This window comes from Vigna unguiculata, chromosome 3 (assembly GCF_037176805.1).
Source record: "Vigna unguiculata cultivar grain cowpea cultivar isolate G323 ecotype 2 chromosome 3, ASM3717680v1, whole genome shotgun sequence".
Classification (NCBI taxonomy): Eukaryota; Viridiplantae; Streptophyta; class Magnoliopsida; order Fabales; family Fabaceae; genus Vigna; species Vigna unguiculata.
The window spans coordinates 29185059-29257147 of NC_140794.1; the positions used below are offsets into that span (position 1 = coordinate 29185059).

Genomic DNA, 72089 nt, shown 5'->3' on the forward strand with positions numbered 1-72089 from the left:
TCTACTCCAGAAAAGCCTAGAAGCTTCTCAAACTTGCTCTCTAAGGATGAGAGTTAGCTTCCTATTGCAAGACAAGTGTGACTTGCTTCGGTGGCAAGTCACACCTCCCACATGCTCCTTTTTGGCTCAAACATTTAACTTTATAGATTCCTTTTTCCCTCCACTTTTTGGAGACTCCTTAGTCTTATTTTAGCCTATAAATAGAAGGCTTAGGAGATGTATTTTTCAGCTTGAAATTGAGTAATGAATTGCTGTCCAAATTTGTGCACAAATCTCTTTTGAGCTCACTTTAGAGCAAACTCTTCTCTAGTTTACTCTAGTCTTCTTTCTTAGGAGTTGACCTCACCTCTCTTAAGAATCCTTTCACCTACACCAAACCAAACACCTTAAGCTTCTTTCCTTAATTCTTCCGCATCCAACACCATCCATGGAGCCTCCATTCTTCATGCAAGCTTCAATGGAGACAAGAAGAAGCCATCATGTGGTATCATGAGCCTTGGTTGCTCTCGGTTTTAGTGAGTTAAATGCTTATTCTCCATTTTTCTTTCAGTTCCGTGTTGTTCATCTTTTCTTCTACTTGTCTTGCTATTTTTGCTCCTTTTATTTTAAGTATTCATGTCTTTTTACTTTGGTTCACCTCCATTTGTTTCATCTTAAATCATCCTTGTGTGCTTTAGGTGTTCTTTTTGGTTTCTACCGTTACTTTTCATTTTAATTGAGTAATTGTTGTTTTTGTTCAGTTTATTCTCTTGTTCTTGTTTTTTTTTAAGATCCACATGTTTTGTCTAGAGTCATGTTTAGTCCATGTATGTCATTACTTCTTTGTTTAGCTTTTAATTTGCTTTGAATTTGTTGGTGATGTGCTACTGAATACTATTTTAGATTTGAATGCAATTTTTAATCCTTAAAAAATGAACACTTTCTTTTTTCTTGGAGCCTTGGAAATGAATCTTCACATCTAGATAACCGTAGTTATCTTAATGTCCAGTGGGAATTTTTCTTGTGCTTTCTTAACATCACCATAAACCACACTAAATTTCCTTTCAATTAATTGTGCTTTGGTGCTTTTTCATTTCTTTTTTTGAGTTCAGATTGCTATTTAGATCTTAGCAATGTCTTAGTGTCAATTTCCATTGTGTTTCATGATCTTCTTTTAATTCCTTTAAGTTTCCTTCTCCTTTGTGTGTTTTGTTTCCATTAAAATGCAAATGATTAAGAATAGTGTGATGGTGATTCTGTTTTGTGGTGGAAACTAGTTATTGTAAGAGTAGCATCCTAGGAGGTGGAGTACCTAGTCCCGAAAGAGAATCCTCTTTGGTGATATCAAGAGGAAGTGCAAGAGTGGAACACTTGTGAGGACCAAGCCAAGAAGACAAAGCCAAGAAGACCTTTTACATTTTGTGCACTTTGATTGTATTCAAATTGAGTTGTAAAATTGTAATGCCCTTCTTGTGTTCATGGCCTAGTTAGGTGTCTTGGGAGAGTCTTAGGTACTCAATCCCATTTCCTAACTAGAACCTCTTTTATACATTAGTGAAGCACTTTTAGTAGTGAAGTTTGAAGGTTCCAAGTGCCTTCTACTTCTACCAAAACTTAGGCCGCATATAGCTTCTAATCTTTCTTGTTTTTAATTTTCTTGTTTGATAGTTTAGTGTGTGTCAACTTAGTCTTTGAATTAATTTCATTTAAGAGGTTTTATACAAAAGTTTCAAGTTCCCTTGGCTATGAAAGACTTGGTATGTAAGCAATCCAAGTGATTCACCTCTCTTTCTTGGAGGAGAACTAAAAGCTTTTGCTATCTACTTCTTCTTTGAAATTTTCTTTAAAAGACCAAAGTCTTCTAAAATCTTAAAAAAAATGTCTCAACCTCCTTCTCAATGTATGGTTGCTTCAAATGAAGAAGAAATAAGTTTGAAACAAATTGCCTTTGATTTGAGAGCACTACTACGGTGGAAGAAAGATGACAAAATTGCAAGGGAAAGGAAAAAACAAGAAAGAGATAGGTTTCATCAACTTTTAGATGAAGAGAGAAGGGGAACAAGAAATATGGAAAGGTTGCATGAGAGAATGAGTAATAAGAGTCAACACTTGTACTCCCACACTCCAACACTAGTCACACACTATGAAGAAGAAGATAGTAAACTAGTTGACAACTTCTATCAACCTCTTCCTCCTCTAAGAAGAGAAAGAAGAAAGCCTAGGGAACTAAGAGCCATTAGAATAGACCTCCCTCACTTTTATGGGAAAGATGATGTTGAAGCTTATTTTGATTGGGAAATGAAGGTTGAACAACTCTTTGCTTGCCATCAAATCAGTGAGGAGAGAAAAGTACCGTTAGGTACCCTTAGCTTCCAAGGCAATGCTATGTATTGGTGGACTGCCCTCGAAAGAGATAGGAGAATCAATCAAAGTCCCGAGGTCAAATATTGGAATGACCTCAAAGGAGCCCTTAGAAGAATACATATTCCCTCCTACTATCATAGAGAGCTAATGGATAAGCTTCAAAGACTCCATCAAAATAAAATGAAAGTGGAAGAATATAGACAAAAGATGGAGTTATATATGATGAGGGTTGGGATTAGGGAGTCCGAGGATACCACCATTGCAAGGTTTCTTAGTGGCTTAAGTCTTGAGATAAGAGATAAAGTAGAATTGTTGCTCTACCAAGACTTAAATGACTTGGTTCAACTTTTCATAAAGGTAGAGCAACAAATTCTAAGGAAATATTTTAGAAATGACTACTCTAACTCTTATACCAAGAAAGAATTTAAGAGGGAAGGTAAGCAAGTCAAAGAGGAATCCTCCAAAAGTTTCAAGGAAAAGAAGAAATCAAGGGAAGGCACATCTACACACACTCGCACTAGTGAAATCAAATATTTCAAGTGTCTTGGTAGAGGTCATGTTGCATCTCAATGCCCCACCAAAAAGACCATGATCTTAAGGGGTGTTGACCACTATAGTAGCCAAGATGAGCAAGAAAGTGAGAGTGAGACTTTTAGTGAGGAGTCTAAGGAAATTGCCTATCCTTGTGAAAGAGACCTTCTAATGAATATAATACTTCTTAACATCCAACCCATTCCAAAAGATCCAACACAAAGAGAGAACATCTTTCATACAAGATGTAAAATTTTAGAAAACACTTGTTCTCTCATTGTTGATAGTGGTTCATGCTGCAACTGTTGTAGTACAAGGTTGGTTGATAAGTTGGCTTTGACTATCATTCCCTATCCAAAACCTTACAAACTGCATTGGCTTAATGAAAGTGGGGATTTAACAGTCCAACATCAAGTAAACGTCAAGCTATCCATAAGAAAATATGAAGATAGTGTGCTATGTGATGTAGTACCTATGGAAACTTACCATGTTTTATTGAGAAGACCTTGGCAATTTGACAAGAAAACCATGCATAATGGTCTTACCAATAAAATCACCTTCACTCACATGGATATAAAATTTGTCTTGTATCCTTTATCACCATCCTAAGTGGTAAAGGATCAAATCCAAATGAGAAAGAAGTTGGAAAAGGAGAGAAAAGAGGATAAAAAAAAGTCCTCCATCTTTACAAAGAAGTAACTAAAGATGAATCTAAGGTGGGAGAGATTGATGTTCCTTCTCCCAAGGTCATTCAACATGAGAACATTTTGACTATAAAATCTTTGAACCAAGTTCTCAATAATGAACAACCTTCATGCCTCTTGCTGTGTAAAGGAAAACTCACATGCATTGCCACATCTCTTGAACTTAAGAGTCTATCTCCTAAAATTGAAAATCTTTTGAAAGAGTTTGAGGATATATTCCTTAAGGAAGGGCCAATTGGGCTTCCTCCTTTTAGAGGAATTGAGCATCAAATAGATTTAGTGCCTCGGGCAAGTCTTCTAAATAGACCAACCTATAGGACAAATCCTCAAGAAACAAAGGAGATAGAGTCTCAAGTGCAAGAGTTGTTGGAGAAGGGTTGGGTTCAAAAAAGCCTTAGTCCTTGTGTTATGCCTGTTTTGTTAGTGCCTAAAAAGGATGGAAAGTGGAGAATGTGTTGTGATTGTAGGGCTATAAATAACATCACCATCAAATATAGGTATCCAATCCCTAGGCTCGATGACATGCTTGATGAGTTGCATGGGTCCCTCATGTTTTCTAAAATTGATCTAAAGAGTGGTTATCACCAAATAAGAATCAAAGAAGGTGATGAGTGGAAAATCGCTTTTAAGACCAAATTTGGACTATATGAGTGGTTGGTGATGCCCTTTGGGCTTACTAATGCACCTAGCACATTCATGAGGCTAATAAATTATGTCCTTAGAGAGTGCATAAGAAAGTTTGTGGTTGTCTATTTTGATGATATCTTGATCTATAACAAGAGCTTGCATGAGCACATAGACCATCTGAGGTTTGTCCTTACCATCCTTAGGGTAAATAATTTGTTTGCTAATAAAGAGACACTACAAAAATAATTATTTTTAGTGGGGGTTATATTTAGCGTTTCTAGGGGTTTTAACCCCCACTAATGGTTTTACCAGGGGTTTACAATTCCCCTGAAAGAGCTAGCGTAGCTAACAGATTATTGGGGGTTTTTAGCAACCCCTGGTAAAGTACAACTTACTTGGGGTTTTTGAACCCCTGCTACACTTGAGGTTTTTGAAACCTCCACCATTGCCTAAGGTTTTCGAAACCCTCACTATTGCTTGGGGTTTTTGAAACCCTCACTATTGCTTGGGGTTTTTGAAACCCCCACCACTGCCTAGGGTTACAAACCCCTACTACTTCCTGGGGGTTTTGAAACCCCCACTAATGCCTAGTATTTGAAACCCCAATACTGCCATATGTGGTTATTATGACATTTAACTGTACTAAAATGTGTTTCATTAATTTTATTTACTTTTTTAAATGAGTCATGTAATTATTTCTTAATTTTTAAAAACTATTACTATGTGATAGTGACATCCATTGCAGTTTGAGTGAGTGTTGGGTTGTGATTTTGTAACATTAGAATTAGATTAAAATTGCATAAATAGTGTGTAAGATACGCTTTAATGAATTCAATCTTCAACAGGATCTGAAAAATCAAATTATATAAAGACCAAATAAGAAAAAGTATATGATTAAAAAATTTAAATGTATATTATTGACCGAAAAAAAAAACAAAGTTAATTAAATAGAAAAAAAGAAGAATCAGAATTAGTACAAAATAAGAAGTTATTTTCACAGCCACTTAGTTAATTAATAAACTTCCTACATGTATCTTGAGCCATAATATAAACAAAAAGTAAATCATATTTTTCAATGAGAATATATTGGACATCAAATAGAATCCACTAATCTTGACCTGGAAAGTATTCTGCAACAGGCACAATAGAAGTTAATGATGTCCCGAAGCTATTAAATAAAACACTAACTTCAAATAGTATATGCATTCTAAGAAAATGAAAATGGAGCAATTTCATGGGGAAAAATACTCCAATTTTCGCTTTCAGTCCAGCTGTAAATCTTGATACCAGACAAATGAACATGGAGCAAGATATCTGAAAAACGATCAAAAGAGTTGAGGCGCACCCAAAAACCTGCTTCACCACAGTCAACGCAACTATCAGAAGAGTTTTTTTATCATCCTAGAAAGATACACAATAAAATTGAAGGCAAAACTGTCCAATTGTGCCTAAAAGACAAGATAATTTCACATTTCATTAAAGACAAGATGGTCCGGTCAGTTGAAAATTCAAACTAAAAGGATGATTATTTGTTTGTAATGATTTGTATACCCAAGTTGTATTTAAACCATCGATTACCACCAAAATGAGATTTAATGAAATGGGGTGGTCAAAGGCAGAGTTCTACTTTTGTGAACTAAGATTATAATGGCAATGCCTTGAATTAGAGTAACTTCGAGATTTAGAGGAAACAATTCTGAATCTGCTTGAGTGGTTACACTCAGCATGTAAGCCATTTATATACATCTATAAAGTGAAAACACCTCCTAACATTCATTATTGAAGTGCAACATTACTCTTACCTATATCATAAATGGAGGGAATATAACAATGGGAACTGTGGCATACTTGTTGCTCATAAGATCTTATGAATAAGCTCATGTTCTCTTCTTGTTTTCTAGCATAATACAAGTAATGGATTTATGTAGAAGAAAGGTTCGGTGTTGTTTCTTGTTCTTTATATTGTGCACATATTGTACTCTGTCATTGGTAGCAATAAAATTCTAATTTAATCGAAAAACAATTATCAAATTTAACATACCTTGTTTTGTGATGCCCGTATTTCAATGTACTTTGTCCTGTGAGCAAACTTCAATGTGTTATGTGTCTCTTCAGTACTACTTGATGATGGAGTTACTGTGCAAACAAGCTATATTTAAAATGACAATAAGGTATTAGAATTGCTAATTTATGTTTAAGCATTTCTACCACAAAGAAATGTAAAACAATATATAACTTTAACAAATAACTTAGCTAAAATAATCTGCACGAGGGAAGCCTTACAAAAACACGTCCATGACCACTTAGCTAAAGTTTGTTACTGACTATCATACCCAAGCTAAAGTTTGTGAATAATGCAAATATATGGTACTAGATAATGGAGTCTTAAGAAATTTAAGGTGTAAGACACTTTGATTGATGAATCAATTTTAGTAGATATCAATATATTCAACAGATCATAGCCTTTGTTTTCTTTTCTTTTTAGATTTGCTTGATACATCTCTACTATATTAATTTCAAATTGAGATTATTAAAAATGACCAAATAACATAAAAGTGACAGTATTCTTTGATATAAATAATTTCAAATAGAAACTGGTTGAACAAGCTAACTCCATTAAAATACAATGAATATTGTTTGCATAACCTGTGCATTTATTCATGATATAAATTGATTAACCTGGCAGCAACCAGAGTGATGAAAAGTTCCCTTCCGCTCTTTCTAGGCTTCAAGAGGAGGAAAGTAGAGAGAATATATTAATACAATATAAGAAAAATCAAATGTAGACAAGAAACTCATAGACAAGAAAAGTTAAATAGGAATAATTATTTGAAAACATTTGTAATCAACAATGCTAATGAAATGAATAGTAACTGTTGAATTCCCAACCCAACAATACCTGTTGAATTCCCAATTGGATCAATATTAATTATTGGTCACCTTACAGAAAACTTCTTCACACATCCTTTACTGAATTTCTTAATGTCTTCTTTATTGGCACTCTAAATCACAAGAAGAATTAGTCCACAAATGAAAATATATTAAGAAAAATCACTGCCACAAAAGGAACCCAAGAGAAAAGACAACAACAAATTCCGCATATACCTCTAAGGTTTATGATAAATCCTCAGTATCATCTGCCCTCTTCGAATAACTAACAGTATTAGGGAAACGAAATCAAAAGTAGAGAAATGAAATCGAAGCAAGGAATCGAAATAGAAAGTAGTGAAATCGAAATCGAACATAGGAAAATTGAAATCGAACGAGGAAAATGAAAACGAAATCGAAATTAAAAGTACGAAGATGAAATCGAAAGAGAAAGAGTGATAAGAAGCAGAGAAAGAAATTGGAAGCAGAGAGAAAAATCTTCATTACCTAGACCTTCAAACATCGAGGGAGAACGGTGGAGAGGAGAATGGTGGAACATCGAGAGAGAACGACGGAGAACGATGGAACATCAAAGAAGAATGGTGAAACATCGAGAGAGAACGGCGAAGAACGGTGGAGAATGGTGAAACATCGAGAGAGAACGACCGAGAACATGTCCTTCTTTCTAGGGTTCGCACGGAAATGAGAAACTCTGTCTAATTTTTAAAAATTATAAAAAAAATTAAAAATAAAAAAACAAGGAAATATTCAAACTTTACCGGGGTTTCAAGAAACCCTCGATACGTTTTCTAAAATTTCCTCTAACTTAAGTTTTTACTACAGGCTATTGAAACCCCACCTAATAATCCCCTACTAAAATTATATTTTCGTGTAGTGAGAAATGTACTTTCTGTGTAGATAATGTAGTTTTCTTAGGTTTTGTTGTGAACAAAAATGGGGTTCATGTTGACCCTACAAAAATAAAGGTCATCTAAGAATGGCCTACTCCTACAAGTGTTGGAGAAGTTAGGAGCTTCCATGGTTTGGCAAGCTTTTATAGAAGATTCGTTCCTAACTTCTCTACTTTGACTTCACTCCTCAATGAGCTTGTCAAGAAAGATGTGTCTTTTAATTGGGGTGAACAAAATAGTTAGGGTGGGTTAAAATAACCCTGAGTTGTCTCACAACGAATACGGAATTGATCTCAAATATTTGATTCTTAAAAATGCAATTAAAACTAGCAACTATAAAAATAGGGGGATTTTGATGTGTGATGTGCAAAGAAAATGACACGGAAGATTGTAAACACAATAATAGTAAATAGGTCAATTCCACTGCTTTTTCTAAATCAGATTCTTCATTGATTATTTAGAGATTATTGTTAAATTAATTATTGTTGTTGATTTACAAATAAATCAATGTAAAGACTCAATTCATTTGTTGGCATCCTCACTTTTAATCAAAGTACAGTCTCAATTAAAAGTGAGAATTGTTAGATTGTCCATAGTAAATTTAATCAAAGTACAGTCTCAATTAATTTTACTATGCCTAATCATGTCTATTCCTTTGTTTCTTTACCAAATAGAAAACTTAATTAATCAAAGTAAAGTCTTGACTAATTTTAGTTAAAGTAATTACCTCTAATCAAATTAAAGTCTCAATTATTGGCAAAAACTTATTTAATCAAATGAAAGTTTCTAAACAAAATCAAAGTAAAGTCTCAATTTAATTTAAAAACCTTTTAACTCATATGATTAGCATGCATGTAGATTTAAAATCATTATTTTCTATTCAATTAAGAAGCAAAGGACATAGATAAACAAAAACCACAACAATAATCAAAATAACAAAACATATAAATTCATCTAACCTCAGAATCCAGTTAAGAAATTACAGTGGAATCAACCCTAAAAGCTTAGCCCTCCATGGCTTTGATGGAATACATGATGAAATGAAGGAGAGAAAATAAAAGAAAGAATGAGAGATGTGGTGGAGACGGTATCTGCCAAAACCAGAGAGTTCTCAGCTGTCTCAGTTGTAAATTGTAAAAAAATTGTGTTCCCCGCTTCTGCTCCCTTAAGTCTCTTTATATAGGCTTCAACTGGACTTTGGGCTTTATCTATCAGTTACTAAAATCTTTTATTTTTATTTAATTAATTAGCAACTTAATTTCTGTCCAATTTCCAATTCTGCCCCTCTTATTTAAGCATTTTTACAAAATTGACCAGAATTTGACCAGAGTTTGACCAGTTGACTGCCTATCAGATGCTGACACATGGCGCAGAGTGCACTTTCTCTCTCCAGACTAGGGTTTCCTGCGATTAGGGTTTCATGGAGGCTTGTGGGTGACGACGCGACTGACGGCAATGGCGGCTGCTCCGATGGGCGTGGTGGTGGTGCTGCGTCATGGTCCGTGAAGAAAAGATGGTGGCTGAACTGTGGTGGTGCGGTGCACTGGCTTGGTTCAGGTGGTGTGCGGACGCGTTTCTGGCGTGGTGTGGAGACGCAAGGTCTGCGGTGGTGGCGAGAAGATGGTGTTGCACGAATTTGGTCTATGTTCGGACGTTGTTGCTGGTCTGCGAACAAGGAAGAAGAAGACCGATCTGTGGTGGCGCGGAACAAGCTTCGCGGAGGAGATCTGCAATGGAGGTGGCATGACGGAACTGCGAAGTTGTGGCAGGTCTGCGGTGGTGGCATGAAGGTGGCGCGGTGGCTACGCAGAACTACTGGAACGGAGGCTCGAAAACGCGGAGAAGATGGTCGCGATTTGATGGAGGAAGACGGTGGCGCCGTTGTGCGAACGAAGATGGTGCATCGTGGTTGCGCTACTGCAGCGAGAACGGTGATGACGGACGTCTCCGCTGCTGCCATGAGATGGTGCGAGCGTGGCGGAGTTGCGGTGCTCATGGTGGTTGACGGAGATGGTGCCGCTGGTGCGTTGCAGGTGAAGGTGGCGCGAAGGAGGAAGATGATGGTGGAGGAAGCGCGAGGTTACTGCTGTTTCCGGCGAGGAGATGGCGGCGGCGGCTGCCATGGTGGGTGGAAGGGAAATTAGGGTTAGGGTTTCATGTGTGAGATGGAGGAGATGATGACGTGGCAAGATCTAAGTGGTCAATTTGGTGAGTGGAGGATTATGACACGTGGCAGCTTATGGTTGGTTAATTTTAAAAGGTGGGGATTGTCACATGACATGATCTGGTTGAGTGGAGTTTAAGTGGTAGGAGGGGTGCAACTTAGTGAAAACTGGGGGTGCAGAACAAGTTTTTGTGGTCCACTTGCAGGAGGAGTGTGCAAATAAAATCTGGGGGTGCATTTAGCTCCTGATTTATTCTTTTCCAGAATTTCTTGATTTTGGACTTATTTTGTAACTTTGAATATTTCAAAATCACACTATTAATTGACCAAAAATAAATTCGAGCTGCATTAACAAACGTTAGAATATCCAATAATATTTTATGCAACTAAAATCAATTTTTACGCCACTTTTACCAAACTTACTCAATAAATCCAATAATCACAAATCCTAATTAAATCAATCTTTAAGCACAGAAAATTCAATTAAATCCCCAAATTTAAATATTAAATGAGGGCAAAAATTTGAACTCATCACTCCTCAATGAGCTTGTCAAGAAAGATGTGTCTTTTAATTGGGGTGAAAAACAAAAGTCTGCTTTTCAGCAACTCAGAAAAACTCACTAATTAAACTAAAATGTGATGCATCCGGTGTAGGAATATGTGTCGTGTTGTTGCAAGGAGGACACCCCATTACTTATTTCAGTGAAAAACTTAATGGTACCTCCCTCAACTATCCTACCTATGACAAGGAATTGTATACCTTAGTTAGGGCCCTTCAAACTTGGGAGCACTACCTTGTGTCCAAAGAGTTTGTCATTCATAATGATCATGAGTCGCTAAAATACTTGAAGGGCCAACACAAGTTGAATAAAAGACATGCTAAGTGGATGAAATTCTTAGAACAATTTCCTTATGTGATAAAGTACAAGAAGGGCAAAAGAAATGTGGTGGTTGATGCCTTGTCTAGAAGGCACACACTGTTTTCAAAATTAGGAGCCCAAATTCTTGGATTTGATCACATTCAATAAATGTATGTTCAAGATTCTGAGTTTTCCTCTATTTATGTTGAGTATATGGAAAGACCTCAAGGAGGTTTCTATGTGAATGAAGGATATTTGTTTAAAGAAGGAAAAATTTGTATTCCCCTATGTTCACAAAGAAAACTCCTTATCCAAGAAACACATGAAAAGGGATTAATGGGTCACTTTGGGGTAGAAAAAACCCTAGGTCTTTTGAAAGAAAAATTCTTTTGGCTCCATATGAGGAAGGATGTCCAAAGGCATTGTAATAGATGTATTTCATGTTTGCAATCCAAGTCTAAGACAATGCCCCATGGATTATACACCCCTTGCCTGGTTCTTCAGCTCCTTGGAAAGATATAAGCATGAATTTTGTCTTAGGACTCCCAAGAACATAAAGGGGTTTTGATTCTATTTTTGTGGTGGTAGATCTATTTAGCAAAATGACATATTTTATACTCTACCACAAAGTGGATGATGCTTGCAACATTGCTAGGCTTTTCTTTAGAGATGTGGTCAAGCTTCATGGTATACCTCGCACCATAGTTTCTGATAGAGACACTAAGTTCCTTAGCCACTTTTGGAAAACACTTTGGTCAGGGCTAGGAACTAAGCTTTATTTCTCTACTTCATGTCACCCACAAACTGATGGACAAACTAAAGTTGTTAATAGGTCTATGTCTACAATGCTAAGGACAATTTTGAAAGGGAATCACAAATCTTGGGATGAATGCCTTCTCCATATTGAGTTTGCCTACAATAGAGTAGTTCATAGGACTACTAAAATCTCTCCATTTGTAGTTGTTTATGGCTTTAATCCTCTCACTCTCATGGACTTGCTACCACTTCCTACATCTTTTGATTTTATTCATAAAGAAGGGGTGGCAAAATATGATTTTGTTAAGAAAATGCATGAAAAGATTAAAAGCCAAATCCAACAACAAACAGAGAGGTATACTAAGTACAACAATAAGTGGAAGAGGGAAATGATTTTTTAAGAAGGGGATTGGGTGTGACTGCACCTTAAAAAGGATAAATTTCCTAAGTAAAGAAAGTCTAAACTTAGTCCTAGAGGCGATGGTCCCTTTAAAGTGTTGAAAAGAGTAAATGATAATGCGTATAGGCTAGAGTTGCCTGAAGGCTATGATATGCATGCCACCTTTAATGTTGTTGACTTAATACCTTTTGTAGGTGGTACAAATGATGAGGCAGAGACTACAAATTTGAGGACAAATCCTTCTCAAGAGGGAGGAGATGATGAGATGCCTTGAGCCAAGGGACCTACAACAAGAGCCATGGCTAGGAGAATACAAGACGAATGGGCCTTAAATGCGCATGCAAGGCCCAAGATGAACTTCACATAGGCTAAGGAATATGTGAAAACCTAGCTTAGTACTCTTTACTTGTAAATACTAGATTAGGATTTTATTTTGGGCTTTGTATTTTGGCCCTAATAGAATAGGGTTTTCTTTGGGTCAAGTATTGGGCCTTAGAGGAAATTGGGCTTTAGAAGTAATTTTGGACCAAAAAGAGGAATTGGGCCAAATGGGCCGAGAGTAGTGTGTCTACTCTAGAAAAGCCTAGAAGCTTCTCAAACTTGCTCTCCAAGGATGAGAGTTAGATTCCCATGGCAAGACAAGTGTGACTTTCTTAGGTGACAAGTCACACCTCCCACATGCTCCTTTTTGGCTTCAAAATTCAACTTTCTGGACTCCTTTTTCCCTCCATTTTTTGGAGACTCCATGGTCTCATTTTAGTCTATAAATAGAAGGCTTAGGAGATGTATTTTTCAGCTTGCAATTGAGTAATGAATTACTGCCCAAATTTGTGCACAAATCTCTTTTGAGCTCTTACCTTATAGTAAACTCTTCTCTAGTTTACTCTAGTCTTCTTCCTTAGGAGTTGGCCTCACCTCTCTTAAGAATCCTTTCACCTACACCAACTAAACACCTTAAGCTTCTTTCCTTCATGCTTCTGCATCCAACACCATCCATGGAGCCTCCATTCTTCATGCAAACTTCAATGGAGACAAGAAGAAGCCATCAATAAGTACTTCAATAGGTCCACAAATATCCAAATAAATGATCTCAGGTGAATCTACTGCTTTGTGAAATGCAGTAGATTTGAAAGACTTCCTTGCTTGTTTACTCATTACACACTCCTCACATATTGCTTTAGGTATTTGGATGTTGGGCAACTCAATCACCATTTTCTTGGAACTAAGCAGCCGCAAACTATTGAAATTCAAGTGCCCATATCTCTGGTGCCATAACCATTTATCATCATCCATTAAAACTACTAAACACCTAGAAGCTATTGATAGATGATAAGTGTTTAGTATTAGTTAAATTACATGTCATTTAGACACTTATCTTGCATTAATTCTATGTAAAAATCATTAGAAATGCCACAATTTTACATAATTACAGAATGAGGTGATGAGAAAATATAAAAAGTGGAATTTAATACCTTTTATGTTGTTTTGCAGGTAAAATGAAGGAAATTATGAAGTTGGTGCCAACCTGCCAAAAGTTACATCTCAAGTAAGAGAGATAAACTAAGAAAGTCAAATTATGAGCATGTGACTAAGTAGCCAAATTTAGCACTTAAACGTCATTTTAGAAAACCTTCACTTCAAGAAAACATCAAGCTCCAAATTTGAAGTTGAGCATCAAAGGGAAACCTTCATGGCTGGGAAACCTCCATTGCTAACCTGCAAAAGAGGGATGCCCAAGCTTGAGAAGAAACCCACTTAGGGAGGAAACCTCCATGGCTAAACTTCAAACTTAGAAGCTAGAGCAGTACTTGAATACCTATAAATACAGGGCATGACCCTTGGATTTTTCATGTTGATTTTGATGCTAGTTCTGTAACATATTCTAGAGAGATAAACACTTAGATCATTTTAGTTCTTAGTAAATATCTTGTAAAAGCTATGGAAGGAAGAAAGCTACTCCATGTTCATCTTGTATACATCATTATGCGTAGTTAATTTCTCTATAGTTGGGATTGAATGTAACTTATAAACTCTTTCTATATTGCACTTGATTATATATGCATTGTGTTCTTATTTTTACATGTTGGTTACTTGATTTGTATTTCATTCCGTGGTGATTTGGCCAATCATCATACCTCATTAGCACTAGATGTAAAGACATCTGGTCTGGTGTTTAGATCCAATTAAGTCTCCTAATCCTTGGCATATACTAGACATGGATGTGCGGGTTTACTTGGTTTAAAGAGTATTGTTCTCAAAGTAAGGGTTCCTCCACTGGATTGAGAAATTTTGCATCTGACACCCTTAGGTTCTCTCTCACAGACATGTGGTTAGATCTACAAGTGAAACGTACTTCTAGGAACACTAGAAATAAAGAACATAATATATAGATAATTAAGGGCAATATAGTGAAGTTAAGAGGCCAAGTTCAATCCCAATGTCTTAATCAATATCATCTCTCTCAAATCTATTTTAATCTATCTTTAACAAAACTAAAACAAAAAATAATGTTATTGTTCCATTGCCAAACTGTAGTTAAATTATAGACCATTGATCTAGTTACCAAATTCTTATGGATACGACCTTGTTGCACTACAATTGACCAATATACTACTTGGAAAAATTACACCCTTAATTGGATGCAAACAATATACTTGTCCTGAAAGTTCTATTCTTAACAAGTGGAACCTTCAACACGAGTCTAGATTTTTAGTCATACAGTTTTAGCCTTGCATCATCTACTTTGAACGAATATCCTCTTTCAACTAGTTGTCCAACACTCAATAAATTATTTTTCATGGAAGGAATGTACAACACATCATGAATTAAAATTGTATTACCTTTGCTTCCTTGAATCACTACATTACCAAGTCTTCAGCCATAACAAAACTGTTATTTGCAAATCTGACATTGATTTCGATATTGGAATCAAGATCAACTATCCACTCCTTATGTCTAGTTATATGATTGGAACACCCCGTATCAACATACCAATTATTATCTTCTGAATCTGGTTCTATTGTTGCCATGAGCATAACATGTTCAGAACTAGAACTCCCTTCTTCCTCTACTATATGCACTTCCTCACTGACTTTCGATCCTTTTATAGACCAACACTCATAAGGAAAGTGACCACACTTTCCACAATTACAACATTGAACCTTTGATTTATCAAATTTTTTCTTTCCTTTGCCCTTCCACACACTCTTTCCTCCTTTCTTTTTATGAATTTCAACACCCTTATCACTATCAGAATTACAATTGTGAGAATCATTCTGCTTACCTCTACCCTTACAATGATTCTTGATTTTATCTCTGCCCTTCCAGTGTTTCTTGCCACCCTCTTTCTTGAAATTCACTTTGGCCTGCAACACACAATCATTCTCTTTTTGTTGATCGCGTTCAAGCAGCCACTGTTCGTGGGCTTTAAGAGTTTCCTGTAACTCTTCAACCTTCATTGTGGAGAGGTCTTTTGACGCTTCAATAGCCGCCACTACGTAATCGAACTTCTCACTCAAAGTCTGCATTACCTTGTCCAACACTATCTGGTTCGACATAGGATCACCCCATGCTTTCATCTAATTCACAATAATTTGCACCCTAGCAAAATAGTAATAGTCAGCTATCTTTTCACCATTCTCCATCTCAAGCAGCCACTGTTCGTGGGCTTTAAGAGTTTTCTGTAACTCTTCAACCTTCATCGTGGAGAGGTCTTTTGACGTTTCAATAGCCGCCACTACGTAATTGAACTTCTCACTCAAAGTCTGCATTACCTTGTCCAACACTATCTGGTTCGACATAGGATCACCCCATGCTTTCATCTGATTCACAATAATTTGCACCCTAGAAAAATAGTAATAGTCGGCTATCTTTTCACCATTCTCCATCTCAAGCAGTTCAAACTGTCATTTCATCGTTTGCAATTTCACCTTTTTAAGTTTGTCATCACCAGAACAAGCTTGAGCCAACACATCCCACACAACCTTTGATGTTTGAGCATAAACAATCTTCTTAAAATGGACATTATCAACACATGATGGAGAAAAAATAATGCTTTATAATCTTTCTATTTATTCTCTTTGAAAGCCCGTTTTTAGTCGCAAGTTTAGGAAGTTGATTGTAGCCCTTCTTGACTATATCAAGAACATCTTGAAAGCCAAATAATGCATGCATTTGAACACTCCATCTGTTCCAATTCTTCCCATCAAGAATCAACATATTTCCAGGAAGAAATCTTGACATGATTTCTTCCTCTGACTACACTTTTTTCCCAAAATCTTTTGGCTCTGAATACCAGTCTGTTGGCACTATGGTCTCAAAGAAGAATAGAGAAAGAAATAAGGTGCGGAGATAAAAATAAATGCACCGAAAATAACCAAATGGAATACTGTGAAATCATAATATCTATTTCCTGTTTACATATATCTTTCATAATATGTAACAAAGAGTTAGTTTCACTTTTACAAAATTACAAGAAAAAATTCGAAACTAAATTATTTATATGTATTTAACAACCACAACATTGTCGCTACCCTCTACTCCGGTAGACAAATTCAGATGCACGCCGACAACTGGCCTCTATTGCAAAGAAAACACAGCTCACACCCTGGAAGCAAATAACACCCTGAAATGACTCACACTGTAAAGGCTGGGAAGAAGATGCGACCACTAAAGCTGGAGAACCAGAGATGAAGATGATACCGTAAAATAAAGTAGAGTTAAAGTAAAAGAAGGTAAAAAGGTCAGTTGTGGTATTTCACGTTTAATGGATGCAGGAAAAAAATGATAGAGTGCGGCCATACCTATAATGCACCTTAAATACATTTTTCGTCCTCATTTTCGTAGTGTTTGTTGCGGATGGTCTTCATTTCTATCAAATGTTTAAAATGGTCCTCATTTTCGTAATTCGTGTTTAATTTAGTCATTTTATGTGACGCCGTTTAAATCAGTAACGAAGTAATGTACAAGTGACACTATTTGTATTACATTGTAATGTTGTAATGGAGTGTATGACGTGTACTGTACAGGTGGATTATTAATGTTAACTTTTCAATTTAGGGCAAAAATTTTCCAATTAGGTCGTGCTGCAATTAGGGATTGACGAGTACAAGCGATTTCTTCATCTCTGATTTGCAAAGGAAGCAGCAATTGGACTTGGCGATTTGTTTGTTTGATTTCAATTTTCCAGTTGATCATCATCGACGAGGTAAGTGCTTTGCTCGTGGGTTTACGGTATTCAAGGTTGTGATAAATTTTGCACATTTGAATCAGTTGGGGTTAGGGTTTTCGTAATTCTTGTTTTTGGATTTGTTTGTGGTTGGAATGTTGTGATGTTCTCTCTACAGTTACAAATCCGGGTTAATCCCCATCTCTTGTTGAACCACCAACATTGTTGCCTCCAACGATTACAACCAAAGATAAAAGAAGAAGATTGAGATAGTGACATGGGATTGCAGGAAGAAGAAGATTGCAGCAACACAAATTGGAAATGGAGGAAGAAGATTGCAACAACTGACCAACTGCCTAACAATTCATTTTAAAAAACTTAGCTCACTTATTTATCTCCAAATATCTAATTATTACACATGTACCGTACGCGTAATACACCCTAGTACAATGTAATACAAATAATGCCACATGTACAATATTTCGTTACTGATTTAAACGGCGTCACAGAAAAGAACTAAACTAAACACGAATTACAAAAGTGAAGATCATTTCAAATATTTGGTAAAAATGAGAACCATCCGCAACAAACACTACGAAAAATAGGACGAAAAAAGGTATTTAAGCCTATTTTATATTAATTTATTTTTATTGATGTTTTATGGATGAAGAGTAGAAATGAGAGTCTTCGTCAATCATCCCTCTCAAACTGAAACCTGGTTCGTATGATAATGAGAAAGTGAATATGTGTGTTTAGGTTACCTAATTCCATTCCGTCCGATGGAGTTCGAGGTGAAGGTGGTGGGAGGCATAGACTCCTGTTTCGTATCCCTTCCCCTCTCACTCATCCAAACTCTTCAGTCAACGCGCTCGACACCGCTTCCTGAAATCCTCGCTCTCGAGCTTCGCTCTCCTCCTCACACCTGGTTCGTCTCTTGGTCCGGCGCCACTTCTGATTCTTCCGCCATAGAGGTACGGAACTTCAACTTCTCCCCTTGCACCTTCTCACTCACTCGCTTTCAGTTTCAATTCTATATAAAGCCTCCAAAATAACTTGTGCAGGTTTCTTCTCGATTTGCGGAGTGCATTTCCTTGCCGAATCACGCTACTGTTCAAGTGAGAGCTGCTCCCAATGTGCCGCACGCTTCTCTCGTCACCATAGAGCCGAACACGGAGGATGACTGGGAAATTTTGGAGCTCAACGCCGACCTAGCCGAGGGTATAATCCTCAACCAGGTACGCAATGGAATTGGACACTTACTTTACCCCGGCTTACTACTATTCGATCGAAAGTAATTTAAAGTAGATATTGAAATTCAGTTGCATGTACTTGTTTTAAGACTAAAAGGTTACAACACTAAAAGGTTATCCAAATAAATTTTTTGAAGCAGAACAAACTCACAAGTTAAAATTATTTTATGCATAACTTAAATAATTTTTTTGGAGAAGCTAATAGGAGAGAACTTTTACAAGTTAACTTATGCATAAACTAATTTTATCTTATGGAAAAGCTTCTTCATTTGTCTTTATTTTCTTGTGAGATTTTATGGATAAATTTATTCTATCAAATCCTAATTATGGATTGGAATGTAACTATTGAGAATTTTGTCAGGTATGTCTTCGTTTTAATTGTAATAATTGCGGCATATGTTTTCTCTTTGTCATTGTTTGTTGCTGCTCTAATGTGTCCATTGCCATTGCTATTTAGTGAAATTTTGTGTGAATGTCTTAGGCACTAGTTTGATTAATAAAGAAGAAAATAAATTTTACATAAAAAAAAGATAAATGGGAGTGACTGTACAGACATGGGAGTGGAAATAGACACTCCCTTTCTTCTTTGGAAGATTAGTGGAGACCAAATGCTACTTTAACATCTAGAAAGAGAGAGAGAGAGAAAGTAGACATGCTAGGTGATATCATGTGATAGAATGAGAGACAGAGAGAAGTAATTGGTGTTGAAGGCGAGTATGATATATAGAGGTCTTTGTGTACCACCACTTTTCTTTATTTTCTTTCAGAGAACTTTTCATTTTGGATCTAAATACTATATTTTCTATTATTTAAACTATATTCTTTTGCCCCTTGTCTTTTCTACTGGCTATATGAAAAGGAAATCAGTCAGTTTGAGAAGAAATGAGTCTATTTGATCTCTCTATGTTACATTTATATAATGATGTGGGTAGCTTGATGCAGGTCAGGATTGTCTATGAAGGGATGAGATTTCCTTTGTGGTTGCATGGTCATACTGTCATCACATTTCAAGTGGCTTCTGTTGATCCGAAGAATGTGGTGGGTAAGATGATACCTATTTCTGTCTCTATAGTTCTTTGGTTTTATCATGTGCTTGATCTAAGCTGCAAATATCATTAATGACAATGTAGTTTTTGCTTTCATTTCACGTGTATACCCTTTTCATGTGTAAGCTAGAAATACCCTTTTGAACTATTGTGACAAACATGATAGAGACGTAGTTATCATATAGATGCCAAAATAAAAGTGCAAATGATGTTCTTCATAATCAGGGGTTTTCTCTTTCATCTTAAATCTAGGATATTTATTTGAGTTTTCCAGATGTGTTAGACACTGTTTGATTTGCTTCTACTGCTGCTTGGTGAGATCTATCCCAAATATGTATAGGAATTGGGCAGCATTATTGCTTTAGTGTATGGTGGTAGTCATATAATTTATTTTTTATATATTCAAGTCTTCTGCTTGTGAATTTATAGGTTGAATGATTTTACAGTATCTATCAAACATTTGGATAATTTATTATCAATGTGTCATTTTGTGTGTGGTGGATGAATTACCTTGCTATGAAACTGTCATAAATGGTTTATAAACAGTACATTTGATGATTTAGGGAAATATGTACTTAATTTGGGACTTAAATTTTCTCCTATACACATTTCTTTTCATTATTACTGTACAATATGATTGCTAACTTCTAAAATCTTATTAAGTAGGAGGGTATCTCATATTGGGGGTAGGTGAGAAGGTTGGTGTTGAGAACGTGCCTTTAGATGCTTCATAATTTAGGAACTTTTCAGACTTGTTTCAGTTTTAAATAAGTCAAATTTATTCTGTTTCAATTTGTTGTTAGTGGATTAACTATTCCCTATTTTTTAGCTAAGCTATCAGTGCAGTGGCTAGAATCGTGAAACCTGATATCTTAGTTTGTTTTTTCCTGAATGTATTTAAATTACATTGCATTAAAATAATAAAAGTGCAGCAGTTAGCAATATCAGTATTTTATTAGATTTGCATCTCTCTGTTTTTATCTCTGTTAAGAACTGCCTTTGTTCCTAAAAAGTCAACAGGTGGTATTATACATAATTATTTATTATTCTCTTATTCAGTGGATTCTTACTGTTCTAATGTAAACAAGTTTCTTTTGATTATCAATCTAACACCTGAGACTTTGACAGTGCAACTAATGCGAAAAACTAAAGTTGCTGTTGCTCCAAAAAGCCGCAAAAGAAGTTTGGATTCACCAGGAGATTCACGTCAAGACTCCTCTAATAAAGAACACACTTCTAAGATGCTGCTTCGTTTACAAGATCCAAAAGGATTATGTAGTACCAGTACTCATGTCCAAGGAGTTGACCTTAATGTAGGGCTTACTACTGTTGCTTTTGTTCACCCTGAAACAGCCAAAAAATACTCATTCAGCATGCTTCAGTTGGTTTTGATAGTACCCAGAGTTTCCAAGGAAAACGTTAACATTTCAAGAACTAATATTATGAAAAACAGAGGTGGTTCAAGTACTAATGAAGCTGAAAATGTATATACTGACAATATAGAATATCGACAAGCAATTGTTCAGTTGATGATTTCAGAATCTGTGGGTGAAGGACATGTGATGGTAGCTAAGTCTCTTCGCCTTTATTTGAGAGCTAGCCTACGTTCATGTATGTCAATTTATCCTAATATCCATCTTACTGGATCCTTTCTATTTAACAATCAATTGCAGGTTATTTTCTCATGAATTTAATTGTGTGGAATATTGCACCCAGCAAATTATTATTAAACGTATTTTATGTTTGGTGTTTAGGTTATCTGTTTCTATAGTTAGGAAACAATCAGTCTCTAATTGCATTTTGACTGTGCATCAAGCTGTCAGGCATTGATTAGGGAATAAGCTGTTTTTTATTTTGAAAAACTGTAGGTTTGCCCAGGTAAACAAACTTGAAATATGGCATTTGAAGAAATTTATAGTGGAAGGGTCTATGGAAGTTTGCTCCTTTTTTTGTGGATTTGTTGGTTTTAGCAAGAGTATAATTATAGATTTTCCAATGATATTAAGCTTAGTATCTCTGAGAATTTTTCCTCTCTCAGTGTTCAATGTATATTGCAGTTGAAAATTTATCTTCCTTCATTTTTTATATCTGATTTTAACAAGAATATTGCCTTTGTGATTGAATAGGGGTTTATTTGAAGGCATGCAATACTATTCTGGAAAAAAATATTCCTTCAACCTCTCTTTTTCCGTGTCAATTCAAACTACTAAGTCAGGAGAATTCTGTTGAGAAAGATGGTCTAAAAGTTTCTCATGACCGGAATAATCACATTGATAAAAAAGTCCAAGCGAAAGCTGCATCAGGTTTATTTGTGGAGACAATAGATTGGTCAATCCAAAATAAAGTTCTAGAAGCTGTCTCCTATGAATCCAATTACAAAGCAGAGGAAGAAACTACAAATCAATCGCAGAATCACAGGGGATTACAGAATCTTGTAAGACTATGGTATATCACACAACTTAAGGCAATTACTTCTATTTCAGGTATGGAGGTTAGTTCCTTGATTATGGGTGATAAAACCTTGCTTCATTTTGAAGTAAGCTGTTACAAGCTTGGGAGTGATGGGAAGGCTCAGTTCGCCTATAGTCCTTCAGAGAATAGTAGCAATGCAGCTGAATTGTTGTTTTTATTGACATTTGGTGAAGAATATCTGCATAATGGGAAACTTCGTGCATATGAAGTTGGTCTTGGTGGAGAACATGATAACATTAATGTTGTGGACCTGAAGGTTTTTGAAAGGATGAAATTGTGTGATCCTGTGTCTATTATTTCTATAGAAGAGAGAACGTCTGAAGACAACATTAATTCAAATCTATCTCCCCTTGGCTGGATGGAGAAAACTGCGGATGATGTTATCAACAGTAGGTCAATTTTGGGGATGGGAGGTGGAGGGGGTGAAGTGCCTGTTACTTTTTCAATTGATTGTTCTCATGGCATTTTTTCCCCAATAAAAATCTTAATTGATCCTTCATGATTATTGTTAATAGATGTACCAAGCCAAGTAGGAAAATGTCCAAATGATATGTACAAAGATATAACCCTTGGCAATAAAGGATACAAAAAATGTTTGTACATAAAATTTAAGCATGACCATAACCTTTTCATATGTTGTTATGATTGATTGGGAAGGATACTGAAGGGAATTATTTATAGAGATCTCATGTGAATAACATCCCTGAGAATTTGATTTTTAGTTGAGCTCAGTGGTTTTTAATCCTGTTCTACCTGTTTTATCTGTTGAACTTATTTGTTGTGTAAGATTCCCTATTTTTCCTAGTTACTTTGGACTGTTAATATGGATGATTTGTTAGAATTTGGATTGAGGTATGCTTGATTCATCTGTTTTCCTCCTTGATGCCTGCTGCTCATTAATTTGAATTTATTCACGTAAATATCACTTGCATTCTGTGGCACTGAGATGCCCTTTGGTGATACTTAATTTGCTGCTTTTGCTGGCTGCAGGAATGTTGATATTGTTATGTTCGGCATCTGGTTTGTGGTTTGGCTCACACAACTTGCCACTCCCTGGACATGTTCTCATATATGGACCACCTGTGAGTACAACATAAACCTTCGTAAGTTCAATATAAAACATATATGGCTTTTAGAAAGTATATTTTTAGTCAAACTCAATCTTATAAAACTAATTTGTAAAGTTAGATTTGCATCTACTTATATATTATAATTTGACCATATCCCGCGACTCCACTTTTCATTTCATTGCTTGCTATCAATTTTGGCTAAAGTGTATTTTCAGTTTAGGATATATTGATAACTTGACTGATTAAAGATGTGGTAGCCTGTAAAAGTGCCAAGGAATAATTACCTTATGACAATAAAAGCTAAATTGGAAAACATACTAAGATATCTTTCTTCTTTTGTAATTTATCTTTGATAAATTTAAAGGAAAGTTGTATGGAATAGTTTACACCCGTTATTACTTTAGTATCTATTAGTAACTAGCTAACTTATGCTGACTGTTAGGTAGGTAGATGAGCTATAGTCTAGTCAGCATAGCTTGCATAGCAAGCTACTGAGTTGTATAAATACTGTTCTTTTACTTCAACGAGTAAAATTCATTTTCAGTTTGTGTTAACCTTTCTTTTTTAGCTTGGTTTTAGTTTCTTCATGAAGTGAGGCCTACTGAACCACCTCAAATTGGCTGAAGTTTGTTTTAGAGTTGCTTCACATCACATCACATCACATCACATCACAAAACTACTGTCTGCTGTGCTTATCTTTGAGTTGAGAATTTAGCTCTTCATATTAAGATTTCACATTATGCTTAGTGATTCTTTCATATCTACTTCATATTGTTGATCTGGCCACAAAAAAAGGTTACCAATCTGACGTGTGAATACAATGCATTTGACATTTAAATATTTTTCCCAGGGCTCTGGGAAAACTATATTAGCAAGAACTGTGGCAAAATCCCTTGAGAACCACGAAGACATCTTTGCACACATGTATTGATATTAATTCTAATTTAGTTGTTCCTTTATGATTTTCCCAATTATTGTAATTTTCAATTGGCTCCTGTTTAGATTTAATAATTTTAGCTTTCAATGTTATGCAGAATTTTTATTTCCTGCTCAAAATTTGCCCTTGAGAAGGTCCCAGTTATTCGCCAAGAACTTGCAAACCATGTAACTGAAGCTTTAAACCATGCTCCTTCTGTGGTTATCTTTGATGATCTTGATAGCATAATTTCTTCCCCTGACTCTGAAGGATCTCAGCAGTCAATATCTGTTGCTGGACTCACAGATTTTCTGGTTGACATCATGGATGAATATGGGGTAAGAAATACGCCTCAATTGTTACTCAATGCGGTTTCTCTGAAATGTTTATGTATGTTATTGTTCCTTGTCACCAATGTTGTTACACTTGAGGGTTGTAAGGGGATTGGAGAGGGGATAAAAAATTGTAACTCGACCCGTAAGAGTTATGTGTTGATGAAAACTTATGTTCATAAAAGGTGCATCATTAAAAAAAATATAAAGGATAAAATTAATTCATAAAATCGTTCATAACACAACTTAAAATAGGTTCATAATTCATAAAATGGTCATGCATAAAACAAATCAATTCATAAATGTTTAATACAAACAAAGGATCCAAGGAAATCTTTCATATCAGATGCAGGATAATGATCATCCACCTCCACATGATCTTCACTTTCATTAATTTCCTCTCCTCCATGACCTTCATCATTATAGATAATTGGAGGAACCTCCAAATCATCCATAGGTGCAGCAGCACCACCTCTACTAGCATCTCCATCTTCTCCAACTTCAACTAAGATGTCTTCATCGGAAGCAAGATCTTTAATGTTATAGCCCTTTGTTTTCCTAACATCCTTCTTCTTCAATTTTGAATTAGCCATCACAAAGACCACATCATTCATGGTCTTTTAATGTAATTAATTTCTTTTCTTGGTGTGGACTTAAATAATTATAAAATTAATTAACACATCATACTTGTAACATCCCAAAAACTGGATAATCTCAAATTAATAAAACATCACATACATGATTATTCAGAGAGTACGGAATTTAGGGTATAAAGATATACAATACGTCAGATATACCCAAATTACATGAAAATGGCTCCACACAGCCCAAACAGAAATACACTGGAAAAACAAATAATTATACTAGGTCTTGTTCAGACAAGAAAATCATAACTAATAAAATCCTTCAGCGATGGGCTTCATAGTGGGCCCAAGATCCGTCCAATCCATCAAGATGTAGCATTTCCATCACCATTACCACTGCCAGGAGCCCTCCCATCTGCTCACATCAATAGAATCGATGATCATCGCAATAGGAGAAGAACCACATACAAGACAACTAAACAAGCAAACAGGGGTAAGCTAGTGTACATAACTCTTATATTACAACAATCAACATGCAAATCTCAGAGTCAAACATGAACAACAGACATTCACACATGGATTACCAAAATCAATTAAGACTCCCAAGACTTGACTATCCGGATACGCATAATGAGGCACCACCACGTGGCAGTGGAATTATGTCCTAGCAATGAGGCGTCACCGCGAGGCCTTCGCGGAATTATACCGGCACCACCACGTGGCATTCGTGGAATTACGCCCTGGAAAAAAAAGGCACCACCATGACACGCGCGTGGAATTACGTCCTTATGTTGAGGCACCACCAGGGACTCCCCTTACGAGGGTCCATGGGATTACGTTCAACTGATGAGGCGCCACCAAGATCTCTCACTACGAGAGCCATGGAATTACGCCCTACCCACACTTTATACATGTTCCACCCAACAATCAAGAATTTCCCATAGCATTAATATCATGTATAAACAACAAACCATACAACTCATGCTTCCCGATTCATACCCAATAAAGTAACATACCATTTCCATCTCAAACTCATATATTATCATGGCATCATCACGTAACCCCTCAAGTACAACATTTAGATCAGACAAGCAAGCCACACATCAGTACACCATTCAACAATAGCACCAAAACCTGCCGCAGTTTCGCTCAAGCTAACTTGTCTTGCTCAGGCGAGAGCTTGACAGGGAAACAGTGGGTGCAGCGAGGTCTCGCTCAGGCGAGACCACTCCTTGCCTAAAAAGAACGCACGTCGCCTAGGCGACAATTCGAGTAGCAAAATCCTGGTTGAGCCTCTGATAATCTCGCTTAGGCGAGACTAGCTCGCTTGGGCGAGAAAACCAGCACTCGCCACTGTTTTCTCGTACAGCAGCCAAAACCACGAACCAAAACATGCTTTAACTTAATCCAAATCAGACACAACGACAACCAAGCCATACAAACACGAAATGACAGCAAAACAACGGAAAAACACAAGCAACCGAAGGTCCTAGCTTTCCTTACCTGGAAAGGGCTGATAAGGGACTTTGGCAAGCAAACGTAGAGCACAACAACTCCGAGAATAGGCTTGGAAAACTGGAAAACAGTGGAACAGATCTTAAGATTGAGCCCACTACGAACCCTAATTGGAAAAACACGAAATATACCAAGGGAAATGTGATATGAGTTGGAGACTAACTTACATGAGCGCGAAAAGAAGTTGAACTATGGTGAAGACAAGGATGTCTCAAACCCTAGTAGAGAAACAACAGTAGCAGCTCAAGGAAGTGCGGAAATCTGTTTTACGCAAAAAGCACCAGGATTAGGGTTTAGGCAAATTTAGGTCAGTTTTTCCCCTTCTGGGCCAGCCCTAAGGCCCAATGGTTAGGGGCAGCCTTAAGGAAAAGGGCAGCACGAAAAGTGGGCCTTACAATACTAGCCTCTAAAAAATAATTATAAAATCAATTTCATAAATTTAAATTCCTACTCTCTCAAAAGCACTCCAATTATGCTCAAAACCACTCCAATCATGCTCAAAAAGTGGATGAACTACAAGTCAAACTCAATACTCAAATAGCGAATCTTTGTAATTTTTTATGTTCATCACCATATGATTCCCACCATTGTGATTGGTTGCTGGACCAGACGATCTGATTGGTGGGGTTACCAATCTGAACAATGGCTCTGACGGCGACAACTGCGGTTGTGAAAAAAGTGTATATGGGTTACCAGGATTATCCCTCTTCTTAAGTCTTCAATAGGTTTTTTATCTTTACAGAACTTATGAATAGGTTAGTTCAATTAGCTTTCAATTTTTAATTGAAAAAATCATTTATGGGGAGATGAAAATTGTTTTTACTTTGCTGGTGTCTGCAATAGTCTAGTATGATAATGGATATGAAATTGGAATACAGACAGAGAAGGAGGATAGGATACCAGAGATAAGTAGATATGTTAATAGGAAGGAATTGGGAGAACATGAGAGAAAAAGCAATAAATCAACACATCACAGAATCAGACACATCAGACAACGGTAGAGCAGCAACCAATGAGCACAACAGATGACATCCCCGAAGAGATTTGGAGTTATTACTGAAAAGAGAGGTGGAAACTCAGTAGAAAGGGAAGGAAAACGTTTCTGATGTTGAACCATTCTGCCACAGTACAAATAAGAAGAAAAGGTAGAAACTCATTTCAGAGGTTGCTGAACTATGCAATACCAAAATGAATGAGGAATACAAAAGGCCATTAAGCTTGCCAGAGGCTTTGCATCATCAAGGTCCACCCACCTCCAGTCTTTGGTACTAGTCACTCCAAAATGTGGTGTGTCTTGGTGTAACCTTCGAGAAAGCTGATCACAATTTCAAAAACAGAGTGCAAAAGCAAATTACATGTTAAAAAAACAGAGTGCTTCTACTGTCGTCACTATCCACCATTGGCTCCATATGACATTTTCTCATCTTTGGCTGAAATCAGTGACCTATCTGTGTTATCTGAACTGCTGAACTACAGCCAAGACAGTCCCTGAGCTTTTACATGACCTTAGGTCACTACATGCTGACTTTGACTTTAAAAGTGTAAGAAAGAAAGAGGAAAGATTGTAGGGATTTGGTAGAGGATGTGAGGAAGAGATAGCTAACAATAATATATGATTAATAGGATCTAATATTGTGGTATAACAATAATATATACTTGAAAGGAATAATCTGAAAGAAAGAATTTTATTGTTTTGTTAATTCCACTGAAACAATACATCAACTTCTCTGTATATAGAGATCTCAAACCTTAAGTAATAATTACAAGAGATCTCTAGAATCTTCTAAGAGCTTCTAATAACTTCTAGTAATACATTTAATATACTACCAACAACTTTTAATATTGTATTTAGTATTTAACTAACAACACCCCCCCTCAAGTTGGTGAATGGATATCTATCATTCCCAGCTTGCATGTGAAATTATGAAATTGCTTAGTGGGAAGACCTTTCATGAACAGATCTATGCTAACTGAAGTCCAGATGGGATGTAGGAAGTAGTGATAAGGCTACTATCTAGTTTCATTTTAATAAAGTGTCGATCTATCTCTATGTATTTAGTCCTATCATGCTGAACTGGGTTGTGAGCAATGCTAATGGCTGATTTATTATCACAATAAAGGATCATAGGTTCTTCACATGCCACTTTAAGATCATTTAGGATAGTTCTCATCCATAGCAATTCACACACCCCTTGTGCCATAGCTCGGTATTCCGCTTCAGCACTAGACCTTGCAATAATATGTTGTTTCTTACTTCTCCAAGTCACCAAATTTCCACCCAAGAACATGTAGTATCCTGAAGTGGATTTTTTTTATCTATGATAGGCCTTGCATAATTCGCATCAGTATACACTTCCATCATTAACTTTTCATTTCTCTTAAACAATAATCCCCTTCCTGGACTTTTCTTCAAATATTGAAGAATCTTGTTTACAACCTACAAATGTCTCTCCCTTAGATTTTGCATGAACTGATAGCATAAGCTATGTTTGGTCTGGTGTGTGCTAAGTAGATGAGCTTCCCTACAAGTCTTTGATATTGGCCTTTATTTATTGTAGAATTGCCTTCATCATTCCCAATTCTATGGTTTTGTTCTATAGGAACTCCAGTAGTCTTGCAATTAATCATACCCATTTCTTTGAGAAGATCAATAACATACTTTCGTTGGGAGTAAAGATGCCTTTCTTTGAGTAAGCTACTTCTATCCCAAGAAAGTACTTCAATTTTCCTAGATCCTTCATTTCAAATTGGGCAGCAAGCTTTTCTTTCAAGATTTGTTTCTCATGTTCATCATCTCCTGCAACAATCATATCATCAACATAGACCAAGAGTAGTGTAAGTTTACCTTCTTGGGAATGTTTGATGAACAGGGTATGGTCACTTTGACTCTGTCGATACCCCATAGAGATCATAGCTTGAGTGAGTCTACCAAACCAAGCACGAGGGGATTGCTTAAGCCCATACAAAGCTTTCTTCAACCTGCACACTTTATTCCCTCCTTTAGTAGATCTAAAACCTGGAGGAATTTCCATGTATATTTCTTCCTCTATATTTCCATGCATGAAAGCATTTTTCACGTCAAATTGTTGCAATTCCAAACCAAAATAAGTTGCCAATGAGAGAATGATTCTAACCGTATTCATCTTTATCACCGGAGCAAATGTTTCCTAATAATCAACACCATCAGTCTGAGTATATCCTTTGGCAACTAACCTTGCTTTGTAACGGTCTAATGTGCCATCAAATTTATACTTTAGACTAAAAACCCATTTGCATCCCACTGAATTTTTATCTAGTGTTCTATCAATTTCCCATGTTTGGTTCTTTTCTAAGGCACTCATCTCTTCATTCATGGCTTAAATCATTGGACAAACCATTGATGCACATATTCACAATTGTGGATATGGATAGTAAAGGCCATGTAACTCACATTCGAGGTCAATTGTCTGACTTGATATTTGATCTTGCAAGCTAACCTTATTTCAAGTGAAGGTGAGAACAATATCTCGAGATTGTGTCTATTGGGCTGCAAATAGTAAATTAAAAGGGCAATTAGTTGATGTTGAATTTCCATACACCCCTTAACATCGAGGATTGGACATCTCTAGTGTGAGACCAGATATTGGAGAGTGGTCCAATAGTAGGTGGCATGACAAAACCAATAGACTTCACTCCAATAGACTTTGATACTATCTTACACAGTAGACTTTGAGCCTAACTCGATTTCGCATAACTGATTTGTAAGGTGAAGTTTGTATTTATTTATATTGTATAATTTGGCCTTAACTATACTTGGTGTGGGATCTCCAACAATATGCTTATGTTACTAGTTTATACAAAAAATAGAAGAAAATAATTTCTTATTTAGTCTCATTACGAACATCTTTGACATATATACATATACACACACACACACACACACATATATATATATATATATATATATATACACACACACACATTGATTGGATAGTTTAGGAAACAAATCCCTGATATTGTGGGATTGATATTCTAGTAATGAAGCCAAGATACAACCAATTAGAGCTGTCAAAATGGGTTACCCGACCCACTATGGGTTGGCCACTTAATGAGCTAACCCAACCTGGCTCATTTATTAGTGAGCCAAAAAAATTCGAATCCGGTCCGGCCCACCACGGGTTGGTGGGTTAAACGGGTTGGCTAACTGGCTCACTTAATTAAGAAAAATACAATTTTTTTTCTTTCGTCCCAAAAATACTAAATATAAACTAAAATAACAAAAAATATTATGTTTGCATTTGCCAACCCAACCCAAATACAAAAAAATTATGTGACCCTTTATCTGCAGGTAGGTTGGTGAGTCAACCCGGCTCACCACGGGTTCAACCCGAGTCGGATTCTTGGTGGGGCGGGTCAAAAATTAATCCCGTACTGAAATTTGTAAAAGAATTTCAACCCAACCCGGTCTGAACCCATGGTGGGCCGGGTTGGCCCACAGATTCTAACCCACTTTGACAACTCTACAACTAATATACATAATTAAAACCAATAGGGATAAAAATCTGAAACTTCCTAAAATTTCTTGATAGAATAAAATTTAAAACTTCCTAAAATATGTCAACAATTTATAATAGGATAATTGAATATTCTGTAATTACGCTCTCTTCTATGAATTTAGTAGTTACATTGTGGTCTAAACACAAAATTCATGGTATGCCTTCTCAGTTTCTCTTTTCTCAATATCTTTCAAACCAACGACCCTTTGATATTTAGACCATATTTTCCTGTTTTGTTGCACTCATGCAGCAAGTGACTATACAATTAGGGATGGCAACAGGTCGGGCTGGACACGGATAGTGCCTCCCGTACCTCGACCCACAAAGAAAAAAAATTCACCCGCTACCCGTCCGTTTATCGGCTTAAAAAAATACTCGCGTATGTTTTTGAAACCTGCGGATACCCGTGGATAACCCGCATACCCACAAATATTTAACAAAAATATATATTTTATAAATTTTTTAAATAAAATTATAAAATTATAAAATATAATATAAATTAAATTTTAATTTTAATTAAATTTAACTTAATAAAATATAAATTAAATTATAATTTTAGTTTTTTGTAGATAATGAGTACCTGCAGGTACGGGTAGTATGATACCCCTACTCGACTCGTTTATAAGCGGATATTAAAATACCTGTTATCCGTTACCTGCGGGTAATAAATACCCACGCGTACTAACCACCCGTCGCAGATTATATTCGTGGATACCCGCGGGCACGAGTATTTTTGCCATCCTTATATACTATCTACGAGGTAGGTGCATAATTATGTTTTTGGTAAACGTGTCAGGTTTAGCTATATTTGGAATGAGCAACAAGATTTCCTAGCTTTGCTTTGTGGATTCATTTTTGCTTTCTCTCTACCATTACTTGTTACCTTTGGGAGTAGAATTTGAAGCGGAATGGTGACTTTTTAATCTTTGCCACACAATTCACATGATTCTGTCTTCCTGTTATAGACTAACTGTTGGATTTTCAGGAAGAAAAGAAAAACTACAGAAAAAGGGTCACCCCTTAATGTATTACTGGACTAAATGAAGCAAAACAGATTACTCAAAGGAGTTGTCTGTCCCCTTTCCTACTGGATACCCCAGCCACCACGAACTATTAGACCATGATTATCCCACTAAAACAAACAGAAAGTCTATTTATAAACATTCTATTTTTGAACTTCCTTCTATAATAAATTTGCCAAACTTTCTCCTCAACTGGAATTTTCTTTTCTAACATGAACAATAGTCCCTAAAGGAAAAAAGGCAATCAATTTGGGATCTTCTAAATATTTATGAAGATATTTATTATTTACAACCGTATGTCATCGCATTTCTTTTTGTACTGCCCTCTTATTTTGTCCGTACTTCCTACAAAATTGTTTCTAAAAGTGTACATACTTTACTAAATACAAATATTTTCCTCATCAAGACACTCTAGATAAAAGTTAGAGTTGTTCTACACCTGGTAGAAATAAACAGTCTTTCTGAAGCACATACTAATCACAAAAGATTGAGTCTTCTCTTTGTTGCTAAATCAATTTAGCACACACTTTTCTTTCTTGAATGCCATTTTGAATCTATTGCCTGTTGCACACTGAACAGGAGAAGAGGCAAAAATCATGTGGATTCGGACCAATAGCCTTCATAGCTTCTGCACAATCACTAGAAAAGATACCACAATCTTTAAGCTCTTCAGGTTTGATATTTTTGAATGTAATATGTGTGTCAGATTATAGTAAATTTGAACAGAATATTGACCATTATCTTTCATTTTTTATATCCATTTTGTTTCTCATCTTCAGGCAGCTGATTTCTTGATTCACTTTTTATTAGGAAGGTTTGACTTTCACATAAAGCTTCCTGCTCCTGCAGCCTCTGAGCGCAGGGCTATGTTGAAGCATGAAATACAGAGGCGTCACTTGCAGTGCGATGATGAGATCCTGCTTGACGTGGCTGTAAAATGTGATGGTTATGATGGTTATGATTTGGTATTCTACTTCTTTTAGATTTATCATGTAGGAAGTTATTTATTTGGCTTCACTGGTGTAAAAATTACTAAATGTCAGTTTTGTGAATGTTTTAGAATGTGGTTCTGTTTTTTATGTGCTGCATGAGTAGAGAAATTTAGAGAGAAGGAAAATAGGAAGTCTATGCATTTATGGTATAGATATTCATTCAGCTGCAGATTTCATGCTTTATATCATTAACGAGTTTGTTTTTTTAAGACAAACAAGAATAGAAAAACGGCACAGTTTGTGGGATTTACGGAAGCCCTTTTTTGAGTTAGGGTGTTATATTTTCTTTTCATTAAATTGTCATGGTGTAAGCCCTTTTATCAGTGGTAGAGGAAGAAAGGCAGGTGTTCGTGCATTTGTTCATGAAACATTCATTGAAATATTCCTGCACAAATTTCATTAGCATATGATCTAGATTAGAGATAAGAAAATTTAAGATTACTTTATCATAGCTTGAAAAACATAAAAAGATGTTTGTGTTCCTACAATATTTAATGGTTATTATTATTATTAATATTATCTAAGGGGCATCATTTACATTTGATGAACAACACTTGCTTATGTAGAAGTTTGGTTTTCAATCTGAGTATTATTAATTCATGAACTGTTGATTACTATGTATGAGCTGCAAGTATGCAAATATTTAATATCTTCCTTGCTTCCAGGAAATATTAGTTGACAGAACTGTTCATTCTGCTGTTCGCCGTTTTCTGCCATCTAATGCTTCCATTGATGTGCATGAGAGTCCAGCTATACTAAGGGAGGATTTCTCTCAGGCAATGCTTGATTTTCTTCCAGTTGCAATGCGTGATATTACAAAATCAGCTTCTGATGATGGCCGTTCTGGATGGGATGATGTGGGTGGTCTTGTTGACATTCGAAATGCTATTAAGGAGGTCTGACTTAGTGAAATGTTAGAATCTTGTTCTGTCACTAGATTTTATGTATCATGTGTTTTTCACTTACTCCCTTTGGATTCAAATATAAACAAATATATGGTCATGTTTATGGGACTTAGATATAAGAAAATTCCAATGAATTCAACCTTATTTAATGTTATTATCTCAAAAATACCCTTATGTTTAAATCGGGGCATCATCTCAATAAATATGACTAAGGATAATGTTGAAAATGTACTTTATTTGTTGAAATTAAGAACAACATTTAATGAACATAGCTGGCATTCTTAATCAGTGTAAAATTAGCTAATTTGTTTATATTTAAGTCCAGAGGTAGTATTGTTATATTTGTAAAATACTTGCGTAAGTCAAGTGGAGGACATATTTAATCCCGCAAAACTAGTTATTAAGGTGAGGCCTTCCTAAGCTTAGAAAACTAATGTAAGTCGTATCTCTAGTTGATAGAGGACTAACAATAAGGCAGCCTAATAACAATTATTTTTCTCTTTTGTTGTATGTTTACTCTATACTCTGACATTTCAATGATTTTACGTTGTTGGTTAAATTATTTCAGATGATAGAGCTGCCATCAAAGTTTCCAAAAATTTTTGCACAAGCACCTTTGAGGTTACGGTCAAATGTCCTTTTATATGGTCCTCCTGGTTGTGGCAAAACTCACATAGTTGGTGCTGCTGCTGCTGCTTCTTCACTTCGATTCATATCAGTAAAAGGGCCAGAGCTGTTAAACAAGTACATTGGTGCTTCTGAACAAGCTGTAAGAGACCAATAAGAACTTCTCTGGGTTATTATTGGTGTATGGTACTTTTGAATTTATTTAATTCTTTTTTAATCCTTATATTTTCTCAATTTCTCTGCATAAAATGAAAGGTTTTTCTGAAGGTTAATACATCTCAATTGACTAACTAGCTTTTTATACTGTCACTGGGAGCCATTTGATGATGAATGTCTTTTGTTAGGTGACGTAGGACGTTTCTTTGGTTGTCTATAATATATTTTAATATTTCAAATTAAAATTATTGATTTTGCATACAAGGTCTGGGTGTTGAATGCTGGTTTCAGGTTAGGGATATTTTCTCTAAAGCAGCAGCTGCAGCACCATGTCTACTTTTTTTTGATGAATTTGATTCTATTGCCCCCAAGAGAGGGCATGACAATACTGGAGTAACTGATCGAGTTGTTAATCAAGTCAGTATATATTTGTTGCTTTTTGAACTTTTACTTTCGTGAATAAAATCTGACTTCAGATGTTTCAATTTTCAGTTTTTGACTGAGTTAGATGGTGTTGAGATTTTAACTGGTGTATTTGTGTTTGCTGCAACAAGGTTAGTTTCTCATACATGTTTTCATTTGTCCCAAATAAAACAAAATTTTGATAGTGTCCATGGATGAAAGACTAGCTGAAAGGATATAAAGTTTAATGAAGACTGTAGTTCAATTGGCTTATACTTAATTTATATTAGTTACGTAGACAATTTCTGGTACAGGCTTTAGGATTAGTTTGGATAAACTTTTCAGCAAGCATTTATAGAATAAAATAGGAGTCTGAATGAATTAAACTTTGCAGTCCTGCAACTGCAATATTTTATGAACCAAAGAAAGATTTTATTGATCGAAAAGAGAAACGGAGAAAGAATACTTCTCCAATGCTTTCCCTTTCACAAAGGATTCTTCCTTTTACAAAGAGCAAAGCTTAATTATCAAATATTACCGGACAAAATGAATCCTTCACCTTACATCCTCCTACTTTTTTAGCTCACTAATTATCTCAACTGTTGCATCTTATTATAACTCCTAATAAATTTTGATATATGAGATATTTTTCATTTATCAAGCTTCTCTTCTAAGCTGGAATAATGATTTGGCTACGATTAGTTTACAATTGACCCTTGTTTGTGGTGACTATTTCTTGTGATAGTAAGAACAAATGGAAAATGGATATTAATCATTGGTTATTATAATATCTGTTTTTCGTGAAAGCAGTAGACCAGATTTACTTGATGCTGCACTGTTGAGACCTGGTAGGTTAGATCGTCTTCTATTCTGTGACTTTCCATCATGGCACGAGAGATTGGAAATTATTGCTGTACTTTCTAGAAAGGTATGTGTTAGCATGACTTCTATGAGTATTGTCGATGTTTTGTTTCTTGTTTGCAAATTGCTCATGATATCTTGTTGGGGTTCTTAATATACAAGGTAAATAAATGTTTTGGATTGAATGTTTTACCTGTTCATACGTTATGCAATAGAATCAGGGTTATAATGTTAGCAAAAGCATGAGAAAATATCATATGTATCTGATGCCTACCAGTTCACTACATCCACCTAGAGTCAATAGTAATTGTTGTTCAGTTAAAGAGAGAAAGGGACTTGAACTATGTAAGGAAATAAAGAATTATTTTAGTTAAGGAAGTGGAGTTTAAACTTAACTCAATCTCATAAAACTGGCTAGATAAAGTGAGGTTTGCACCAGGGATGATAACATGCAGGTGTGGGTTTCATTATCTCATCCCATTTCCGTAATAAAAATTCATTCTCGTCTCCAAACCCAACGGGTACACAATTTTTGTTCCATCCCCATCCCTCGGATAGATTCATACCCATGTTTGTATTGTTCTAAATATCAATTAAATCATTTCTATAAAGAATAAAAATCCCAGCAAAGAAATCAAGATATTATCGCAATATTCAATATAAAAGAACATATTCTCTTTTCTTCGAGATATCAAATATTAAGAAAAATATTATAATTGTATAAATCTCAAATTAGGGTATCAAATAACTAGAGAAAATTCAAAGAATTACATAAATACTAAACAATTACACATAACTAAAATTCCATAATAACCAACACATCTATTAATTTTGCAAACAGTTTGAGTTTCACTTGCATTCGATCCACCCACATATAGAAAAAAAGAAGAAAAATTAGATATGATATGATAAATGAAATTGAAAAATTTAGTCACTAAAATATAATATACCTTCATTATATATTTTAGTAAATTATGGATATTTTAGTAATTTAAATAAAGATGTAAATGCCGACGGGATGTGTATTGGGACAGGGACGGGACAAATATGTACATACCCATTCCATTCCTATACCCAATTTAAAAATCTGGTATTACCCATATCTATACTAAGTCAATGCGGAGATTTTCCCTAAAAAACGGGGACGAGTTCGAATAATATCTACAGGATGGGCTTTTTTGTCACAACCTCCTATTTCGAAGGTCTATTAAAGAAGAAACAAGGTAAAAGGAAAATACAGTTGTTTGTTTTACTTAAAACAACTGTAAAATCTGTTAGTAGTTATGTTATGGGGAAGCTTGTATATACAGATGTGTTTTGGGGGGAGGATAGTAAAATGAGTGAATAGTAGGAGGTTTCTGTACCCTCGAATTGCCAGAGGTGTTTCTGTAATAATTCTGAAACTTCTATATGAAATTCTCAGTTTTCTCTGTTTGAGTTTTCTTTCTTGTTTCTGAGTTTGTGATCCAGTTTCTCTAATATACTATTGTTTGGCCATATCTCTGGTCAATGTGGAATCTTCAATAAACAACAATCATACAATTACATTGTCATTATGATACAGATCCACACCACAAAAACAAGCAACAAAAGAGAATAGGTGAATGAAATATAAGTCAGGTCTGAGATTTATCTGCAAAAGAAGAAAATACAGCAAAGATAATCAATCCTACTGCCCAGAGCTAGGCTCCTCTAGACTTACCAACAAGGTTCTCTATTCAACAAACAGCAAAACAACCGCCCTCTCCTACTCTCCACACCTGATACTAATAATAGAAAAATATTCCTCCTCTCTCTCTCTCCTCTAACTAACCACTCTTCTAATCCGACAACGTCATTATCCTGGTTCTTCTTTCTCACATATGCCCTTCCCCATCTTGAATTGTGCTTCAGTTCATGGGCTACAGTCTCATTGGGCGCCCATTTACTTTTTGGCCCCATCACATTACCTCTATTTCTAACATTCAAACCCTTTAAAATAAAGTAATTACGCCAAAATGAATAGCAAGATTATAAAGATATTTTCTCCTAATTGCTGCATAGATATTGAGGATATTTTTATTCCATTAATAATCCACTATTTACAATACTCCTTCTCAAGTTGGTAAATGAATATAATCATTTCCAACTTGCCTACAAGATCCTAGAGTTTGCCCTAAGGAAGTCCTTTAGTGAAAATGTCCTCTATTCGAAATCCTGTTGGCACATGTGTTGTAACGACAAGACCTTTGTCAAGATTATCTTTGATAGAGTTTCCCAATTTCAATGTTTTGTCTTATCAAGTTGTACTGACTTATGGACAATATTTTAGACACATTATTTCATGAACAATTCTACAATGAGACAAAAATGTAGAAAGTTCATAATTCACATATTTAGTACCATTCCTACATTTGATTCTTTTGATGTTTTTTTCTAAATTGATTCAAACAATATGAGAAAAATTAACAAAGATTTCAAAGACCTCAGTTGGCAATGCCATTGCCACGTCACATTGACAGTACCATATGACATGATACTGACTTGACATGTGGACAATTTTTTTCTTAAAAAATTAAAAAAATAAATTAAAAAATTAAAAGAATAAAAGAATAAATAAAAAAATCAAAAAATAAAGACAAAAAATAATGAACCGACACGTGACATATTTTTAACTTTGTTGGTACAACACTAACTGAAACGACCAAATTACATCAATTTTTCAAAAATTGGAGTCTATTTGAGACAATTGGGGGACCAATTTGAAATATCATAACGAAAATTAGGACCAAAAGCTTATTTAAACCTTACAACAATCAAGATAAAAATATTTTGAGCTATAGTAATTAGGAAAAATATCTTTAGAATTTTCTTATTCATTTCAACACATTCTTATTGCCTTATTTAAAAAAAAAATATTATTATAAATATAGATGGTGAGAATCTAATTAGTATGATTGTTATCAATAAAATAAATCTTTATTTCCTTACATAGTTCAATTAATACACCGTAAGATCTTTAATCCTACAAGATCTCTTACACTACTTGTGAATCCTATTTTAAGATAACACCCTTAACAACCCTAGTAAAAAACTAAACACCTACAGGATTACAAAATTAAGGAACAAGGTCATTTGAACAAATTTCAACTCAAAATATTGTAAAGAAAAGCAATGGTGATCTTCTAAATCTATGATCTTGATGACATTGAATCAGATAAAAAAACTCCAAGAATTGTTTTTCAACTAGCAAGACTAATCTCTATGTTTTAGAAAGGTTTTTGAACTTTCATAATTTGATTGCATGAAGATAACTAGAGATTACTTGCTTAGGTAGCTAATAGTTTAAATGGGTCAAAAACTGTTTTAATCCATTAAAACAGAACTTCGATACTCGTTTGCTCATTTTAATTCATTAAAACATCTTTTTAATCCATTAAAATCATTTAAATACTTTAGTGATTTTAATCAATTGAAATGTCAATTTAATTGGTTAAAACAAGATTCACGACCTGAAATGCTTAAAACAAAGTTTTAATTGAGTAAAATGCTCTTCCCAAAAACCTAAAAAACTTAAAAACATTTTAACATATTAAAAAGAACTATAATCCATGAAAACAAATTTAAACATTCCAACCACTGTTCAAACACTTCCGAACTAAAATATCCACTTAGTCAAATCAAGATCAATAATAAGTAATTACTTAGAATGCATCTAAACGATATGTTACAACCCAAACCCGACATCAAACTCAATATCAACATCTCCAACACTTGCATCATGGTCAATGTACAGGTTGGTAGCGTCAAATCTCAAGCTCCATCCTTCCTTCAAGCCTCTATACCAAGAAAAAGTAAATATACAATCTCAAAAACTCTAAGGTTGTTGTCTAGTTCTCTGGGGCCTTTGTGGTTGAATCTTAACTTTTTCACTATTCATATTGCATATGTTGCTGAATCCAAACTTTATGTTCCTCGTACCAAATTTTCTTTATTCCCTCTTGTTTTGATCACTTCACTTGCAAAATACGTTGTGACCTCCATTTTTGTGGTTGTCACTGTCAACTTTGTTCTTCTTATGGTTGTCACCACCAACTTTGTTATTTCCAACGACCAACTGACTGATTTCTCCTCTAAAATTCTCAAGGGATCTCGTTTAGATTGTATTGATAATAAGTGTGGTGCATATAATACATAGGCTCCAATTTGAGGAGTGTCAAAGATATGAATATATGGAAATAGGGAAATAGTGTATAGCTTTAATTTAGGGATTATGTTATATGTTTCTTTCTTTCCCTAATTGTATCTTACTAATAATTATAAATTATCATGTCTGTCCAATATGCACAATTCTTTTAATCAATTCTATAGTCGCCATGGAGAGTCAAGCCCTATTGAGGTTCTAGTGTAGAAATTTCACTGGCTTTCACTTCTATAGATGAGATTGAATTCCACATAAGATATGTGCACACCGCAAAATGTCAAGTTGGTCATTAACCTACCCTAATTTTGAATTTTAATATTTTCATGTTTGACAAGGGAGGATTATTGTTAGTCTTACGCCTTCTATTAGTAGTGGGAAGTTCCACTTTCACCTCATATAATTAACATTAATAATTTATCAAACAAAATCCTTTTCTAATTTAATTAAACTGAGTCTTTTTAATTATTCAGTTGGCAATGGACAAAGATATTGATTTGACTACAATAGCTAATATGACTGAGGGATTCAGTGGAGCTGATCTCCAAGCTCTCCTCTCAGATGCGCAGCTTGCAGCAGTTCATGATGTTCTGGACAACGTGGATGCCTTAAGGACAGAAAAAACACCCGTTATTACTGATGCTCTTCTAAAGTTCACAGCATCCAAGGCTAGACCATCTGTTTCAGAAGAAGAGAAGAGAAGACTCTACAATATATATCACCAGTTCCTGGATTCAAAGAGATCTGTCGCTGCCCAGGTTTTTCCCTTCTCCCGTGAACTAGTATGAGTTTCGCTTTTATAATCTCTTCAGTTTAACAAAATTGTGTTCGCACTGTGTTTTGTGGATGAGTAGGAACTTGTTGGTTGTAGATTATTAGGTATATTGATACCCATGAGCTTTGATTGATGTTGAATAAAAAAAGTTAGCTCTCGGAATTGACAACTATATCATCTTCGGTGCAATTGCTTGCTGCACCTTCATGTTTTCTCCCTGGATCTCCATACATTGTGATAAATGTAAAAAGCATTCATTCATACAGTTTTATCGGGAAATTATACAATACAGTTTTCTGTATTGTATAATTTATAATGTAAAGGATTAGGTGTTGTATTTCGAGTTACACAATGCAGAAGTAAGAAAAGTTAATTTCGGATTGTAGAATTCAAAATACATTTTTTATTTGTGCCATTTGTTGGGTTTAAAATAAACATAAATGAACTAGTTGTTGGAGTCTTAATAATAGTTAAGGAGTTAGCCATTGTGGGTAGTTAATGAGTTAGCCATTTTGGATAGTTAGTGTACTAGCAGTTTATAGTCCTTGTGAGCACAACAAACAGAAAATTGAGTCTATAAATTGTATCGTGAATTATATGAATGAACAACAACAACAAGAAGTGAATCAAGTTTTTTCACAAGAGTTAAGAGTTGTTGTCTAAAAAGTGGTATCAAGAGCTAGTTAACTTGAGTGTCTGAGTGGAAAAAAAGGAAGCTAGAGAGAGCTTGAGTGTTTGAAAAGAGAGTGAGATGGCTAGTCTTACAAAGAGTGTATTCCTGCCTAAGTTGACAAAGGGGGTCAACTATGACAATTGGAGTCTAAAGATAAAGGCTCTTCTTGGCTCCAAGAAAAGTGGAAGGTGGTTGAAGATGGTTTTGAAGAACCAGCCAACACTGTGAATTGGTCAAATAACCAATTGAAAGAAGCTCTTGTGAAGTACAAGGCAGCTTTGTACATCTTGTACCAAGCTGTGGACAAGTTTGGCTTTGAGAAGATTGCAAGTGTCAAATCTTCAAAAGAAGCGTGGGATATTTTGGAGAAGGTGTATAAGGGTGATGACCGAGTGAAGCAAGTGCGACTTCAGATGCTCAAGGGTGAGCTAGAGAGCATGAGAGAGAAGGAGATTGAAGGAGTAGCCGAGTACATAACTTGGTTGAAACCTTTGCAAACCAACTTGCTAGAAACGGAGAGACTATGCCCGCTAGCCAAGTTGTGGAGAAGATTCTTAGGTCATTGACCAACAATTTCAAGAATGTGGTGTGCGCGATTGAAGAATCCAAGGACTTGTCAACGCTCACGGTTGAAGAGCTTGTCGAGTCCCTTGAGGCGTATGAGCAACGGAAGAAGAAGAAGGTTGAGCCACTTGATCAACTACTCCAAATGAAGGGAAAGACTCAAAACACTCAAGGAAGAGGAAGATACCGAGGAGGTATAGGAAGTGATTCTAGTGGTAGAAGCCGAGGACAGGAAGAGAAAGAACAATCCGGTCAACAAAATTGGCATGGAAGTGGACGAGGTCCATGGAGAGGAGATTGATCAAGCAATTTAAACACTGAGTGCTTCAAGTGTTGGCAAGTATGGCCATTATGCAAAGGAGTGCTACTCGTACAAGTTTTTCAGTTAAGTCCGGACATTTTTCCAAATATTTTCGGTCTGAGAGCGAAATGAAGAGACGATAAACCTCACAGAAGAAGTTAAAGAAGAAGTGGCGTTGTTGATGATGACGTGTAGCTCGAGGGTCGACCACAAGAAAGTGGAGAACTCGACAAGAAGTCATAATAAACTAATGTTGGAGTACCATGTGATAATTTTAATCCTATATTCATAATCTACATGTCAAATAGTTGGACCTCAAACTCATGTTAGACTTATAATAGTCACTTATTCAAACACTTTCCTTTTCAATTAGATTGTATCTAACTTTACAGTCCAACTACAGGAATCTAGGACATTATTTGCTTCTTTATGCTCTTGATATCCCAAATGGTTAGTGACTTGTTATCTATGTGACTCAATTTGGTCTTTATAGATACCTCATTGTCAGTAATGAAGTTTAGAGTTATTGTGTTCAGACTTTTAGAATCTGGATAATTTTCTACGTCAATTAGGACCAGATAGAAGGAATGAAGTTTATCTAAGGAAAGAAGAGGTAGGTGTATAGGTGGAGATGTTAAGTATATTAATATTTAAACATTTTTCCTTTAGTTCATATTATTTTATTTTTGTTTAGTCCATTTAAATTTATTATTTTGTTTTTAATCCATGTATATGTCAGTTTTCGTATAAGTCTCAATTATGTCAGCTTGATGTCATCTCCATTAATCACTTCAGTATTTTTGTAATGGATACTAATGACAAGAACAAAAACTCAGATTTTTTTAGGGACAAAAACATTTAATCTAATCCTGAATGCTCTAAATTTTATACTTGTCTAAATTATCATTAATTTTAAAATCACTAAATCTGTCACGAATTATCTTGAGTGACTGAAAATGATGATGTAACCTTTAAATGTGAAAGTATAGATGATAGGCGGTTGTGTGATATTGACTTGAATTATGTTAATGGAGTTGTTTTTGTTTGGTTTCTCAAATTACACTTCTATACGTGTAAGCTATCTAAACTCTTATTCACAAGTGGTTTAGATGGCTAGGCGTAATTCATTTCGTTCGAAATATGTTAGTGCAAATGCCATGCGATCTATGTTTTATTCGGTAAATAATCACATGCGATCTATGTTTTTCTCTTTATCCTTGTCACCAATGCAAAATCTCTAATTTGTTATAATTGGTTAACATAATTTCTGCAGTCAAGAGACTCGAAAGGAAAGAAGGCAACTTTAGCTTGACAGGTCAAAGATTCATGTGGTGGAAGATGTTCTTTGGTATTAATTTCTCTGAAATGTCTTCTCTTTTCATGTGCACATCTTTAATAGTAAACTTGTATAGTTCAACTCATCATTTGTTGTATTTGATAATGTAAAATCTCCTAGCAATATTACAAAAAATTTCTCAAATTTTATTTTTGGTTTGTGAAATTGCAGGCAGCAATTGAAGTAAGCCCTTAAATGACCTTCCGTCAGTGTATATATCAATAGAATTATGACAAATTACACAATAAAAATGTATTTTTGTTGTAGTCTCACAAAGATTGTCAAGATATGTAACGAAAATGATTTTTTGTATCATTTATTTACACTATTTATTGTTATGCACACCGAAATTTTTTTTCTAATCGATATTTTTATTGTAAATGAACTTGAATAGTAAATGCAGGGTGGCTGTAGCATAGCCAAGATATCTGGTTAATTCCGCAGCATGCCAAACACTTAAATTAGACCTGCAATTACTTCCTACACTTTAGGATGATAGAAATTTGATCAATTTAAGAGGTATATTATAGAAAAAGAAGCTTGTGGAAGTATGTCCTACTGTGATTCAAATTTGTAATTCATAGAAGACCTATGAAAAACAAAATCATTTTGCGAAAGAAATTAGAAAATGGGTTGAGAAATGAGAAAGAACATGTCACTTTTTTAAAGAATACTCAATGGATAAGTGCATGAATATTCATAAGAATCAAGGCAAGAATGGAAAACTTAAAACCTTTTTTCAAGAATTTAAAACAATCTTCTAAATTGAGAAAACAAGAGGGGTTGACCCTCTTTAATAAGTAGCATTTCACAGTTTTGAAGAGGAAGAGGTACTTTTCAAGTGTTCAAAAACATTAGGAAATTCAATTGCAAATATTAGACTACTAAGTTAAAGTTAATTCAACTAATTTATATATAACACTTATTTAGTCCTAATTAATACGGGTGGTTCTTTAAAATTAGACAAAGACAAATGGTAGCTCTTAAAATTAAGGGAAAATTCATCTTTACACTTTTAAGAAGTACATGTGAGACATGGGTTAGTTGAAAGTGATGTGAAGTAATTACACTCATAGTCACACTCTTGAAAGTCACATCCCTAGTAACTTTTCATATGACTTTCTAACAAATTCAATTTTTTCTAACATAACTCTTTGTAACTCTTGGATGTAGAATATTCCAAGAGAATTAAGAAATATTTTATGTTCTAAGTTTATAAAAGTTGAGAGTTTCTTCATACTTTTTACTTATTTTGGTCTCCTCTTATGAATTTTCTAGAAATCTTTTGTTTTTTTTTTGTCATGCTTATTTTCTTTATTCTTGAAGTTTATTTTCTCCATCTTCATTATATTCTTTTTCAATCATTCATCACTATAACTTTATAATTTCTACTTATATCTTTCAAGAAGTGTGAAAGAAGTCCAAATTATCCACAAGGTTGGGATTTTCTATATTGATTTATTTGTAAAGTTCTCATATTGAACTATTAGATCGATTGTGTATCACTATGTCAAAAATTATAATTCAACGTTTCGACTATAATTTGGTTCATCAAATATTCTTCACATGATAAGTAATGTCATGTGCTCTCTCACTAAATCAAAAATTATAACTAATATTTAAGGTACAATTTTTTTCTACAGAAGAATGTAATGATATAAACTGAACAATTAATATCACCTATAACATGAACAATCCAAAATAAATTAAAATTTTTAAAATTGTTCAATTTATGACACATTTTTGTCTTCTTGACCTTGTTCTAACTCTTTGAATAAGATCAACAAGGATGACTTCAAGAGGATGACCCTTTCTTAATTGGGAGGTTTTGTGTGTTGGTTCTTATATTTCCATTTGATTCCTTCAGGGTGCTTAAGGGAATCTTCCCTCTATACATTGTAAGGCCCGTTAATATTATTCATTATTCTTTTTGCCCTAAACTAAAGGGCTGCCCTTGTAAGTGGGCCTAAGGGGCTGGCTCAGTAGATAAAATCCTTTCCAGTTGCCCTAAGTCACATTTTCATTCCATTTCAGAGAACTTAAGCTGTAGCCGTCAACCCCCTCCGCTAGGGTTTTGTTCCACTGTCACGTTAAGCTAAAGGAACTTATACTCCATGTAAGTGTCTCTTCCAGCAGTGCTAGTTCCCTTTTTGCTATCTTGTTTTGTGTTTTCGATTAAAAGCCTCCGTTAACTCAGTTTCCCTAGTTCTGTTCCGCTGTCCTGCCAGTTCTGCGAACCCATCTTTGAGTTGTTGCACTCCGAGGTCCCATGTCGAAGCTCGGTTAGCCCTTTTCCAGGTACGGGAAGTTAGGGTTTCTAGTTTCGAGTCGTTTTGAACTGTGTATGAGTTGGTTGTTAATTTTATGGTTTGATCTTTCATTTTGATGCGTGAGAATATCTTGCATGAGTTGTTTGGTTGGAAAACATGGTTGCTGCAGGTGAAACAATGGTGAGACCTGTTAATCTCGCTCAGGCGAGCCAGCCCGCCTCGGCGAGACAAACAAGGGCTCGCCTAGGCCAGTTTACGCGAGTGGTCGCCTAGGCGACCCGCTCCTCATTTTGAGCGAGCGAGCATCTCGCCCAGGCGAGAGGGGTCTCGCCTAAGCGAGATCCTGCGTTGCTTCCTGATGCCCTTTTCGAGCCCTCGCCTAGGCGAAGGGGACTCGCCTGAGCGAGAATGTCTCGCCTGAGCGAGACCCTTCAGCCTGAGCGAGGGATTGGGCGAGACTATATTGTGTTTGGTTGTGTGTTTACTGTCTTATGATTGGAATTGTATGGATATGACTGCCATGATGAGATACATGTACATATGTATGGATATATGCCTAATGGATTGCTATATATGCGTGACATGATTCATAAATGATGAATGATGGGTGTTGTGGGAACTTGGCATGTGAGATGAATGAGTGTTTTGGAACTAAAGGAACATGGTATTGATATGAGATGAGGCCCTAGACTCATGGGGTAGTGACGATCAGATGTATGGATTCAAAATGTGATGCGTATGAGGAATTAATCTCAGGGATTGGTATGGAATTGTAAATATGATTTAATGTTCTCTTATTGTTGATTTATGAATGTTGGTCCGTGTCAGCGTGTAATTCCTTGGGGTCTCTAGGTGGGACCTCCGGGGTTGTGCTTCAGTGGTCGGGACGTAATCCCATGTCCCCTGGTAGTGGGAGTCCATGGTGGTGCCCCATTTGTATAACTAGGTAAGGATTCAAGGTAAGGTTGCATCCTGACACTCTAAGGGGTCAGTTAGTCTCACCTAGAGCGGACTGACTCCTGTGGTGAGAGTAGCAGGAGACCCAAAATTCATTAAGGGCTAACCTTGTGGTGAGGAAAAATTGATCCATCGTAACACTTGTAACACATAGCTCAGGGGTGAGCAGCTTGGGGGTGAGCAGAGGTATCCACTGAATCCGACCAAGTTATACGTATCCGGATGAGTAGAGTCGAGTCGTAGTGTATTGATTGAAAAGTCATAACATGCTTGGTTGTTGTATGGATATTGGATGGTGAAAGTATATTTGACTGTATGATGAAAATATTATTGGCTCTAGCTTATCCTGTTTGTTGTATGGTTATCTTGTATGTGGTTCTTCTTTCTTGCGATGATCATCAATTTGATTGATGGGAGCAGATGGGCGAGGTTCTCGTGGTCAGCAAGGAAATGGTGATTCCGCTGCTTAGCCTTTTGGACTGGATTTATTTTATTCATGATTTCTTTAGGGCTATGGCCCATGTATCGCTTTATGCATTACTACTCTACTCTCTTTGATAGACTTGTATCTGGTTTTCCGTTGGCATCGTGGTGTGCCCAGGTTGTAGGGGTTGTGTTAAGGACCCCCGGACTACTCCATATTACTATTTTGTGTGACGTGTCTTTTAATTTCGCATAATAATTAAATAGGACGTTACATACAACTTGTGAAGGAGGTTTTCTATTTGAAAATTGTTCTCATATGTGAAGTTATTCTCTATAAAAGGGAGCATTTATATTTGATATTCATCCACTTGAATATGAAACATTGTAAACAACAATTTATTATTGTACAATCTAGAATGCACTTTTCCTTAAAATGTCTTTTGTATTCGTGCTTAAATTCAAAGGAGGGGAGGGGTGTTGGTAGAATTAGATGTAACCTTTATGATTAAATTATTACAAAAATAAAAGTGTTTGTCATCTCTTTATTACTTGCAATTGTTTTTTTTAGTCGTCTACAAAACATTTTAGAAAATCTTTTGTGAACTTATGTGTAAATTTCTTGGAAGACCCATGATAGTTGTCATTGTAACTATCAAATAAATGCTAATATAGAAAGGGTTAAGGCTAACCCAAGTTGTATCCCAACAAATTTGGTGAAAGAACTTACTTAGAAAATTTTATTATGATGTTTGCATAAGGTGTTAGACAAAATAATAGTAGAGAAATGAGTTTTTGAAGAAATTAGTAAATTATGCAAACAAAAGTAAACTGACTTAAAATAGTATGTTGAAAATAGTTTTATTCTTCGGCTTTCTTACACTGGGATTCTTTATTGGTTTTCAAAAGATTATTATTCAAATAATTCAAAAATTAGATAATTCAAATTAGTCAAACAAATTTCATTTAATTTGTTAAGATTCTTATTCATTCTAAGCATATGTGACTAATACTCAAGTGTAATTTATTCATTCCAAATGTATATGACTAATTCTATTATTCTATCCTTTTATTAAACAAAACAATTTTGAAATTTTGGATTAACCAAGCTATTATTCAATTAATTCATCTAGTTTCTGGCATGTTCCAAGCGTATAAAAATTAGAAACTATTAACACTTCTCTTTTTCCAAGTGTATACAAATTAAGTGTTCTATAACACAAAACATGTTTTAAGCGCATACATGTGCATGTTTGTTATTTTACTTACATCAAGGATTAGAAGAATAAAGCAAATTAATACAAGTTTTAATTAAAAATTATAATTGACTTATGATAGAGAGTTCTCAGAAAATTCTAATAACAAGAATTAAAATTCAAGAAAAATAGAAAAAAATCATCTTTAATTAATAAATTCAAATAACAACTCATGAATTACATGATACCTCATAATCCTTTATAAATTTGTTAAAGAAATCAAATTGAGAGACTTAACCCTCCGTATAAAAGACAATGCAAAACATAATGAAAAGGAAAAAAGTAAAATAGTGAAGAAGAGAGAGTAATTTTTTGATGAATGAATGACCCTCAAAAGCTTGTTGATGGTTTCTTTTTATAGAATTTTGGGTTGAAGATTCAAGAGTATTAGATAATGTGATATTGTAAATATGGATTTAGTATTGGGTACTTGATATGAATGTCTATTATTCTTCATTAGTGAAGAATTGTCAATTGCTTCAAACTTTTAAGAGACTTCTCTATTCTTGCTTAACAATGTCTAGCATGACATGTATCTAATTTTGCTAGATGTGTTTCTTCTTCAACAATGTCTAATGCATCCATTCTTTTAGAACTTCTTTAGAGACATATGCTAAGTCATTTATTCCTAACAATTTCTAATGCTTCATGCATTTGTTGCTCATTGGTCTATATTGGAGTTCATTATTCAAGATTTACTTGTGTTTTGTTAACAACTTGTGCTTGATATAATACCATCTTTTATTGATGTATAATTGTTTCACACTAGATAACTTATATTGGACAATCCCGTGTTGCTTGTTATGATCAAAATAATAACAAGACTTATCATATTAAGACTTGTGTATGATAAAGTCATGACTCCTCTTTTCCTTAACAATACATGGAGAAAATCTCTGATGCATACTGATATCTTTAGTGGATACTCGTAAGTAATAAATATATGTATTTTACTTGTCCACTAGTTAATACAATGAATATGAGTATCATAATATCAAACCTATAAATTCTTATTATCCATTATTAATAATTTTTATTTGGATTTTGTTTTAAATCAAGTGATAAAAGAAAGTTGGTGACAAAAGAGACATTAATAATTGAATAATTGTTAAATTTAATTTTATAGATTTATGCTTTTTTATATAAACATGTGAAGTTGAAGTTGGTTTTAAAAAGTTACTTTTTAAAAAAAAAAATCACATTTTGTAATGAAATTTGTTTTGATTTATATTTTAAAATGGTTAAATTTATTTGTGATAAATTTTTGCTATAAAATTTGATTTGGAATATTCTTTAAGACTAAATTTTTATTTTTAAAATATATTCTTAAACAATCTTATTAAAATTTTAAGAAAATAATTATGATAAAATATCCCACAGATATTATTTATGCAACTAGTCATTGGACAAAAAAGTTAAATATGTTTATAGTACTTAAACTTGAACATAAAATTGAAATTAATTATTATCTCCAACTTGATATATTTTGATCATAAACTTTAAAAATGAAAAAATATAGTTCTCCTAATTCAAAAATGTTAATGTTTTTTTTTGTGTGAATGACGTTTTAAACTAACATTTAAACCAAAAATTAACACAATTAAATTAGAAGAATTATATTTATTATTTTTAAAGTTTGAGATCAGATTATATAAAAATTTAAAATAATAACAAATAAATTTATAGATTAAAAGTGTATTTAAGCTGATCACAAAACAAAACTATTAGATAGGACAAGAAATAGCTGGCTAGAGTCTGCACCTCTAAACAATTGTCATCATGTGCCTTTCACCTCCTTGAAATGATGCATTCATAGAAGGAATGTGGGAATAGGGATGGCAACGGGGCGGGGCGGGGACGAGTTTCACTATCTCATACCCATCCCTGTAAAAAAAATTTATACCCATCCTTGTAAAAAAATTCATTCCCATCCCCATACCCAAACCCAACGGGTATTAAAGTTTTATCTCATCCCCATCCCCAATGGGTAACGGGTATAATCTCGTACCCATACCCATACTCGTTTCCTTACTACATCAATATAAATTTTAATTAATTTTTATAAAATAATAAAAAATTACGGTAAAGAAAACATAATATTATCAAATATTCAATATTAGGAGGATGGTTGTTTCTTCGATATCAAATATTTTGAAATAAATTATAATTATTTACATTTTAGATTGGAATACCAAATAAAATTTTATAAGAACTAAAACATTTATTAAATTTGCAAACTGCAAATATTAATGAAACCTAGTTGATAAAATTTAAAAATATTTTTAAAAAATTTAAAGAAAAACAAATATTCAAATTAAAATATATTTTAAATGTTTGTTTACTTCAATTTTTTAAATTTTAATTAATCTCTTTTTGTATACACTAATAAAAATGATAATACATTACTTAATCAAAATGACGCAAATAACAAATAATAAACATAATAAAAAAATTTTAACATGGATATTGTATCTTTTGAACTCCAATATATGTTAGATGGTGATAAAAAATATTCATGACAATTACATTAAATTTTGATATTGTAGTAAATAAAAGTTATTTATAGTAAAAAATTACAGTATGATTGATATACTGAGTTAGAAAATAAAAAATAATTAGATAAAATATACTGAAATAGTATTCTACATGAAGAAAATAAACCACAAATAAAAATATTAAAAAATTAACAAATGTATGTCTTAGAAACGATTGAAAGAAATCGCACAAAGGAAAACGAATGTATAATTAAGGGTATGATAAGATGAAAAATATCTTAGACATCTAAAATCACTTTTCAAATATCAACATATATACTCAATGGTTGAGAAATAATTGTTTTAGCAAAACAAAAGAGTTCTTCAAATGAAACAAAAATTAATAAAAATAAGTAAAGAATTTTTTTTATATTACTTAGTAAATGAAATGTTCATGCTATTGAACACTTAAATTGAGAGTATTAAACATACTCATGTGAAAGGAAAATATACAATAAATAAAAATATTAAAAAATAATAGAAATATTTAAATGAGACATTAAAATTTTTTAATTGACATACATCATTTTAACATAATTATATAAATGTTATGATAAGATGAAAAATATAGTGGAGATGCGAATGAGTTTCATGACAAACCAAATAATTATAAGAAATAAAAAATTGAAATATATATATATATATATATGATTACTTAATTAATTGTGAATATTTTAATAATTTAAATGATGATAAAAATATAGCGGGAACAGGTATTATGGCGGGGATATGTGCATCCCCATAATCATCCCCATACCCATACCCAGTCAATGTAGGGATTCCTCGTCAAAACGGGGACGGATTCGGACAATAACCACGAGGACAGGTTTATTTGCCATCTCTATGTGGGAATATGATATTTTGAGACCTTTCAAAATTTATATTACCAACCATTTTTATTAAATTTTATTTAATGATTTAATTTGTAATTTAATTAAATATTTTATTATTATATAGAGTTATTGAATGAATAAGAGAAAATGCGGATTGTGAAATTAATATTTTCCTATGTAGACTTTAACCTTTTAAGAGTATTTCTACTAATAAAAAAAGCCATTACAAACAAAGTTAACTTTTGTACCGCATAAATATTTAAAATTTGACTAAACCTTTAATTAATATCGTAAAATTTAAATTTTTCTCATTTTACATGTAAGAATTACATTCACATGGTTATTCAGTTTTATGTAATATATTAATTCAAAATTAAATGGATAATTTTTTTTGAAAACAAGTCATTATTAGGATACGCTATAACTAAAAGGTCTCCCACTATTACTGCTCTGTAAATAGATATTTTTATGTACCTATACAACAATAATAAAATATAAATCTCCAAGTAGTATATTCAAAGCAACACAAGAAATAGGCAACTGAGGTTTTAGATTGGTTTGGGAAAAGTAAATATGCAGAAGGAGAACGGTGCTAGTGGTGGCTAAACCACATTACCAGAAGTGATTAAACATTTACTCCCCTTTTTGTAAGTTATGTTTGTGCTGCATCCACTTTAATATGTTTGAAGCAGAACACCAGAAACAAAGCAATAATAATATCCCTTCCTTTTATCATCTCTCGTTGATCTTATAGGTCACCATTTTATCTTTCCATTGCTTCGGGTCCTGGTTTAGGTCCAGATAGTTTTCATAGAAGGTGACTTCTCTGTTTGGTTTCACCAACAAGGCAGAAGAGTTTCTAGTTCCATAAGGCCCCTAACAATAAAACGAGTTTTTAGTTTAAGCATGTAAAAGCAGGGTTTAACAGATAAATAAACAAGTGGAATGAAAGTGTTGGTTACCGATGACAATACTGTTTCAACAAATATAGCACTCAAAGGATGTTCCCGTTCACGAGGCTGAACCCCAGGTAGCATCCACTCTTCATCTTTCACTCTGTTTGTCATTAGTTTCTCAACCATTTCTTTGATGGGAAGATCACTTTCACCATATTCCTTAATAAATTCTTCTAAACTTTGGCGCATCCGTTCAGCCTGAAAAGGTTGTGCCAAAATTGGTGTTATTGCTTGCATCTTTGTTGTCTCTTTCAGAAGAAATGTAAAATTTTAGGATTAAACTACAACAATCCCTTTTTAATTTTGTCAAATTAGCATAAGGAAAAATTCACAAACACGTATCAAATGAACCAACCCAAATAGAAACTAAAAATAATCTGGAAAGAATAACAGGGTTGTTCTGTTACCTTTGCCCATGGAGCATCCAGAGATGCATTAGCCAACACGTGAATTCCCGGGGTCACTAGAGAAAAAGAAGGGTTATCTCGGTCTGGTCTATTGAACACATAAACCATGGTGGAGGTGCAAATATCGGCCACCACAAGGTTAAACCCATTGTACTGATGCGCCTCTCTCGCAACTTGCTCTGCAAACTCCTGGGGACTCTTATTGCTCTGTTGCATTTTATTCACACGTTATGATTAAACCAGTGCAACATCACCCTGCATAGTAACAAAAGAGAAACGAAAAAGAAGCATGACAAATAACAATAGTAGATAAGCTAGTTTAATTTTCTGTTCAGTTAGTTACTCTACATTTCTATTCAACAAATCATTTTTTTCATCATGAACGGCTTGAAGACTAATTTGTTGGGCTTTTAGCTTGGGGAAATGACAGAGAGATTCAGCACTAACGAGCCATTGACATTCCATAGCACCACTTCCAATCTAAAATCTTAAAAAAAAAAGGTGAGTCTCCTAATACATGCTCTTCAGGTTCATTTCTACTTTGCCAAGCCAGGAAGACTTTAGATACAAGAAATTCTAATAATACAGGATTCAACCACTCACGTCCTCGATCCATCAACTTAGTTGTGTTTCTCAACAGGGGAAAAACCAAAAAGATTCGGCACCAACAAGCTATAAACATTCTATATACAGAAAGTCTAGAGATTAAAACCTTAATGTGGTTTAATTCTAAAATAAGTGGGTGGAATTTCTATAGTACACTTCAAGCTCATTTATCCTCAATGTGGACCAAAAATGGAATCCTAAATAACTCATCCTCACATAACAGTATTGTAAAGTGACTGCTTAAGATTATATATATTTGTGGAAGGTCTCCATAGGGTCTGGTAACAAGAATTTAATCCTAACTCTTCCTAACATCCAACTTCTAAAGTGACAACTGCCCCACGATAAACTATTTGGCCTTATCTTTCAGAGCATCGTTTGCCTTATTCAATGGAGATATGATTTGAGTGAAAGATAATTAAAGGGAACAAACAGATGGTGTGCGATGCGAGCGTTTACCTGAAGGAAACGAAGGGGCAATTCCCCTCTAGTTTTGGGATGTGGAAGGGTCCCAACTTCCCTAAAATTAGTGAGAAACGCGATTCTGCCATTTCTCGTCGAACCCAACCACGTTCCACCGCCGAGCCCATCCTTACCACCCAAAATCGTTTCCTCTCCCCACCACCATGCCAAGGGGTATGTAGGGCTATCAGGTTTCAGCACTCAGGCCAATAAATAAACATTCCATTGCTGTCTGAAACTCAGAATCAATTCCGAAAGCGATAGCAAGAAGTAGGTTAAGTACTCACCGAGAATAATCCTGGTCCCTGTTGAATAAGATTAAGAAGGGGTACTTGGGATGAGCTTGCCACATGAACACACAGATGCACATGTTTGGTTCTATGTTCCCTTTCTGTTGGGTAACTAACCAATTTGCTTCTTCAAAGAATCAATGGGTATAAAGATATTTATTTTTAATTTGATTAAATTCCAAAATATATAAATATGCAATAATTACGTGGTGCTTGATGACAATTAGTCATATTAAAAATAAATTCAAATTGAAGAATTTAAGGATCGGCATGGATATTTTTCAAAATCCAATCTATAATCCAATAAAATAGATTAAAATAGATTAGATCTATAATTCAAACTTATGTTAATTGCATTAACTAAATTTAATATTTTTTTCAATCCAATTTATATTAGATTGAGTCAAGTTTTAAAATATTATATACTGAATTGTAAGAAACTATTACGCAAATGAAAAATAAAAAACACAATGGATCATGCACCGAAACATTTACGCATATTTATTTGAATATAAACTAATATTAAATGTTATAATAATTTAAATTTAATATATGAATTTTAAATGTGTAATAGTTTAAAAGATATATAAATTAAATATTATTCTTAAATTTCATTTAGAATAAAAATTATTAGTACCGATAATTATTTATATCAAAATATAATTTAATATAAAATAAATTTGAGTGGTGATAATTAATGTTAATCATTCATTTAAGATATTAAAGTGGATTGGATTTTATTATAAAAGTACTTGTATAAATTAGTGTGAGAACCCCTCTTTGTTATTTTTCTTTTCCATGAACCCTTTCTCTCTACTACCAATTTCACAAAAACAACACTTTGCTCTCACCTTGCATTATTTTTTCTCTCTATTTTCTCTGCCTTCTCTCTACCAGAAAAGAGTCTGAATTCTCATCCAAAAGTCTGAATCATTCTCTTCTGTTACAAAAATCAGACTTGAGGCTAGTTCAGGACCACTTCCTCAAGTTGAGCCTCCCCTCCCTATGCGTAAGTCAATCTTAATCTCTCCCTTGCCTTTTGATTTTTGAATTTTGGGTATTTCCATATTTCTGGGTTGAGTTAGGGCCTGTTCTTACACTTGACATTTGTAATTCAGTACCTTAGGTTATGAGATTGAGGTGCCCCTTGTTGAAAGAGTTCTTGCTTGTGGTAATTGCAAAGGTATGGGAAGCTAACTGTCTTTTTTTTTTATTTCAGTCCGTGAACCATGTTTGATGAGTTTGATTGAAGCATTGTGTGCTAAATTGATGTTTGAAACTCATGTGTGATTGCTTGATTGATTTTTGCCATGGATTCTGGGCTCCTGCATGTGGGAACAGTAGAGTAATCTGGTATTTTCGCTTAGGCGAGTGGCTCTCGCCTAAGCGAAACCACCAGAAAACCCACCCATGTTCCTGCGCGAAGCCTCGCCTAGGCGGCTGAGGTCGCTTAAGCGAGAGACACTCTCGTCTAAGCGAACCAACTTAGCCTGAGCGAGAGTTCGCCCAAATTTTATTTTTGGCCAATGTTAGAGCCTCGTTCAGGCGAGATTGACTCGCCTAAGTGAGATAGCCTCTCGCCTGGGCTAGATTGTCTAGCTTGAGCGAGAGCTACTGCAGTGGGGTGCTTGATGTTCTGTTTTAAAAGGTGAAATTATATGTTTAAAAGTGATTTTGTGCAATTAGTCTCCTATATGTTTGGAATGTTGTTGCTAATATTGAGTATGGTGGAATTAGATGAATATGAATTATGAGAAGTTGTAGTTGAAATAGAATTTCAAGGGAAATTCAGAAGAGAATGTTAGTGTGTGTAAGGACGTGAGGAATCCGTATTGGTTGATATCCTGAAACCCCAATAATCATTCACGCTCAGATAGAGTAGAATGGATTATGTTGTGAGGAGTAGGAGGAGGTCCTAGTCTTTAGACTTGATCAAGTCTTAGACACGAAGGGGACTTACCCTTGGAGTAGTTGGGTGATAACCCCTTGTGCCCAAACTCTGCAGAGTTTGGGAACCTTTACAGGTGCAAGCCACCAAGAGCTCCAATGTCGCTTACACAATTCGGATATCGAGTCTAGAATTATACAATTGAGTTATGCTTTATGAATGATATTTATACTGTGAACTGCATGATTTTCTCTTATTTCAGTTAGCTTATCCTTCTTGTTTATGTTTGTTTTCCTTGTGCGTTCTCCTTGCAATGATCACCTACGGTTGGTGTGAGCAGAGCCGAATCCAGATGAAGACACCCCTCTCCTGGACAGGAGTTGATCTTTTGCTTGGATATTCCGTGGTAGTTTTTGGGTTAGATGCTATAGAATTTTGAGATGTATAAATTATCCTTTCTTGTATACTTATACTTGCCATAGGGATTTATATGGTTATTTTTGGATGACTGTATCAGTGATATATATAACAGTTTATTTCTACTATCTGCTTTGTTTGATCATAATATAACGTTTTATTTGATATATGAAAAATATTAAATGGGATGTTACAATTATTATCAATAATATATTTTTAGTAATTTATTTTTCGTAGAATATACACTTATAAAGAAAAACTCAAGTAACTTTTTTATTTAATGAATATCCATGTAACACGAATATAAATGATATAAAATGGATGGGAAAGAAAATAAGTAAATATTATAAAATATGTGACGTCATATAGTGATGTTTTTCCTTTTCTTCGCATTGTTAACATAAGTTGTTCAAATTATGAATATGTCATCCTTTCAAGCAAACAATTTGACCGTTCTTTTACATCTTCTAGGGAATACAATTCCTTGATACTGTATGCAACCAATCAAAACATTTCCACATCAAAATATCAGTTTTTATGTGAAAATAATATTTTTTTAAAGAACTTGTCATAGGTGTTAAAAGAGAAGAAAATAATGTTGAATTTGAATGTTTGAGTGTGTGTGTACAAACTGCATTCTTAATTTATATATAAGCAAAGTGAGATCATTTAGACTATTGAAAACATTGAGTGGAAGCAATCTTGATGATTCATTTGTAGTGTGGTAAATTATGATACATCGATACTTCAACTTGAGTTATATATTTGTGTCTGACACATATCGTGTCTGATACTTTATGATACTTTAACAATACTTATTAATGAAGTATCTATTTTATAAAGTCGTAATACACTACAATAAAATCTTTGAATAGTAAACAATTTTAGTGACAAAAAATAATTAGTCACTATATAGTAACTGTAAGGCCCATTAAAATTGGCCTAATACTTTCTACCCTAAAGTAAAGGGGGGCTGCCCTTGTAAATGGGCCTAGGGTGGCCCAAGTGATAAAACCCAACCTCAGTCCGCCCTAACCCACTCACTTTCTTCATTCTCAGATTCGCAGCCGCCTTCCTCTCCATTATCTCTGCTAGGGTTTGTTTCCCGCCTCGAACCAGTCCGCCTAAAAGCTCAAGTAGTGATTTCTACTCCACGTAAGTGATTCTAAACCTATTGTATTTACTCCCTAAAGTTGTTCTTCGTATTTCATCGTTTAGAGTTCAAACTAATCCCGTTTTTCCACTGTTCTGCCAGTTCTACAAGTCCATCACTCGAGCTGCTGTGCTCCGAGGTCCCGTGTCGAAGTTCCGTTAACCCTCTTCTAGGTACGGGAAGTTAGAGTCCGAGTCTAAGTTGTGTTTTTATGCCTGTTCTTGAGCTTGTGAATGGTCTGCATGGATAAATCACTGGTTTGGTGTGTGTAGTGCTTGGTATGTTTGGTTGGATCGGGAAACGCCTTTGTTGCAGGTGAATCAGGGGCGAGAGCTGTTAATCTCGCCCAGGCGAGTTAGACTCGCCTAAGCGAGTCTGACGGAGGCTCGCCCAAACCCCCAATGCGCGAAAGGTCGCCCAGGCGACCCGCTCGAATTTTTGAGCGAGCGAACACCTCGCCCAAGCGAGAGGGGTCTCGCCTAAGCGAGATCCCGTGATGTTCTCTGGGTACTTCCTCGAGCCCTCGCCTAGGCGAAGGGGGGGCTCGCCTGAGCGAGCACGTCTCGCCTGAGCGAGACCCTTCAGCTTGAGCGAGGGGTTGGGCGAGGCAGTACGCTGTTTGGGTGCTTGTTTATTCTTGGATGATTGATATTGGTTTGGGTGTGAATTGTATGATGAGAAACATGTATATAATGGAGTATTATGCATGCTTGGCATGAATCATGAATTGTAGATGATGGGTCTGGTATGAAAGTTGGCATGTGAACTAAGTGAGTTGGTTATTGTTAAAGTGGCATGAAAATGAGATGAGTTGAGACCCTATGAGCATGAATGGTTATGATGAATTGAAATGGGTTGGGCCTGGAACATGAAAGGTGTTGGCTTTAAAGGTTGGTACAATTAACGTATACGTGCATGGTGAATATTGTTTTGGCTGCGTGATTATGTTTTGTATGTGTCAGTGCATAATTCCTTAGGGGTCTCTAGGTGAGACTTTCAGGGTCGCGCTTCAGTGGTCGGGACGTGATTCCATGGCCCCTGTTAGTGGGTGTCCATGGTGGTGCCCCATCTGTATAACTAGGTAAGGATTCAAGGTAAGGTTGCATCCTGACACTCTGAGGAGTCAGTTAGTCTCACCTAGAGCGGACTGACTCCTGTGGTGAGAGTAGTAGGAGGCCTGAAATTCATTAAGGGCTAACCTTGTGGTGAGGGAAAATTGATCCATCGTAACACTTGTAACACATATGTCGCAACTGAAATCGCGACGGGACGACGAACCGAAAAAAGAAAAAAACGAGTTTGAAAAAGGAGATTTGGAGTCGCCACCATAGTTATTCTGGAAAACTATGGAAAACCATAAAAATAAAACGAGTCTGCGAAAAACCAGATTTTGGATTCAGGAGTCGGTTACGCGTAGGGAAGGTGTTAGCACCCTACCGCGCCCGCCCGAGGGCGGTACCTTTAATTAAAAACGCAAAGTCGATGTGATTTTCAAAATATTAATTTTCCCCAAAAATAATAAGACAAAAAATGCTAAAAAAGGAAACGTAAATATTTTTTAATTTTTTTGGGCCCGACAAGGATTGACCTTGGTCCTACGTATTCTCATTCAAAATGAGAAATCAGGGTTACGTAGTTCTTTAAAAAGCTTGTTTGTTTGAAAATGTTGAGATTCTTTGTATTTTGAAAATTTTGTATTTTTGGTATTTTTGAGTTACTTGAAAATATGTGTGTCACATGACGCGAGCGGTCGAACAGACACTAAAAGGGAAACAAAATTATTTTTAGTATTTTTTGAATTATTTGGAAGAAAGTGTCACGCGGCGCGAGCGGCCGGACAAACACAACAAAAAATTAAAAGAGATTTATTTTGATATTTTTGAAAACGAGTGTCACACGGTACGAATGACCGGACAGACACAAGAAAAGTGAAAGAGAATATTTTTCATTTTTTAGATTTTTTTATTATTATTATTTTTTTTGTAATTTTTAATAATTTTCAAATATTTGGTTTTCTAGGAATAAAAATAAAATAAATAAATAAATAAATAAATAAAAGAATAAAAGAATAAAAAAATAGAAAAATAAAAAAAGTAAACAATAATAATAAATAAATAAATAAGTAAACGAAAATAAATAAATAATAATAAAAACAAATTAAAAATAAATAAATAAAAAGAAATAATTTAATTAAGAAGGGTGAGAGTGGGAAACAAAATATGGGGATGTGTGAGTGATTAGTGGGAGGTATATGAAGAAAATAAAAGAGGAGGGTGTGGTTGAGGTACAAGAGGGGGTGCGTGAGGTAAATAAAGGAATGTGCTAAGGAAAACACAAAACGGAGGTGCAAGAATTAAAAAAAGGGGGTGTACACGAAAAACAGGAAAGAGGAGGGTGTGGTTGAGGTAAAAGAGGGAGTGCGTGTAGTAAATAAAGGAATGTGTTGAGGAAAACACAAAACAGAGGTGCAAGAATTAAAAATGGGGGTGTACACGAAAAACAGGAAAGAGGAGGGTGTGGTTGAGGTAAAAGAGGGGGTGCGTGCGGCGACTCAAAGCCTGCAGCCCCCTTTTTTTTTTTCAGAAAACCCTAACAAAAGGGTTCTTCCCCCTCACATGGCAGCCGCTTCTCCTTGACACCAAAACGCTGCCACCGGCCACCAACCACCAGCACGCCATTTCCGTCTCCGCCTCGCCGCACCAGGGACGCTGGTGACGACGCCGTCCACCACCAAAAACGTCGGTGACCACGCATCCCCTTCTTCTTTCTTCTCCAACGCGCGCGAGACAGGGGGCACTCACCCCCTTCATGGCTTCGAGTTCTCGCCTGCCGGAGACCGCCGACAGCGGTTCCAGCCGCCGCTGACGTCCGCGCCAGCGCCCCCTTCGCCTCCATCCTCTTCCGCAGTAGAGAGAGGCACGCGAGGACTCTGCAGCTCGTCACCGCCGTGCCGGCCGCCGCGATTGGGTCCGCAGCCATCACGCGACCACGCTCCTCCGCTTAGAGCTCTGAACCACCGGCGGCCAGGCCGCCGGCCAGGGTTTCTACTCCCTTATTCATCTATGTGTTTTCGGGCTATGAATCATATGGTAAGGAAGAAAGTGGAATGCGAAAATGGTGGTGGTTCCGGTTCAGTGTGAATGAAGATTGCAGGGATGGGATAGAAAGAGGAACAATGAGTGTTTTTTTTTTATTGATGATGAAGAGCGTGCACGATTTTCTTGTGTGTTTTATTTGCAGGTTGGAATGATGCTGTGATGTTGAGGTGGTGGTTCTACGAATGAGGGCGGCGGGAAGGTGGTGATAATGGGAAGGATTGGTGTTTGTGTGTATTTGTGCAGGTGAGCGATGAAGATGAGAGTGTAGGTAGAAGGGTGGATTTGGAGTGTTGTACTGTTTTGTTTGCTGTGTACGCGGATTCGAATGAGCTGGAGGCCAGTGTGGGCGTGTGAATCCGATGATGATGGAAAGAATGAGGAAGAAAGGTTTGGCGTGGGACGAATGGAGGGAAACCGTGGGTTTCGGGTTCGGTTGGGGCTTGGGTGGTGGAATGAATGTAGTGCGAATATTAACGGTGGCTATGGATTACATTTTTTATCACTGAACCCATACTACAACTCACAACTTGCGCAATATCGTCATCAAGAACCAACAACAACAAACAAAACATAACAAATATCTTAAACACAACAATTCAAGGATTATCAGATAGTCTTGCATTGATCCAAGCATTCAAGAATATCGATGCTTACCTCGCAGCCTCCTCGTTGTTAGATGGTTCAATTCCTCTCCTGTTGTTACTTCCGTTCCCCTTCCTTTCTTTGTTGCTCTCCTTCTGAACTATGTGTTCCCAGAAAAAACCCCTTTTGTTTTGCCCCCCCTTTGCTTATGTGTGGGAAGTTGTATTTTAGCCATGGCAGCACTGCTATGCTCAGACTGCCTCCTCTGGTTGCTGCCACCATGACACACCAATCCCCAACCTTTCTTCCTCTTCTGTCCAAAAACTCCCCCAACAACTCTGGCCATATTTTGCATGGCAGAGTCAAGTCAAAATGATTCTCATAATTACTTTTTTATTTCATATATTTTTTTTTTATATATTTTTTTTAAGAGCAGAAAAACAAAATGGTGTGAAAATAAAAATAAAATGGAAATTGAAATTAAAAGAGATAAAATAAAATAAGATAAAGTGGAGTAAAAAAAATAAAATAAAATAAAATAAAACAAGATAAAATAAATAAAAATAGATAAATAAAAAGCAAGACAAAATTAAAATTAAAATTAAAAACAAAAACAAATAATTAAATAAAAGAAAAGGAGTATATGTACATTCAAATTAATGTTGATTTTTGTGATGTGTTTTATCTTCTCTTTTTTTTTTTTTAATAATTTTTAGTTAATTGTTTTTATTAACCGGACAAAATTGAGTGTTGACAACATAACTCGGGGGTGAGCAGAGGTATCCATCACAAGTGCAGGCATCCGCTGAATCTGACTAAGTTATACGTATCCGGATGAGTCGAGACGAGTTGTAGTGTATTGATTGAAAAGCCATAACATGCTTTGTTGTCGTATGAATATTGGATGGTAAAAAGTATATTTGACTGTATGATGAGAATATTGTTGGCTCTAGCTTATCCTGTTTGTTGTATGGTTGTCTTGTATGTGGTTCTTCTTTCTTGCGATGATCATCAATTTGATTGATAGGAGCAGATGGACGAGGTTCTCGTGGCCAACAAGGGAATGGTGATTCCGCTGCTTAGCCATCTGGGCTGGAGTTATTTTCTTCTAGGGTTATGGCCCATGTATCGCTTTATGCATTTCTACTCTACACTCTTTGTTAGATTTGTATTCAGTTTTCCTTTGGCATCGTGGTGTGCCCGGTTTTTTGTAGGGATTGTGTTTAGAACCCCAGGACTTGGCTACATTGTTATCTCTGTGTGACGTTTCCTTTAATCTTACGCATTAAATTAAATGGGGCGTTACAGTAACCAAATTGACAACTAAAATAGTTCCAAAAAATTATAATTAGTCTCTAAATTGATAATTAAAATAATTTTAATTATGAATTAATTTTTAAATTGATCACTAACATTAGCTACCAAGTTTTTACTACCAAAACAATTGGTCTCTAATTAGGAATTTTGGATTCACACATTAATTATTTAATATATTTGTAAGAATTATTGTACATTTTTCAATATTCATATATCGCGTATCTATCAAATATCGTATCCTATTATTTTAGAAATAAACGTATTAACGTATCGAATACATATCGTATCCGATACACGTATTAAATACGTATTGTATCCAATACGATACACGTATGTATTTGTGCATCTTAGGTGTAAATGACGATTTGGAGTAAGTTAACATAACGGGAACTAGTTCATAATTATCTCATTAATAAAATTTGAATTTATGTCTTTCATGCCATTATTTTTCAAATGAAGTTTGTACACTGTAATAACATTTTAACTTCATATTAACACCTTTAGTAATACTTCAAAATATATTTAACATTACTTTTATATTTCAAAATCATATCTTTAAAAATAAATTTTATAGTAGTACTATTTAATGATAAATAATTGCACAATCATCTAAACAATTTGTTTTTGATGAAATAATGATCACTAACCTATGCCATAAGTTAGAAATCTTACTACCACCTCTGTTTTATGGATAATGTTTTATTTTATATGGGTTGAGTCTAGTGCATCCATTACACCACCTCTAACTCCTTTTAAGAATACTCACAAATTATGTTTATATGTCACTAAAATATTTTCCTATTACAAACTCGACTCCTTAGGGTCGATGAAGAACCTATTATAATACATTCAATAGTTTTACGCTTAAAAGTCAAGTCTAAGATTAGTTTAAACACGTTTTTCTTCTTTAAATTAATTATACATTTTCTAAAGATAAAATCGCGATAGAATTTTAGATTTCAAAACGACAATAATTTGAATATAATGATTAATTGTATTAATATACTTATCAAACTAGAAACTAGAATATGAAAAATTAAAATTATTATGTAAACTTTATCTCATTATCCCCAAATGGTGAAATTCACTCTTTTGTTCACAATATTCATGGAGCAACATTGCATCACACATTATAATCTTGAAATAATGATCTCCGACACAAATGATCTTTTGCTTATTAGACAAGATCATCAAAGGGTTACACTACAAATATCATAATCAAGTCGCAAAAATTAACATTTATTGTCTGATTTGATTTATTAAAAAAATGTTTTATGACTCCATAATATTAACAATGACGTTATACACATGATCAAACATTGAAAAAAAAAGTTTATCACCAATGAGACAATGTTACGTTATTTAACTAAATAAAACATTTGTATAAAACCACACTTTATGAAATAATTTATAACTTACAATACAATCAATATGCCAACAAGGATGATATAAGATTATTCATATTTCATTAAAGATTAAAGAGTATATATAATTTCAATCATGTTTTCAAGTTTCCTTATGTTGTAATTTTTTTTTATTTTAATTATATTTTTGTTATTTTAATTCCACGTGTTTTCTTTTTATGTTCGTTCTACTTAAAAAAAATGAGATCTTAATTATTGTTAAATATTTGGCTTATTTTTCGACACTGACTGGATTAATAGTTAAAAATGCCATTCCAAAAATCAAACTTTGTACAGGATGAGAAGAAGGTAGATAAATAAAGTTGACATACATTTATTTTTTCAATTTAAAAGAAAAAGTATATTTCTTAATAAAATAAAATAAAAAGTATATATAGGAAATATTTCTATAACATATTCACAGTAGATAGTTTCTCACGTCACTTCAGGCAGAGGCTTCCACCGGTAAGTACTCCGGTGGTTTTTACACGACAATCTACGCTTTTGCTTTGTTCATTTTGACACCATTTACGCTTTCATTTCTTTAAAATTTTCAGGTCATCGTAGCTGTTCCACAATGTCTTCTCGCAGATCAAACGGAAGAGGTAATCTTGGTACTGTTTTTATCATAAATTTCTGCTTTCATACCTAATCTTCTTCATCTCATAATAATATTCATGCAATGCACTTTTTTCCTGTATTTGTTTTATTAAGATTTTTATTTTTTGATAATCCAACAAAACAAAGTGCATGCCGGCCAACAAAAGCGTTTTGATAATCCGTGAGTTGTTATTCATGACTGTGTAAATATGAAATCCAAAGATGAAACTCTGTTTATTGGGGATGCTGATGAGAAATTACTTTCAAGTTTAACTTTAAATAGGAGAAATTTCTCAATTTTCACTAAATTATTTCAGAATTTTTGATATCTTTATATTTAATTACTCAATAAATGTATACAAAAAAATTGATTTGGTCTGAAAAAAACTAATTAGGTTTCTGAACTAAAAAGGAGGTCCATACAGTCATCCTTTTTTTGTATTAGTCAACAACATTTTGAAAAATAACCATTGTTGGAGTGGTGATCCTGGAAGCCATTTATATTACATGCATCAAGCTTATTTGTCTAGATATGAAAGCTTTATCACTAACCTTTTTGTGATGCAGTAGGTAGTGGTAGAGATGCATTAGAAAATGAAGTCCCCTTGCCGCCGCTGCCTGATCATACAACAAATTTGCAATGGGGTGAAGTTAAACCACTTTCAGGAAAACCATACTTTTATAGTATTCTTGCAAATTCAAATCTCTATCCCCGTTATTATATGGTAATTTCGCACTTGGTTTTATAGACCACATATCCCATTTGGTTTCCCATTTGACTATAATTTGGTCTAATAGCACTCTTTCTTCCAACTTTTAGTAGAGGGGTTGAATTTAAGATCATGAATTAGAGACCAGCAGAGTTGTATGTTTATGTACATCAACGTAAAGGAAAAATAGAATAAACAAATGAAAAGGGGGACAGGCATGACTATTCAATTCTAATGTTTTTTGTTGATGCATCATTATGTCGTATCACATTTGGGTTTATGCTAGGAAACGTTGGAGTTGGATTACTTCATTTTTCTGTATCATTACAGAAAATTGATTTATTTACCATGCCTTGAGAAGTCATGAACACATTGAAACACTAGACTATCAATATTTTATATTCTTTCTTTCATACATTTTACATGGGAGAATCATTTGAAATATTTTAGTTGTTGGTATATAGTGGCCTGCGAGGAACTTTCGGTTAGAACTTCCTTCTTGTGAGGTCCCCACCATTCTCACCTATATGGGCAAGAGCTGGGACATGGTGTATCATGGAAAAAGGAAACTGCCGGTTTTTAGTCCAGCAGGATGGAAAAAGTTTGCTGTTGAAAATTGTTTGAGGGTTGAAGATGCATGCATTTTTGAGCTGATGGAAAGCAGTGACAAGAGAGTCATCTTTGAAGTTCAAATTCTTAGATGTGACATCCCATCTGAAATTCTTGAAAATGAAATGATGATGGGTCAGAGTCGAGAAATGCCAATTGTCCTTTACTAGTACTTTAACCATCTGATGCATTTTATTTTCTTTTCTTTTTTTTCATTCTGAGATGGTTAAGGACTTGAGGGTTATTGGATATCTTTTCTTCTGAGTAGGTGAGTGAATGGATTTAGTCACTGCCGCAACTTGTTAGGAGTAGTAATCCTATTTTCCGTTTCTAAATACTACTAGAATTTTATTATTGTCAGAGTGACACATTATAGTTTGTACTTTCTGGGCTAACACTGAATGCTATTTTGTTGGTGTACTCTAGGTTGTGTTACTATATCACTGCTGAGGGGTAGAGTAGTGACGGTGAGTCTTGAATGGTTTCAAAGGACAAATAGTTTCTTCCGTTTAAATAAACCTTAACTGTTTTTATTGATAGCTGATTCGAACTTAATACACTATTTGGTCTAGACATTTTGTGCCCCAAGACTCACATTTTTTGCAAACTAAAGTTGCTTTTGTGATAATTAAAACAGCAACAATAATATAGCTTGTCTAAAATCAAATTATTTGTTTTTAAAGGCATGTTAAACTTTAAGAAGAAACTTGAGTTATTTATAACTTAATCAAGATCACTTAAAAGTCAATTAAAACATTTTACCTCGACTAAAGTGATGAATGCTCGTTCAATGCTCTACCTTAATCACCAAATAATCAAATATTAAAGAACTTCGAATGTACAGCGACAACATTAGCACTAGTAAGGAACTTTCAATGTTCTTGTGAACATAATAATTACCTGAGCACAACCCTTTGTCCCTATTACAAACACATGGACTAAGACTAAGCTTAAGATAAACCTGGATTTCAAGTCTTCAGTGCATTCACTAAGGACGTTACAAAAATAACAGAGGCGCTGTTCGTTCAGGTGAAGCCAGGAATTTCTCCAGGCATTGGAGCTAACTCATTCTTGCTAAACTTTTCCTCATCGTAAAATGAGGCACGCACCACTCTACCCCCAAAATATCGACCATCTAGGTCAATAAGCGCTTTAGTTGTTTCTTCGGATCTCTCAAATTGCACAAATATTCTTACAGCTTCGTCGGTGGGGAAATTTGGTTCTGTTATCTCAAATATCAGAACTCGGGTTACAGTTCCATACTTGGCACATTCCGATCCCACTTCATCTTCCAGCTCGTCGTCTACCTCACCAGGACCCACCTTCAACAAGAAAACATATAGTGAGTCATCTATGATCGATTAAACTACAAATCCCACATCCATTTTAGGATGACTTATACAATCACTACTAATATTTTCATGGCATAGATTAACCGGTAAGGCATCAAAGTTATGCATAATTTTTTAAATGGAATTATTCGGATAATTTTCTTCATAGGAGTTTGTAAGAGAAGAAAATAGATATGAAAAAGAATTAAATTATTTTAATAAGTTAATATCAACTTATGTACTTAATTTATACAAACTTCTCTTCTAACTTCTCTAAAAGACAAGTTGCTTAAGAGATTTAAACAACTTATGGCTAGAAACTCAATTATTGTATTTCCTTATTTTCTTCTCCTGTTAATAAAAATCTACGGAAAATTTTATCCAAATAAAACCCAAGTATAATTTAAGGATACGAACGCACCATCTAGGATCTCTTGTGAACATAGCGATCTCGTGAAGGAAAACATAACTATTGCATCAACTAAAATTCAATGTAAAAAGCTGCAACCATTTCAACTTTTGGAATTGGAAAGCCCTTCAGTACAGATGTTTGCATTACAGTTTTTTAATTTTGGATTTTATAATTATTATTAATTTCCTTCTCAGAGCAGACTTCAAAGAAGTCATCTGTTGATCAATGTCAACAAAAACATGATCAAATAAACATGATCACAACCTAGGACTTTGTCATGTGGAAAGGAGGAAACAAATGATGTACACCAATATGTTTAAAAATCCAGTGTCCAGACAAGTCTACAACAGTTACAAACTATGTGTGAAAGTCCAGAAATATTTTACCAACCATTACAGTGCATGCAAAAAGTAACATGACTTAGTTAAAAATCAAGGTCATAACCTAAACTTTCCAAAAGAAACCGAATTTAACAACTGTAAACAGATACTGACAAATTTCAATCGCTTCAAAATATTATAACGAGAACCTCCCCTCCTAGGTCTCATCTCAAAAACCATGTTTCAAAAAAAAAATGGCTTATGACAGACAATAGCATCATTCAATGAGTACGTTCAAAGAAACAAACATCCCTCCAATAATAACATTTATGGACTAAAGCCAATTCAAAGGAGTATAAATCTAAACCGACAAGTTACCCACAATTATGACTGAATAAAAAATAATCCTAATAAAAATAGGAAATAGAGGGCATAAACTATCCAGCAATAACCTCTGGTAAGAGGCAATCTACTAAACCCTGATTCACAATTTACAATTAAATAAAAAAAAGTAACTATACATATCATCCCCACATACTATATTAACATTGTCATCATAACACTTTCAGAGCAAGGCACTTGAAAAACAAATTACTCATTTACCATGGAAGTTAAAAGGTATTAACCAAGATGCATAAAGTTAATTAATTAGGCAGAGGTATAACTGATGATCCAACAATTCATAAGGCAGTAAGATACAGATCAGTTGATCACTATCAGCTTCAATGACAAGATATAATGAATATGTATCTGAGAGGAATGCTTCTCAGCTAAAAAAAAGGATGATGTCTGCCAAAATCTTATCAACTTATAAGTGAAAATTATATTTGATTTGAATATTTTTGAATAACAAATGTTTTAAGGAAAGAATGGCAATGGTGTACCACGGTTTTTTTCACTAGTTTCTATCCATTGCATGATTCAATTTAATACACGATTAAATCTTGACAACAAACTAGCATGACCTTTTTTCATGTTTCTAAAGCATGACAACTTGGGCTTAAAAACTATAACAGTTTCTCGTTCAAGGAGGGCACACTGCACAGCATACTCTCATTCATGTAATTGCTTTGGCAGTACAAAAGACCAATAGACAATAAAGAATGTCAACGGTGTAACGGTTTTTCTCACTAGTTTCTATTCATTGCATGAGTCAATTTAATACACAATAAATTCTTGAGAAAAAAGTAGCATGTGCTTTTTTCATTCTTTCTAAAGCATGACCACTTGAGCTTAAAAACTATAACAATTTCTCGTTCAAGGAGTGCACACTGCACAGCATACTCTCATTCATGTAATTGCTTTGGCAGTACAAAAGACCAATAGACAATAAAGAATGTCAACAGTGTAACAGGGTTTTTTTCACTAGTTTCTATCCATTGCATGAGTCAATTTAATACACAATAAATTCTTGAGAACAAACTAGCATGAGCTTTTTTCATGCTTTCTAAAGCATGACCACTTGGGCTTAAAAACTATAACAATTTCTCCTTCAAGGAATGCACAAGGCACAGCATACTCATTCATGTAATTGCTTTGGCAGTACAAAAGACCAATAGACAATAAAGATGGTCAATGGCGTAACAGGATTTTTTTCACTAGTTTCTATCCATTGCATGAGTCAATTTAATACACAATAAACTCTTGAAAACAAACTAGCATGTGCTTTTTTCATGCTTTCTAAAGCATGACCACTTGGGCTAAAAACTATAACAATTTCTCCATCAAAGAAAGAGTGCAAACTGCACAGCATACTCTCATTCATGTAATTGGTTTGGCAGTACAAAAGACCAATAGACAAACAATGTCAACGGTGTAACAGGGTTTTTTTCACTAGTTTCTATCCTTTGCATGAGTCAATTTAATACACAATAAATTCTTCAGAACTTTTCATGCTTTCTAAAGCATCGGCTTAAAAAGTATAACAATTTCTCCTCAAGGAGTGCACACTGCATAGTATACTCTTATTCATTCATTGCTTTGGCTGTACAAAAGACCAATAGATAATAAAGAATGTCAACGGTGTAACGGTTTTTTTCACTAGTTTCTATCCATTGCATGAGTCAATTTAATAGACAATAAATTCTTGAGAACAAACTAGCATGAGCTTTTTTCATGCTTTCTAAAGCATGACCACTTCGGCTTAAAAACTATAACAATTTCTCGTTCAAGGAGTGCACACTTCACAGCATACTCTCATTCATGTAATTGCTTTGGCAGTACAAAAGACCATTAGAATATAAAGAATGTCAACAGTGTAACAGGGTTTTTTTCAATAGTTTCTATCCATTGCATGAGTCAATTTAATACACAATAAATTCTTGAGAACAAACTAGCATGATCTTTTTTCATGCTTTCTAAAGCATGACCACTTGGGCTTAAAAACTATAACAATTTCTCCTTTAAGTAATGCACACGGCACAGCATACTCTCATTCATGTAATTGGTTTGGCAGTACAAAAGACCAATAGACAATAAAGAATGTCAACGGTGTAACAGGATTTTTTACACTAGTTTCTATCCTTTGCATGAGTCAATTTAATACACAATAAATTCTTCAGAACTTTTTCATGCTTTCTAAAGCATCGGCTTAAAAAGTATAACAATTTCTCCTTCAAGGAGTGCACACTGCATAGTATACTCTTATTCATTCATTGCTTTGGCTGTACAAAAGACCAATAGATAATAAAGAATGTCAATGGTGTAACGGTTTTTTTCACTAGTTTCTATCCATTGCATGAGTCAATTTAATACACAATAAATTCTTGAGAACTTTTTCATGCTTTCTAAAGCAAGACTACTTGGGCTTAAAAACTATAACAATTTCTCCTTCAAGGAGTGCACACTGCACAGTATACTCTCATTCATGTAATTGCTTTGGCAGTACAAAAGACCAATAGACAATAAAGAATGTCAACGGTGTAACAGTTGTTTTCAGTAGTTTCTATCCATTGCATGAGTCAATTTAATAGACAATAAATTCTTGAGAACAAACTAGCATGAGCTTTTTTCAAGCTTTCTAAAGCATGACCAGTTGGGCTTAAAAACTATAACAATTTCTCCTTCAAGTAATGCACAAGGCACAGCATACTCTCATTCATGTAATTGCTTTGGCAGTACAAAAGACCAATAGACAATAAAGAATGTCAACGGTGTAACGGTTTTTTTCACTAGTTTCTATCCATTGCATGAGTCAATTTAATACACAATAAATTCTTGAGAACTTTTTCATGCTTTCTATAGCAAGACTACTTGGGCTTAAAAACTATAACAATTTCTCCTTCAAGGAGTGCACACTGCACAGTATACTCTCATTCATGTAATTGCTTTGGCAGTACAAAAGACCAATAGACAATAAAGAATGTCAACGGTGTAACGGTTTTTTTCCCTAGTTTCTATCCATTGCATGA

General features: G+C 34.8%; 5 protein-coding genes and 1 long non-coding RNA gene across 11 annotated transcripts in view; 2 read left to right on the plus strand and 4 right to left on the minus strand.

Moving 5' to 3' along the window:
• Window positions 1-5253: 5253 nt before the first annotated feature.
• On the minus strand, window positions 5254-8042 carry LOC114176128 (uncharacterized). Of its 3 annotated transcripts, none has more exons than XR_003602971.2 (6): window positions 7581-8034; window positions 7311-7359; window positions 7105-7207; window positions 6852-6931; window positions 6247-6354; window positions 5254-5558 (listed from the first exon to the last, which is right to left on the minus strand). It is a non-coding gene; the product is annotated as an uncharacterized LOC114176128 (long non-coding RNA). The 3 variants fall into 3 exon arrangements; XR_003602970.2 differs by having other exon boundaries at window positions 6885-6931; window positions 7581-8013; XR_003602969.2 differs by having other exon boundaries at window positions 6247-6931; window positions 7581-8042.
• Window positions 8043-15022: 6980 nt separating this feature from the next.
• Window positions 15023-15742, minus strand: LOC114175269 (uncharacterized). Its single transcript, XM_028060051.2, has one exon. The coding sequence runs from the start codon at window positions 15740-15742 to the stop codon at window positions 15023-15025; it is 720 nt and encodes a 239-aa protein (XP_027915852.2).
• Window positions 15743-17998: 2256 nt separating this feature from the next.
• PEX1 (peroxisome 1) lies at window positions 17999-44207 on the plus strand. 4 transcript variants are annotated; one of them, XR_014993278.1, is made up of 18 exons: window positions 17999-18302; window positions 18393-18566; window positions 19524-19623; window positions 20756-21238; window positions 21754-22488; window positions 23090-23181; window positions 24020-24093; window positions 24204-24423; window positions 32653-32746; window positions 32884-33038; window positions 33731-33961; window positions 34539-34739; window positions 35045-35170; window positions 35246-35307; window positions 35966-36083; window positions 40758-40954; window positions 43783-43857; window positions 44017-44207. XR_014993278.1 is itself a non-coding variant. In XM_028062868.2 (18 exons), exons 1-17 carry the CDS (start codon window positions 18111-18113, stop codon window positions 43819-43821), a joined length of 3381 nt encoding a protein of 1126 aa, XP_027918669.2. In that variant the 5' UTR covers window positions 17999-18110; the 3' UTR covers window positions 43822-43857; window positions 44017-44207. The 4 variants fall into 4 exon arrangements, 3 of the variants coding, with proteins under 3 accessions (XP_027918669.2, XP_027918670.2, XP_027918671.2); XM_028062868.2 differs by having other exon boundaries at window positions 40670-40954; XM_028062869.2 differs by lacking the exon at window positions 17999-18302 and having other exon boundaries at window positions 18428-18566; window positions 19514-19623; window positions 40670-40954.
• An 8332-nt stretch (window positions 44208-52539) lies between these two features.
• Window positions 52540-54966, minus strand: LOC114178628 (uncharacterized). The gene is made up of 5 exons (XM_028064638.2): window positions 54837-54966; window positions 54547-54733; window positions 53482-53688; window positions 53081-53272; window positions 52540-52994 (listed from the first exon to the last, which is right to left on the minus strand). Exons 1-5 carry the CDS (start codon window positions 54917-54919, stop codon window positions 52851-52853), a joined length of 813 nt encoding a protein of 270 aa, XP_027920439.1. The 5' UTR covers window positions 54920-54966; the 3' UTR covers window positions 52540-52850.
• A 10171-nt stretch (window positions 54967-65137) lies between these two features.
• Window positions 65138-67263, plus strand: LOC114175681 (B3 domain-containing protein Os04g0386900-like). Its single transcript, XM_028060463.2, has 3 exons — window positions 65138-65302; window positions 65865-66022; window positions 66472-67263. The coding sequence occupies exons 1-3, from the start codon at window positions 65275-65277 to the stop codon at window positions 66784-66786; spliced, it is 501 nt and encodes a 166-aa protein (XP_027916264.1). The 5' UTR covers window positions 65138-65274; the 3' UTR covers window positions 66787-67263.
• Window positions 67264-67416: 153 nt separating this feature from the next.
• DRT111 (D111/G-patch domain-containing protein) overlaps window positions 67417-72089 on the minus strand; it is an 8629-nt gene continuing 3956 nt past the window's right edge. Inside the window, exon 2 of the mRNA XM_028065405.2 lies at window positions 67417-67938. Within this exon, the coding sequence (XP_027921206.2) occupies window positions 67642-67938 (297 nt within the window). The 3' untranslated portion in view covers window positions 67417-67641. The remainder of the gene's footprint in view (window positions 67939-72089) is intronic.

Coding starts and splice junctions, on each gene's coding strand:
- LOC114178628 (XM_028064638.2), bottom strand. CDS start 54,919: ATGTGCATCTGTGTGTTCATGTGGCAAGCTCATCCCAAGTACCCCTTC. Junction 54,734..54,836: donor AGGGACCAGGATTATTCTCG/GTGAGTACTTAA, acceptor GAAACCTGATAG/CCCTACATACCCCTTGGCAT. Junction 53,689..54,546: donor TGCCCCTTCGTTTCCTTCAG/GTAAACGCTCGC, acceptor AAAATGCAACAG/AGCAATAAGAGTCCCCAGGA.
- PEX1 (XM_028062868.2), top strand. CDS start 18,111: ATGGAGTTCGAGGTGAAGGTGGTGGGAGGCATAGACTCCTGTTTCGTA. Junction 33,962..34,538: donor TTCGAAATGCTATTAAGGAG/GTCTGACTTAGT, acceptor AAATTATTTCAG/ATGATAGAGCTGCCATCAAA. Junction 35,308..35,965: donor TTTGTGTTTGCTGCAACAAG/GTTAGTTTCTCA, acceptor TCGTGAAAGCAG/TAGACCAGATTTACTTGATG.
- LOC114175681 (XM_028060463.2), top strand. CDS start 65,275: ATGTCTTCTCGCAGATCAAACGGAAGAG. Junction 65,303..65,864: donor TCGCAGATCAAACGGAAGAG/GTAATCTTGGTA, acceptor TTTGTGATGCAG/TAGGTAGTGGTAGAGATGCA. Junction 66,023..66,471: donor TCTATCCCCGTTATTATATG/GTAATTTCGCAC, acceptor GTTGGTATATAG/TGGCCTGCGAGGAACTTTCG.
- LOC114175269 (XM_028060051.2), bottom strand. CDS start 15,742: ATGAAAGCATGGGGTGATCCTATGTCGAACCAGATAGTGTTGGACAAG.